We start from the raw sequence: 67,317 nt of genomic DNA, 5'->3' as shown, positions 1-67,317 counted from the left end.
AGGGAGGAGGATGGGCTTGGTGGACAGAGAGGAGCAAGGCACGTTGACGCCTAAATGGGAAGGTGCAGGAGCGCTCCTCTGCCTGTCGCTTCCTCGCCTGGTTCTCCTTCTGGGACAGGTGTTCCAGGTGTGGTCCGACTCCCCACAGTAGGAGCAGAGACCCTGCTGACGGCGGTGTTGACATTCCTCAGGGGGAAGGTGAGTTGTGCCCACCTCCTTGGGCTCAGTCTCGATGGAGGTTCCTGGGAGAGACCCGAACGCCCGGGATGTGCGACGACAGGCACGCAGGAGATTATCCAGGCAGATGGCCATGGAGGTGAGCTGGTCCAGCGTGAGGTCCTCATTGCGACAGGCCAGCTCGATCTGGACATCCACCTGTAGCCCTATTGGGGAAAACCGTCAACGGGGCCTGGTCGTTCCAGCCAGTGGATACAGCCACCGTCTGGATATCCAGAGCGTACTCCAATGCTGTCCTGGACCCCTGACATAGACGGAGGAGACGCTCACCTCCCTGTCGGACCTCTATAGGGCGGTCGAAGACGGCACGGAAGAGTTGGGTGAAGTGCTCATAGGACTGCACTTCTGGTCCGTCCCTCTCCCAAATTAATTGTTTATGATGTTACCATAAATGACCACGAATTGTTTACAAATTGTTTAATTCAGTAATGAATCAAAAAAATTATGCCAAAAATACATTTTTATCGACAGTGAGAAACTTCTAGCCATGGGCTGCTAACAGCTGAGAACTGCTACCTAACTGGCAAGCACAAAAGCAGTCAACAACTTTGAGGGTACAGACCCCCAGAAAGTGTCTGATCGCCCTCTAGTGGTGAACGTAGAAACTGCCTTAAATGCAGTCAAAGAGGAGAATAACTTTCTATCAAGGATTCCTTTTTATTTTTATTATAAAAGCATACCAAGATAAAATAAGTGTGATAGTGTGTAAATGATAACACATTAGTGCAATAAATTAATTAAAATGCAGGAAGTGAATGCTGGAATTAAACAATGAACTATGCAAATGAGTAAAAGCTGTGTACGTTAAGGAACTAGACGCCTGGCTGAAATAGAAGCCTGTATCTGTGCCTGTTGTGTTCAGTGATTTAAGCAAATAAACGCTGTAGCGATTCATTGAAGTTTTACGGTATTTGAATGTCTGTAGAAACAACATTATTCCTTTCAACATGTATCAGTTGATATGCAGTTTGTTTCCTATTCATTTCAAGTAATGAACATGGTTTAGTCAAGTATATTATTTCAAGCCTGCATTCTATTGATGAACCAAAGCAGCACCAATGAGTTAGCCAGCCAACTTTGAAAAACAACCAAAATAAAGACTGATTTTCAGGTACATTAAAAAAGCTAAACATCAATATATGTTTTGGGTTGTTGAGTCAATTAGGCCATGTCCATTTCAAGCTGATCTTTTTTTAATTTTTATAAAAAGTTATTTCTGAATATTTAGGGAAGTTAGTGGCTAACTCATTGATCCTGCTTTGCACTATACCCAATCTGGTAATTTCTCAATAGAAGCTAAGCATTTAGGTGTTTTCATACTGTATTACTACTGATATTCACTCATTCATATGGGCCTTTTTTTATACATTTTTTATTTATACATTTTATATAACCTTTATTTTATCAGGGAGTAATACTGAGACCAACGTATATTTTACAGATGAGCCCTGAATTACAGAAACAACAGAAAATACACACATCAAAATATAAATACAAAATTTAAGCATAAAGAAAAAGATGTTCATAAAAAAACAAGCACATTCATCAGTATTAATGTCCTCAATCAGCTTTTTGAATTTCCCAGAGGAACCAAAACATCAAATGTAAGAACATTTTGAAGACTGTTCCACAAATATGGCTCACGAAAACTAATAGCTGATTTACTTAGCTAACTCAGTAGAGACCAAAGAAATTGACAGATACCTATCCCTGAGACCGGGTGTGGTAAGTCCTATGTCTAAAGTTTAGTAAAGATGTTAGCAGCCTACAGTGGGACTTTTTATAAAAGAACTTTAAAACATAGCAATGTATGTGACATCAAAGAAGGCCAACCAACTGTCTGGTGAGAATGCAGTGATGAGTACAAAAATTCTAGTCCGTAATGTTAAAATGTGCTCTTAACATTCCTATTACATCACAATGACTATGATATATCAGTTTCCACTCCTGTGGAAGGAATGTGATGAGTATCTGCTACTGCAGAGAGGTGGGTTGGGAATGTGAACTTGGCACACACTGCAGTGTTCTTTCTGTCACACCATTTCATGGAAAACAAAAATGTACATCTGCCACCAAATAATGAAAGTGTAACTAAGAAATCTTACCACTAGCATGGTAACCTGACGCAATCAGTGAGCCAGCTAACTTTGATAAAGCACCAGATATAACTATTGATTTTCTGGTTCATTAAGAAATCTAAACTTAGATATGTGTTTAAGGTTGTTGAGTTAATTACACCATGCCCATTTCAAGCTTATCTTTCTAAAACATATATTATTAATAAAAAATATTTAGGCATATTAACCCCTCAGGTCTAAAATCTGTGCGTGTTTTATCCAACTCTGACAGTTGTTGTCAACATGGCAGAATAATTTGTTTATTTATTTGAATATGTCACAATGGGGGATAATCTACGAAGAGTCCATAAAAAACAGACTATACAGTATTATAACAAATTGATCAGGAGACCATTTGTTTTACCCTTGATATGGCTATGGAAGAGTCCAGTAAGATATACAGTCAATAACTATTATTTATTCGTTAGACATACATGTACCTTCATGCATTTCCTGTGATACTGCTGCACAGTTTAAATTCCCTGTCATACTGCTGCACAGTTTACATTTCCTGTCATACTGCTACACAGTTTACATTTCCTGTCATACTGCTACACAGTTTACATTTCCTGTCATACTGCTACACAGTTTACAGGAAAAAGAAACAAAGCACCATTTAATTAAACCCCTACTTGTTTTGTTGTATTTTACCCCCTTTTTTCTCCCAATTTAATTATGATCTTGTATAGTCGCTGCAACTCAGTAGATACCAAACAGGCTTGCCAGTTTAACCCGGAAACCAGCCGCACAAATGTTCAGCTGGCAACTGGGGTCAGCCTACAGGAACCTGGCCCTTCATATGGAGTCGGTAGGGCGCAATGAGCCAAGTAAGGCCCCCCCGGCCAAATCCTCCCCAAACCCGGACGACGAGGGAACAGTTGTGCACAGTCCTATGGCACAACGGCCGGTTGTGGCACAGCCCGGGAATGAACCCGGGGCTGTAGTAACGCCTCTTGTACTGCAGTGCCTTAGACCGCTGCGCCACTCGGGAGGTCCCCCAACTTATTTTCATTTACAGTGAAATGTAACTTAATTTAACAATGACATCGTAATCATCACTGGTATCTAATCTGTCCAGTTCATCCAGTTTACCTTGGAAACTTGGCACAGACTGATGCATAGAGACTAACTACACAGGGGAAAAAAACATCAACCTGAACCTGTTTGAATGTGGGTGGCTCAACTCAAATTTGACTATAAAAAGGACACATCATCCAGGGTCAGCCATTGCATTACAAGAACCAAGACAGGTAATCATTTTGCAACCTACGATTAGAAACCATTTAATGTATACAATACAAAGGTTGTCCTTTCAAATGAACCTGATTTCAGATTAAAGTAATTGATTCTCTGAAGTGTAAATGTGATATAATGTGTTTCTTTTCAGACTCGGCCGTGATTCCCACAAAAATATAGAACCTTCTTCAAACAGACAAAGGTAAGAGTAATGTCTATTTTCCATTGTATATTTTATCTTGGTAGGGAATATCAAATGTACTCATTGAAGTTAGTCAACAACATGCAGAATTATAAGATGATTGATTAACTTTACACTTGAGCGAATTGGCCTATATGGACAGGGCTAAATTTCTAACAGAATCAATGTATTTATTTATTTGAGATGGACAATGCACATCAACAAACTTTTCTGTAAATGTGTCAGATTTTGTCAGCTGGCTAGTTTTCAACTGTAGTCCCTGGGGATGGAGATATATAAATAATATTTAAGAAAGCTTCCTAAACATTTCACATAGCCAGCCAGCCAGCCAGCCAGCCCTCCCCCCACAAAAATACAGTCCTTAGATCATGGGTTCTCAAAGTGGGGTCCGCGGACCCCCAGGAGGTACTGCCGGGGTTCGCGGCCAGATAGCAAGAATATCAAATATTTAAAAACATTTCTCTGCCCCATAACAAAATGTGTAGAATGGCAGGAAATTAGCTTGAAAACTGCAACATTTTCTCTCGAATGGCAAGAGGCAGGCCTTTAAAATGTTCCTTGCCTGGGCCCTAAGACATGGTTCGTCCGGCCATGCTCCGCCAAAGTCATATTAAAACTCCTTGTTAAAAAAGTTAATACAAAAAAAAAAGTTCATGTGAAAAAGAAAAACACAAGAAAACAAAAAACCAAATAGAAAAAACAACAAACAAGCCAAAAAGATAACAAGTAGCTACAACCCTGCTGTAAAGAACATTTTGTTGTCATTCTAATATAAATATATAAGGAATATAGCGTTGCGTCTTGCGCGATAACCTATCGGACCGCTTATCTGTGCTCAGTTGTAGACTCATGTCTAGCTACATTTCTCCAGTCCCATCCCTCAGCAGTTGTTCAAACTGCAGGTTGTCCCTTTAATTGTTAAATTCTTAATATTTTTTTATTTAAACTAGGCAAGTCAGTTAAGAACAAATTCTTATTTATATGATGTATGATAATATATGATGTAACGACAAACAAAACAGCGATTACTGGAAGGAAATGAAAGTGTCACACAATCCTATACAAATCCGTCAAAACAGCAACCATTAGAAAATGTTTAAAGTGTTAAATGAAATTGTGAATTTGATTGAATGTATCCATGTTCCCCTGTTATATCTTAATGTAATAGCAATACAATGTTCAGATTATTATCAATGACTCATCAACAGCTCTAACAAGTTGTCCACCACAGGACATCCTGTATGCATAACCATGGTAACAATTGAAAGGGAACACTGGGGATTATGGGGAAATTATCAGAACAAATGTGAGGACACAACAGATCACCTGAATCCAAACTTTACACTTTTGACTGTGCAGTTCACATTTACTGAACTTTTCATAGCATTTGTTGATAATGAAATCTGGACATACTCTGGATACATTCAGTAACATAAGAATATTGATGCATAATCTGGAGTAGGTGCAACATAAGAACAAAACAATGCGAGGGTTAGAGTGAGAGATAACTGCTGTCTCCAAGGGGCCACTCACCTCTCATAAGTGTGCACAGTCCCCAAGTCATTTCAATAAACTTTTATGACTCATGGAAAGAGCCTTCAATTGTTAGGTTCTCTCCTAGCTGTGCTGTTGAGGAAGTAAAGCAAGCACACTTGTAGTTTTTTGTTTGGAACACAGACATCACACAAGCAACCCAAAAACAGGTCCTTTACAAACCCCAATCTGGGTCAGTTGGGCATTAGTTGAAAGCTTATTTGATGGCCAATATGACTAAAATACGATCTTACGTATTAGGCAAAAAGTATTGTTTTCAATCTAATTTCCTGCAAAACTCTGTAGTGTAACATGACTCATGACATTGTCATGGAAACTCTACACAGGTTCACTCGATGTCAATATTAAAATGAATCATTCTTTATTATCAGCAAGCTGGAGAGGTCACAGTCAAACTTGGATGCATAAAGTACCGGTCTGAAGTGAGCTCTGCCGGGGCAGTCCCGTTAATTCTCTTCTATTCTGCTTACACAGACAAGCTACATAGGCATGGTTCATAGGGTTGGAACATATTCTGGGCGTTCTGCCAAAAGGTCTGAGGTCATAACCGTCTCCCCCTCATATCTCTACCCAGCACCTACATACAGGAAACAATGATTTTATGAGACAATTTAAACAATTCAAGGCTGTCCCTCCAGACTATACATGTTTCCTCCACCACATCTTTTGGCTATTTCATGATAAAAACTTTAGGGACAATAAAGTCTAGACTATTTTCACAAATGTTATTCAGCTAACAAATATGCTAGTATATTGTAGAATAATTTGTGTAATTTCATGAAAAAAAGTGCCTTTTGCGTCCCTTTGACAAAAAATGGTGCCTGTTATATTAAATTAATTGCTCTTTATTATGCACACACATAGGGGGAAAAAATATTATTTTTTTAAGTATAAACACTTGGTAAAATGGCAAAATTCTGCATTTTGACATGTTCCTCTTTCCACTCTCTGTGACTTCTAGGAGGATTTTACTTAACCCCAAGATTTTTTTGTTGCTTTGGCAAAGTTATTTCTGAAGATTAAAATTAATTTCATGTGACTAGCATTTCATTTATGTCTGTCACTCATTTTATTGCCAAACATATGGGGTTAACAAAAATCCAGATTTTTCTTATATTTCTCAGATATAGGAGAGACACATCAGAACAAACTTCCTTTAGATATTTGTTGGGGACTGTTATTCAATGTGTTTGCATGGGCTACAAGCAGTAAGACCCATCAAATAATTTTTTCCTAAATATGTTTTTTTTTAATACTTTAAGGGGTCTTAAAATTCAACATCAAATAGCTAAATGATCCTTGTTATGTCCTTAAAACAATTCCAAAACTGAGCAGAGCGAGCATAACATATCAACCCTGTTACCCATAGATAGCCACGCTAGAAATGTTCCAACAATGTACATTTTTTGGTGAAGCTTCCATTCAATTGCCCCTCCCTGTTGACACAACAAGCTTCCATACCCCGTCACACTGGGATTCATGGCTGGTTTAAGATTAAATCAAAAACCCAGTTAAGGTCAACCCTGTTACATCAACTCTGTTACTTTATTTAGCACAATAGGCACTTACTATAATTATTTATTTATTTAACCCCTTGACATGGGAAAACAATTTATTAAATTGAACATATGCTCTTTATGACAGAATATTACAATTTAGGTGAAATCAAGTTTTTTTTTATACAAAGTTACTTCTCAAAAGGCACTGAATTGCTGGAACAACCCTTATATGAACCATCAAGTATGAATTTAGTTAAAACATTTCTCAGAAAGTGATTAGCTCAATTGATAGCGAGTCACCGATTAGAATACTTTTTATTAAAACTTTGGGAATTATTTTTGAATTAAGGTCAGAACTCAGCTTCTGAATGTCATGGAGACAAACCAAAATATAGATTGTGGTAAGTGCATCAAAGGATTGCCTCTTTAATTTCATGTTAAAATTATATGCATTAAAATCCAATCTTTCTCATTTACAGCTTGTTTCTAGCCTAAAGCATTTCCCACGGGGGACCAGTATGAACATTTATGCAATCACTACTGTAAGTCGCTCTGGAGAAGAGCGTTTGCTAAATGACTAACATGTAAATGTAAAGGCCTCTCAGAGTTATAGATCGCTTTATATAAATGGGTTGATTATTCCACTTCAAAATCTAACAAGCGGTATACATTTCGCCTTTTTCCTTGAACAAGGGGTATGGCATAACCCCTCAATCTTTCAGAACACATTGCATTCTATTGATTTACAGCATTCCTCTCACTCAGACACCAAAATGTGCAAAAGTTACCAAAATGGCTGGAAGAATAGGGGCATCTTCTTGTTGCTGGGGTGCTCCTGCATAAAACTTCTGTCAATTATATCCCATTAACCTCTCTGGGACATGTGGGACGCTTGCCAGTGAAATAGCAGGGCGGCAAATTCAAAACAACAAAAATCTCAGAATTCAAATTTCTCAAACATACAACTATTATATCCCATTTTAAAGATACACTTCTCGTTAATCCAACCACATTGTCCGATTTCAAAAAGGCTTTACAGCGAAAGCATAACATTTGATTATGTTAGGACAGCGCCGAGACAAGAAAAACCACACAGCCATTTTCTAAGCAAGGAGAGGCGTCACAGAAACCAGAAATACAGCTAAAATTAATCACTAACCTTTGACGATCTTCATCAGATGACACTCCCAGGACTCAATGTTACACAATACATGTATGTTTTGTTCGATAAAGTTCATATTTATATCCAAAAACCCCATTTTACATTGGCGCGTGATGTTCAGAAAATGTTTTGCCTCCCAAAACTTCCGGTGAATGAGCACATCAATTTACAAAAATACTCATCATAAACGTTGATAAAATTTACAACAGTTATTGAAAGAATTATAGATACACTTCTCCTTAATGCAACCGCTGTGTCACATTTTCAAAATAGCTTTACGGCGAAAGCACATTGTTCAATATTCTGAGTACAGAGCTCAGTCAAAGCAAGCTATACAGTTACCCGCCAAGTTCTGGAGTCAACAAAACTCAGAAATAGTATTATAAATCTTCACTTACCTTTGCTGATCTTCGTCAGAATGCACTCCCAGGACTCCCACAATAAATGTTTTGTTTTGTTCGATAAACTCCATATTTATGTCCAAATACCTCCGTTTTGTTTGCGCGTTCAGATCACTATTCCAAAGGCATAATGTGCGAGCGCAAAACCCGAGACAAAAAGTCAAAAAGTTCCATTACCGTTCGTAGAAACATGTCAAACGATGTTTTACAATCAATACTTAGGGTCTTTTTATCATAAATCTTCGATAATATTCCAACCGGACAATAGAGTATTCATTACAGAGGAAAAAGGACCGGCGCGCCTGCGTGACAACTCAATGTCCTCAGGCAGTCCACTTGTTGAGTCAGCTCTTATTCTCTCCCCAGTAACAGTAGAAGCATGAAACAAGGTTCTAAAGACTGTTGACATCTAGTGGAAGCGCAAAATAATCCCACAGACACTGTAGTTTGGATAGGCAATCACTTGAAAAACTACAAACCACTTCCGGGTTGGATTTTTTCTCAGGTTTTTGCCTGCCATATGAGTTCTGTTATACTCACAGACATCATTCAAAGTTATAGAAACTTCAGTGTTTTCTATCCAAATCTACTAATAATATGCATATCCTACCTTCTGGGCCCAAGTAGCAGGCAGTTTAATCTGGGCACGTTATTCATCTGAATTTCCGAATACTGCCCCCTCACCAAGAAGTTAATAATTGTAAAGCGGAGACCCAGCCCCTGCCTTCCAATTTAGTGCTTATCAGTAACCAAATCTGCCATTTTGATCTCGTTTGAGTGTAAAGGGTTAATTAGTAGTAGTACTCAATGTGTCAGCAACTGTATCAGTTATACTGTGCAGATGAAGGACAAATGTAATATAAACAGTAGTTCTTTATACTGGTCATGTTTATGTATTTAAATCAATTCAGATAGTACATATCTGTATGTACTATGTTCCTATTCTTTCCTACTATTTGCATTGAAAACTGAAGCCAAGCTAGCTAAGACCATTTTGAATAACTTGAACGAAAGCGCAACAGTTTTAATGAAACACATTTCTAACAAAATCTTAATTTTCATTATCAATGTATATGATGTCAGACATTTCAGCATAGATGAATGCAATATTAAGCAATACTAATGGGCCCTTGAATAGCTGGATAGCGTAATAAAAAAAAATGCAATCCTTCTCTTCTCTACAGGATCTATCCGCATTCACTTTTATTACACCCCCCCCCCCCCCGAATCTACAAACTACACAAAACTGGCATAGAAGAAAAACAGGCATCTACATTTTAAGCTGGGATAAACAAACATCCTCATGGCAACCGATAGAACACCAACTCTGCCTAATGCCTATGGTGGTAAAATTCCATACCAATGTGACTCCCTGTCACTTTTGGATGTCTTGTGTGAGAATGAGTTTGAAGGCGACACAATCAACCAAACAGATGCAGCCAGGGCAGAGGTCAACTTTTACAAGGGAGCGCCACCTCAATGGCTGAACTTCTACCTGGCTGAACAAGAAGCAGCTGTGGGTTCAACCTGCATAAAGAGGGATGGATACAATTACTTAAAAAAGCTGATTCAAAGTAAGCGGAAAAGTCCTCACAGCACTGCCATTGTCAAGCTTTTGCACCAGCCAAGCAGTGGTGGATCCACCCTAGCCATGCAGGTGCTCTGGGACCTGAGGAAAAAGCATAGGTGTGCAGTCTTAAAAGAATCAACGGGGGCAAACAGCACCGATATCGCCGACCAAGTAATAAACCTTTTCAAGGCAGGAGATTCACAAAACACTGTGCTCCTCCTGCTTGAGGATGAGAACATGCCGGATTGCCTGATGAGAGAAATTGCAGAGAGAAAGATTACGTCGAAAGTTCCTGTACTCATCATGTTAAACTGTGTGCGGAAGTCTATTGCTGAACAGGACGATCCAACAATCAGAACTTCAGTGATCCTCAGAAGACAGCTCTCTAAAGAAGAGAAAGACAAATTCAGCAAGAAGCTAGATGAGATCCGTAAGCGCTATGCACACCAGCATACCCAGTTCCATGGTTTCAACATAATGTGTGGAAATTTCAGTGAAACATACATCCAGAAAAGTGTTAAGTCATGTGTAAATAAATATTTGTTGAAGCCCCAAAACCTGCTCCTTCCATTTTTAGCATTGCTAAATTCCTACGTCCCTGGATCCTACCTTCTACAGTCTGAATGTGTGGATTTCCCTGATGCAAGGTCTCAAGACTTTCAGAGTGGAATGCACCCTTTCAATGACCTCATAGTCACGTTCTCCGGACAAGAGGAAGACGATAAACGTGTCCAGATGAAGCATCCAATGATTGCTGATCAGTGTGTTAAGTTACTGGCTAAGTCCCGTGTGACCAGGGGTGGCACAACAAGAAACTTCTTGAAGTACTTTTGTAAGGCAGAGGTGCCGCAACATTTGGTGCCCGTCATCAAAGACATGCTAACTAAGAGGGAAATCACAGAAGCAAAAGGAGTGGACGAACAGCAGAATGCAGAAGAGGAAAGACAGGAACCCTTTTCCAAACTGATTCAAGATATAAAGAAGTATGAAGGATTAGGCATGTGTGAACACATTTTGAAAGAAGCAGTGGATCAGTTCGGGACAAATCCTTTTTTCCCTCAAGCTCTAGCACGCCTCTACTACATTGAAATAGAAGACTACAGAAAAGCTGAGCATTGGGCTTTAAAGGCTAAAGAGAGGGCTCCCAACAATTCCTTCATCGCAGATACTCTTGGGCAAGTTCACAAGGGCAATTTGAGGAAGAAAAAAGATGACAAACAATGTTCACCTGCTTTTGAGATTTTGGAAATAGCAGGAAAGGCTATAATCGCTTTCAAAGAAGAGGAGAATGCTGCAGAAAAAGAAGTGGAACTAGAATCAAAGCGTTTCAATAACAGGGGAAGCTTTGGCTATCTACAAGTGGCTAACTATCTTTTTGAAGCACTCACAAAGTGTGATAATAGGTGGAAAGACATTCTCACAGGGAAAAAGCAAACTCCCTACGTAGTTGATGAGTTTCCCAGAGGACAACTCAATGAGTATTTGCCTCTCATTGCACAACTCAAAGAAGGAGTGAAGAAAAGGTATGAGTTCTTTGAAAAGTACCTGACCTACTCAAAGCCCAAAATAGGAAAACAGGAACCAGGGTACTTCCATGAGGATGTTATCGATTGCTACCAGAAATACACTGGAATGATGCCAACCAGCTTTCCTGGACTGCTCTGCTGTCTTCATCAAAATAAACTTTATCCTGAGCTGCAGTGGATGGAACAGCACTATAGAACAATCAATGGTGAAAAAAGGTCAGATGCCCAAGCTACTCAAAACTACATTCTTGTCAACATCATCCTGAACCAAAAGGGAGTAAGACGTCAAACGGAAACCATCCCTCTACAAAACTTACAAGACATGCTAAAGAAATATGTCAGGAAACAACAGATTGACCAACCCACTGAATTTCATCTCTTGGCTCTGATGTTGTTTTGGCCTGAGGGTGGGGCCACCCATGACTTTCCCTATAAACAAACAGTTGATCTCCTGAGAGGATCCTTTCAGAGGGGCCTCAGTAAGTACTTTCGCTTCAGGTACCTTGTTCCATTGTTCCTACTCGGAAAGGGTCAGGGTTTAAGCAGACTGGTCCACAAATCAAGAGTGGACATTGTGATCAAGAATAACCTTTCCCCAAAGCAGAAGAACATAACACTGGGTCAAATGTGGAGCAGTGGAAAGATATGGGAACTTGAAGCAATTAAGAATTGTCTACTTAGGCTCAGGGGGGAGGTCAAACAGTATGAAGTATTCCTGAACGTTGCAGACAACAGAATCAAGATTTTCCCAGATCAAATGGCCAGCATTCGGAATCCTGGACCAGTTTCTTTCTACCTTGGATTCAACATCGGGGGACCCGTGGCCTTCAACATCAAGTATGAGGCCAAGTGAAACATTAACATCTGAGAAAATCTCAAAGTCAGTCTTCCATGTTAGACATCCAAACAGTAGAGAGTCTAACCCACTGTATACATTTCAGCATCAACAAAATGGTGTAAGGATCTTTCCTTATTATACCTAGTTTACTTATTATACCTGTAACAAGCATGTGGCAGCATTTTTGTATTGTGAGACCAATGAGTCAAGACAAAATAAATAAAGTGACATGTATGGGGAAGTTGTAAACAATGTGTTATTGTAATGTCTATAAAATGTTGACATGAATGTGTTTATACTGTATTATGTGATAACTACAGCACATGTAAAGCACTGCATTGTAAAAAAAGAAAAGGGCCAGTAGGTAGCCTAGCTATCTGGAGGGCTGCGGCGTTCAGATCCTGACTACAATTCCCTACTGTTGGGCCCTTGAGCAAGGCCCTAACCCCACTACATGCTCTCTACGTAGAAACACTGCACTGCAACTGTGTGTGTGTGTATGAGATGTGTGCTATCTGAGGGAGTTGAGTAATCAGAGGACAAATGTTCACTGTAACATGAACAATACAGTTGTATTGGATGTGTAATCAATCACAGCATAGAACCACCCTTTCATTTAATGTGTAAAAGAACAATGTACGGTTTGATATGAAAAGCTGATGTGACACTCATAGTCATGAAGTAAGATGCTAATAATATTACCAATAAAAGTAAAGTACTTCTATTAAATAAACCAGTTGTTTTGCATACTTTTCTCCGATATGATGGCCATGGTCCAACAAAACAACACAAGTCCATATACAGTGCATTGCAAAAGTATTCAGGCCACTTGGATTGTCACATTTTATTGTTAAAATATTATCAAAGTATTTATTATAAAATATTTTACACTGACAGATTGTGTAGATTGTTGACCCCCCCAAAAAAGACTAATGTATTTTAAGTACACTTTGTAACACAATGTGATGAAATCGAAGGGGTCTGAATACTTTTGCAAGGCACTGTATCATGCATGAATCTGTGGGGAAACAAAATAATAGCAAATGATAACAGAATAATTATGACCAAATAAAAGTAAAGACAGTCAGTGTCCAAACATCCTCCTGACAGAACATTTAAATATTACTCCAAGAACTTTCTTCCACCAAAGAGTACACATGAATTTGGCTTCAATCATTTCAACAGAAAACATTGGCATCCGCAGATGGTGTTAGTGTATTTGTCTCAAAAGGAGGCATTTAGTATGTTAGCTAGTAACTACACTACAGTATAGTACCATATGATCTGCCTAGGGCCAGGAGTGCTTCCTGAACATGTGGTTTGACCAGAGGGGTATAATACAAAGTAGGATAAAAGCCAGCTAACTTTGATAAAACCAGAAATAACTATTTTATCATTCATAAAGAAAACTAAACTTAGATATGCATTTTTGGTTGTCGAGTTAAGTAGACCATGCCCATTTCAAGCTTATTTTTGTTATTTCAGAATATTTAGGCAAGTTAGCAGGTTAACTCCTTGAGCCTGCATTGTAGTATAGCCCTCTGGACAACTAGGGCCCAGAATCTTTTCCTGGTCAGGAGAAACTGCCACAGTACTTAGGGGGAATGTAAATGTCATACTCCTCGAGTACGCCGTAACAAAACCCATTGTAGGAGAAGGTCAGAGTGGAGGGACCTCTGGCTTTCTCATCCAATGGATTTTGAGGAGGCACGGAGAGAGAGGACACGAGGAATATGGAATTGAGAATCTCACATGGTGTTCTATAACATGATCAGTGTATGAGTACACCGAGGTGTGTTATCCATCGTAGTAAGGACCATAGTGTTCATAGTTATACATCAGCCATCTTAGGAAGAGGCATGCAAAACACTAGTTTCTAATGTTGTGTTCAAGACAACTGGGAACAAGGTCAAATCATGACGTCAGTGATCTTAAGGTCAGTTCTGGAAAGAGGCCGGGTTCCCGACTTGGAATTCCGAGTTGGATGACAGTTCAAAACAAATTTTCCCTGTCAGAGCTAGTTTTCTCCCCCACAAGTTCCCAGTTGTCTTGAACGCACTGATGTCTGTGATATCCGATCGCCCAATCGGCATATGGCTCAGAGTATGCGACAGCCAGGCAGGAAAGTCCTATTCTAAACAAGCTGGCTCATCATTCACTGTGTCAACAGCATCCACCTCTCTCTCACACACTTCGTTTTCAAAGTCTGTCTGCAAGTGGTTTTCCTGAGTACAATATGAAACATCTAAATGGATCTAAAATGCATTGAAGGATGGATCTACAACGTATTGAAGGATTTTACACATGGTCATAGCTTTAGACATACGTTGAAGTCGGAGGTTTACATACACTTGAGGTTGAGTCATTAAAACTCCTTTTTAAACCACTCCACAAATTTCTTGTTAACAAACTAGTTTTGGCAAGTCGGTTAGGACATCTACTTCGTGCATGACAAGTAATTTTTCCAACAATTGTTTACAAACAGATTATTTCACTGTATCACAATTCCAGTGGGTCAGAAGTGTACATACAACAAGTTGACTGTGCCTTTAAACAGCTTGGAAAATTGCGAAAAATTGTTAGGGCTTTAGAACCTTCTGATAGGCTAATTGACATCATTTGAGTCAAATTGGGGGTGTACCTGTGGATGTATTTCAAGACCTACCTTCAAACTCAGCGCATCTTTGCTTGACATCATGGGAAAATCAAAAGAAATCAGCCAAGACCTCAGGAAAAAACATTGTAGACCTCCACAAGTCTGGTTCATCCTTGGGAGCAATTTCCAAATGCCTGAAGGTACCACGTTCATCTGTACAAACAATAGTACGCAAGTATAAACACCATGGGACCACGCAGCTGTCATACCGCTCAGGAAGGAGATGCGTTTTGTCCAAGAGATGAACGTACTCTGGTGTGAAAAGTGCAAATAAATCCCAGAACAACAGCAAAAGACCTTGTGAAGATGCTGGAGGAAACAGGTGCAAAAGCATCTATATCCACAGTAAAACGAGTCCTATATTGACATAACATGAAAGGAGTTCAGCAAGGAAGAAGTCACTGCTCCAAAACCGCCATGAAAAAAGCCAGACTACGGTTTACACCAACTACACATGGTGACAAAGATACACTTCTTGGAGAAATGTCCTCTGGTCTGATGAAACAAAAATAGAACGGTTTGAACATAAACGACCATTGTTATGTTTGGAGGAAAAAGGGGGGAGCCGAAGAAAACCAATCCAACCGTGAAGCACGGGGGTGACAGCATCATGTTGAGGGGGTGCTTTGCTGCAGCAGGGACTGGTGCACTTCACAAAATAGATGGCATCATGAGGCTGGAAAATTATGTGGATATATTGAAGCAATATCTCAAGACAGTCAGGAAGTTAAGGCTTGGTCGCAAATGGGTCTTCCAAATGGACAGTGACCCCATGCATACTTCCAAAGTTGAGGCAAAATGGCTTAAGGATAACAAAGTCAAGGTATTGGAGTGTCCATCATAACGCCCTGACCTCAATCCTACAGAAAATGTGGGCAGAACTGAAAATGCGTGTGCGAGCAAGGAGTCCTACAAACCTGACTCAGTTACACCAGCTGTCAGGAGGAATGGGCCACAACTCACCCAACTTATTGTGGGAAGCTTGTGGAAGGCTACCCAAAACATTTGACCCAAGTTAAACAATTTAATAAAGGCAATGCTACCAAATACTAATTGAGTGTATGTAAACCTCTGACCCACTGGGAATGTGATGAAAGAAATAAAAGCTGAAAGAAATAATTCTCTACTATTATTCTGACATTTCACATTCTTAAAATAAAAGTGGTGATCCTAACTGACCTAAGACAGGGAATTGTTACTAGGATTAAATCTCAGGAATTGTGAATAACTGATTTTAAAATGTATTTGGTTAAGGTGTAGTAACTTCTGACTTCAACCGTAGTTGTAGATCTCTAGATAACACGTAGGCCGCCTACACTGCACCCCACTCAAGTATTCTATCCAGAATCTTCTACTATTCAGTCTTTCACTGTCTTGGTGTGGTCTTTCACCTCAATGTCTTTATGTCATGTGTCAAGTTCTTCCGCACCCTGTTCCCAGAGGGAGCAACATAAGTCAAAAGTAGTGTACTACTACTACTACAAAAAAAAAAAAGGGAATAGGGTACCATTTCAGACTTGTTCTAACGGTTAAGACGTCGGCCAGGGGGTGTGTTGGCGTGCGGGTGTGCGGTGGCCATGTGTCTCTGTAAATTCTTTAGCACCCTGTATTTCTTCCTACAGAGGGTGCAGCCGAAGGGTTTCTCCCCTGTGTGAAACCTCATGTGGGTCGTCAGTTTCCCCTTGCACTGGAACTGCTTCCCGCAGTCTTCACAGTGGTACGGTTTCTCCCCTGTGTGGGCCCTCTGGTGGTGCTTCAGGTTCTTCCGGAGCGAGAACGCCCGGTGACACTGGGAGCAGCAGTACGGTTTCTCTCCTGTGTGGATTAAACGGCGGTGCCACCTCAGCTTCCGTTTCCGGTAGAAGATCTTGCCGCAGTCCCAGCAGATGCGCAGACGACGGTGGCAGTGTCCCACCAGCCGCATGTCCTCGAGCGTCACTGGAGAGAATGATAAAATAGCATAAAATAGGATTATGAATTCAAGTTAACAGTAATTTTCCCCAAATCCCAGAAAAGTGGAAAACCTGGCAAATTTGGGAAAATGACCAGAATTTTGCACCCCTGGATAAGATAAGACAGGAGAAACTGTCCACTGGAGTAAAACGGGCAGCAGGTAGCCTTATGGTTAGAGCGAAGGGCCAGTAACTGAAGGGTTGCTGGATCGAATCCCCGAGCTAACATGGTAAAAATTTAATTCTGCCCCTGAACAAGGCAGTTAACCCCTCTGTTCCTTGGTAGGTGTCATTGGAAATAAGAATTTGTTCTTAACTGACTTGCCTAGCTAAATAACACAGTTCTAATGTATTCCAAATAAAAACTATACATTGAAGACAACACATACAGTACCTTCAGAAAGTATTTATACCCCCATTTTGTTGTGTTAGTCTTCCATAGATTTTCAAGTAGATTAAATCAAAACTATAACTCAGTCACTCAGGAACATTCACTGTGTTAATGGTAAGCAACTCCATTGAAGATTTGGCCTTGTGTTTAAGGTTATCGTGCTGAAAGATTAATTCATTTCCTAGTGTCTGGTGTAAAGCTAACAACCAGTTTTTCCCTCTAGTCTAACGTCTGTGCTTAGCTCCATTACGTTTAGTTTTTTAATCCTGAAACAAGCCCAAGTACTTAACGATTACAAGCATACCCAAGTTTTACTTTAGTGCCTTGTTGCAAACAGGATGCATCTTTTGGAATATTTGTATTCTGTACAGGCTTCCTTCTTTTCACCCTGTCAAATAGATTAGTATTGTGTAGTAACTACAATGTTGTTGATCCATCCTCAGTTCTCAAATCCAAACTATTAAACTTGGTTTTAAAGTCACCATTGGCGTCATGGTGAAATCGCAGAGCTGTTTCCTCCCTGTCTGGCAAGTGAGTTAAGGACACCTGTATCTTCCTTACTGGGTGTATTGATACACCATCCAAATTGTAATGAATAACTTCATCATGCTCAAAGGGATATTCAATGTCTGCTTTTTTGTTTTACCCATCAACCAATAGGTAGGTGCCCTTCTTTGAAGGCATTGGAAAAACTCCCTGGTCTTTGTGGTGGAATCAGTATTTGAAATGCACTGCATGTGTGGGGTACAGAGATGAGGCAGTCATTCAAAAATCATGTTAAAAACCATTATTGCACAAAGTGTGTCCATACAACTAATGTTAGTTGTTAAGCACATTTTTACCCCTGAATTTATTTAGGCTTGACATACAGTTGAAGTCGGAAGTTTACATAAAGTGGCCAAAAGTTTTGAGAATGAGATAAATATGAATTTTCAAAGTTTGCTGCCTCACTTTGTATGATGGCAAATTGCATATACTCCAGAATGTTATGAAGAGTGATCAGATGAATTGCGAAGTCCCTCTTTGCCATGCAAATGAACTGAATACCAAAAAAAACATTTCCACTGCATTTCAGCCATGCCACAAAAAGACCAGCTGACATGTCAGTGATTCTCTCGTTAACACAGGTGTGAGTGTTGACGAGGACAAGGCTGGAGATCACTCTGTCATGCTGATTGAGTTCGAATAACAGACTGGAAGCTTCAAAAGGAGGGTGGTGCTTGGAATCATTGTTCTTCCTCTGTCAACCATGGTTACCTGCAAGGAAACATGCCGTCATCATTGCTTTGCACAAGAAGGGCTTCACAGGCAAGGATATTGCTGCCAGTAAGATTGTACCTAAATCAACCATTTATCGGATCATCAAGAACTTCAAGGAGAGCGGTTCAATTGTTGTGAAGAATGCTTCAAGAAAGTCCAGCAAGCACCAGGAACGTCTCCTAAAGTTGATTCAGCTGCGGGATCGGGGCACCACCAGTACAGAGCTTGCTCAGGAATGGCAGCAGGCAGGTGTGAGTGCATCTGCACTAGAGGTCGACCGATTAATTGGAATGGCCGATTAATTAGGGCCGATTTCAAGTAAACAATCGGTAATTGGCATTTCTGAACACCGATTTGCCGATTTATAAAAAAGAAAAAAAATATTACACAATTTTTCAAAAAATTTAACACCTTTATTTAACTAGGCAAGTCAGATTAAAAACACTTTATTTTCAATGACGGCCTAGGAACGGGGATTAACTGCCAAAATGTGCTTTTGCCGAAAAGCTATTTTAAAATCTGACATAGCGTTTCCATAAAGGAGTTCTGTATCTATAATTCTTAAAATAATTTATGTATTTTGTGAATGTTTATGCTGAGTAATTTAGTATATTCACCAGAAGTTCAGTGTGTATGCTAGTTCTGAACATCACATGCTAATGTAAAAATCTGGTTTTTGATACATGAACTTGATTGAACAAAACATGCATGTATTGTTATACAATGTCCTAGGAGTGTCATCTGATAAAGATCAAAGGTTAATGCTGCATTTAGCTGTGGTTTGGCTTTTTTGTGACATATGCTTGCTTTGAAAATGGCTGTGTGATTCTTTTTGGCTGGGTACTCTAACATAATCTAATGTTTTGCTTTCGCTGTAAAGCCTTATCTTTCAAATGGTGTAAAATAGTCGTATGTTTGAAAAATTGAAATTATTGCATTTAAGGTTTCTGTATTTCGCGCAATGCGACCCCATTGGCTGTTGGCTAGGGGTTCCGCTAGCGGAACGCCTAGATGTAAGAAGTTAAGTCAATTGGAGGTGTACTTGTGGATGCATTTGAAGGACTACCTTCAAACTCAGTGGCTCTGCTTAACATCATGGGAAAAATCAAAAGAAACCAGCCAAGACCTCAAAAACAATTGTAGACCTTCACAAGTCTGGTTCATCCTTGGGAGCAATTTCCAAATGCCTGAAGGAACCACATTCATCTGTACAAACAATAGTATGCAAATATAAACACCATAGGACCACGCAGCCGTCATACCGCCTCGAGATGAACGTTGTGGTGCAAAAAGTGCAAATCAATCCCAGAACAGCAGCAAAGGACTTTGTGAAGATGCTGGAGGAAACAGGTACAAAAGTATCTATAGCCACAGTAAAACAAGTCCTAGATCGACATAACCTGAAATGCCACTCAGCAAGGAAGAAGCCACTGCTCAAAAACCTCCATAAAAAAGCCAGACTACGGTTAGCAACTACACATGGGGACAAAGATCGTACTTTTGGGAGAAATGTCTGATCTGATGAAATAAAAACAGAACTGTTTGGCCATAATGACCATCATTATGTTTGGAGGAAAAAGGGGGAGGCTTGCAAGCCGAAGAACATCATCCCAACCGTGAAGCACAAGAGTGGCAGTGCTTTGCTGCAGGAGGGACTGGTGCACTTAATAGATGGCATCATGAGGCAGGAAAAATATGTGGATATATCGAAAATCAACATCAAGACGTCAGTCAGGAAGTGAAAGCTTGGTCGCAAATGGGTCTTCCAAATGGACCATGACCCCATGCATACTTCCAAAGTTGTGGCAAAATGGCTTAAGGACAACAAAGTCAAGGTACTGGAGTGACCTTCAAAGCCCTGACCTCACACCTACAGAAAATGTGGGCAGAACTGAAAATGCGTGTGCGAGCAAGGAGTCCTACAAACCTGACTCAGTTACACCAGCTGTCAGGAGGAATGGGCTAAAATTCAACCAACTTATTGTGGGAAGCTTGTGTAAGGCTACCCAAAACGTTTGACCCAAGTTAAACAATTTAAAAGGCAATGCTACCAAATACTAATGTGATGAAAGAAATGAGGTGAAATAAATCTCTCCTATTCTTCTGACATTTCACATTCTTAAAATAGTGGCGATCCTAACTGACCTAAGACAAGGAATTTTTATTTGGATTAAATGTCAGGAATTGTGAAAAACAATTAAATGTATTTGGCTAAGGTGTATGTAAACTTTCAACGTCAACTGTAAAAAGGGCTTAAATACTTGACTCAAGATAATTACCAAATGACAAGCTGAAATCACTTGTAAAAAAAAATAAAAAATAAAAGTCTAATCTCCATTTAAAATTCATGCTGTAACAAAATGTGGAGTAAGTCAATGGGTGTGACTACTTTGATGGAACGGAGTATACAAACCATTAAAAACTGGTCTTTGACAGACTGACCAGGTGAATACTATAATCCGTTATTGATGTAACTTGTTAAATCCACTTCAAGTCAGTGTAGATAAAGGAGAGGAGAGGTTAAATCATTATTTAAGTGTCTAGACATGTATTGTGCATGTGTGTCATTGAGGGTGAATGGGCAAGAGAAGACTTCAGTGCGTTTGAACAGAGTATGGTAGTAGGTGCCAGGTGCACCGGTTTGTCAAGAACTGCAACCCTTTAACACATGTTCTATTGGTTTAATAACATTAAATTGTTCACCAGCTGGAAAATGATTTTATTGAAATGGATACGATTGAAGAGACACACACAACTCTGCAAGGAGCTGTTAACGATGTCATATTCAATGAACTGATGAAAACTAACCAAGCGCTCAAATTCAACCAAGACAAAAAAAACAAGGCCGAGGTCAGTCTACTTCTGAAGAAACCCTGATAAGAGGTCCTGCTCCTCCTCTCCATGACAGACGCAGGTGGGAGGCCGCTTACTTCTGTCCACCCCTGTCTGACCAACACTCTACAACCAGCGCCTCATCCGCTTCCAGTGGCAGTTTTTTAACCAACGAGAGACTGGACCGAAAGAAGCGCTGAGGTGGCCGCGGTCACCCGTACCGACGAGATGCCTTACCCGACGGGGTAAGAAGAAACGACTACCAGAGGCAGAGGGGACCGTTCACACGGTCTCAGAACCCACAGGAGTGAGTGTCTAATTTATCAAGCAAGATATTGAGCCCTACCCATGTCTCCTTGCTTCTAAAAGGAGTCAAGAGTATGTGCAGGTGAGCAACTTACACGTTCAGTAGAAATATCACAATTAGGGGAGCTACATTTATTCTCTTAAATGGATGTTTCCAAAAAAACATTCAACATGTCTACCTTTACATCGAAATCATTGCACTGAGCTAACCCTTTAAGAAAAACTCAGAAGTGACCCCACTTCCCAATTTCAGAACACTATCTACACTGTCCTAGATGGGTATTTAAGTTGTGGTCAAATCACCAAAATAAGAACACAAGCTTTTGGCCATTCAACACCCTAAACTTGCCACTTTCCATACTTTGCCGAAATTACACAAGAATGTTATAAAAAACCCAGGGCGCCCTGTTGTAGCGGGCATTGATGCAGTAACGGCTCCTTTATCAACTTTATTTATTAGACCACTCACAGAACAGCTCCCCTCCTTTGTAAATGACACTAGTATGATCTCTATTAGTGAATCACTTGATCCTCTCCATGATGATACTTTGTTCATTTTTTATGTTGAGTCATTATACACAAATATTCCACGAGGGCAGTATTGAAGCCACGGTACATTTTCTTCTGCAATGTGACCCTAATGAAATACCTTCCAGTGAATACACTAACATTGGCTGAAATTACATTTACATTACATTTAAGTCATTTAGCAGACGCTCTTATCCAGAGCGACTTACAAATTGAAATAGTACTCACACACAATCACTTCATGTTTCTAAAGGATTTCTTTATTCAGAGGAAGGGTACTGCTATGGGACCCCATATGGCTCCTAACTATGCTCATTTGTATGTGGGTTACATGGAGAAACAGTCCATTTTCAATCCCTTCAAAAATGTCAATGTACCGTTTCCAAATAATAATGTTAGAAATTAGAACATTTTTGTTCTATGGAGGGGTGATGCAAAACAGATCCAGGCATTCCATGCTTTTCTTATCTCTTGATCTGAGCACCTGATATTTACTATGCAATCTGACACACGTCAAATCAGTTTCCTTGATCTTCTGATTGTGTGTGATGATAATGTTCCTTCCATACACTGATCTTTACAGGAAACCTACTGATCGTAACAGTTTGTTGAGGGCTGATATTTCTATCGCAATCTGACAGTTCTAAGGCTGAGACGCAAAGACAATTCGAGGGGGTACAAAAACAGTCAGATTAATACTGACATTGAGAAAATTCTAAACAAAGAGACACTCTTTCAAGGACAGTATTGTAAAAATAGGCAGTCTAACTACCCCGCTATTCAAAGTGTGCTCTGAACAAATTAAGGGAATCGTTCAAACATTGGCACATTCTAAGATCCGATGACAGTATCCAAAATGTGTTTTCGGACCCTCCCTCTGTTGTATTTTCACAGGGCAGAAATCTCAGATCAATTGGTAAACTGATTTACCACCCCAAAATATCCCTTCACAACATCTATTTGCACCTCTACCGGATGAAAACTACAAGTGTAATGGCTGCACTCAATGCAATGGCACTTACAAAAGCAGATCCTTCAAACACCCAAACAGGAAAACAGATCCCAATGAAATGTGTTATCACATGCTTTGTACATAATGCTTCTGCAACCGTATCTTACGGCAGAAAAGAGCTTCTGGATATCAGGACAGTGATCACTCACCTCGGATTAGATGAAGTTTTTCTCTACAACAAGCAAGACGCACAGGACATTCTCCAAACACCCGACAGGGCCGACATTCCCGTTATTTGCAAGAGGAAGCGACGCAGGTACAGAGGACAAAGAGCCGGATGCCTCGCCAGGACCCGCAGAAGGCGAGTGGGCTGCCGTTACCGTCAATACTACTAGTCAACATGCAATCATTGGACGAGGTACGATCACAAATATCCTACCAACGGGACATCAAAAACTGTATAAGGAAATAAGCAAACAGGAAACCACTCACCCAGTAGTGGCAGGAGACTAATGCAGGGAAACCTAAATCAGTTCTACCAACATGTTAAACGTGCAACCAGAGGGGAAAAAAAAAAGAATTCTAGATCCCATGTACTCCACACAGAGACGCGTAAAAAAGCTCTATCTCCATTTGGTAAATCTGACCACAACTCTATCCTCCTGATTCCTGCTTACAAGCAAAAATTAAAGCAGGAAGCACCAGTGACTCGGTCTATAACAAAGTGGTCAGATGAAGCGGATGCTAAACTACAGGACTTTTGTTATCACAGACGAACATGTTCCGGGACTATTCAGATGACATTGAGGAGTACACCACATCAGTCACTAGCTTTATCAATAAAAACTAAAAATCCTGCAATGCCCTGTGACGAACAATCAAACAGGCAAAGCGTCAATACAGGGCTAAGATTGAATCATGCTACACTGGCGCCGACGCTCGTCTTATGTGGCAGGGCTTGCAAACTATCACAGACTACAAAAGGGAAGCACAGCCACGAGCTGTCCAGTGACACGAGCCTAACAGACGAGCTAAATCACTTCTATGCTCGCTTTGAGACAAGCAACAGAGGCATGTATGAGAGCATCAGCTGTTCCGGACAACTGTGATCACGCTCTCCGTAGCCGACGTGAGAAAGACCTTTAAACAGGTCAACATACACAAGGGTGCGGGACCAGACGGATTACTAGGACGTGTGCTCCGGGCATGTGCTGACCAACTGGCAGGTATCTTCACTGACATTTTCAACATGTCCCTGATTGGGTCTGTAATACCAACATGTTTCAAGCAGACCACCATAGTCCCTGTGCCCAAGAACACAAAGGCAACCTGCTTAAATGACGACAGACCCGTAGCACTCACATCCGTAGCCATGAACTGCTTTGAAAGGTCGGTAATGGCTCACAATACCATTATCCCAGAAACCCTAGACCCACTCCAATTTGCATACCACCCAAACAGATCCACAGATGCAATCTTTGTTACAATGCCCTTTCCCACCTGGACAAAGGGAACACTTAAGTGAGAATGCTATTCATTGACTACAGCTCAGCATTCAACACCATAGTACCCTCAAAGCTCATCACTAAGCTAAGGATCCTGGGACTAAACACCTCCCTCTGCAACTGGATCCTGGACTTCCTGACGGGCCGCCCCAGGTGGTGAGGGTAGGTAGCAACACATCTGCCATGCTGATCCTCAACACTGGAGCTCCCCAGGGGTGCGTGCTCTGTCCCCTCCTGTACACCCACGACTGCATGGCCAGGCACGACTCCAACACCATCTTTAAGTTCGCAGACGACACAACAGTGGTAGGCCTGATCACCGACAACGACGAGACAGCCTATAGGGAGGTCAGAGACCTGGCCGGGTGGTGCCAGAATAACAACCTATCCTTCAACGTAACCAAGACTAAGGAGATGATTGTGGACTACAGGAAAAGGAGGACCGAGCACGCCCCCATTCTCATCGACGGGGCTGTAGTGGAGCAGGTTGAGAGCTTTAAGTTCCTTGGTGTCCACATCAACAAACTAGAATGGTCCAAACAAGACCGCCGAAGAGGGAACAACAAAGAGTATTCCCCCTCAGGAAACAAAAAAAGATTTGGCATGGGTCCTGAGATCCTCAAAAGGTTCTACAGCTGCAACATCGAGAGCATCCTGACCGGTTGCGTCACTGCCTGGAACGGCAATTGCTCGGCCTCCGACCGCAAGGCACTACAGAGGGTAGAGGTGGCCCGATTATGATTTTTTTTCAACGCCAATACAGATTAAAATCAGTCATTATATATATATATGTATTGATGGCAATTACAACAATACTGAATGAACACTTATTTTAACTTAATATAATACATCAATAAAATGAATTTAGCCTCATAAATAATGAAACATGTTCAATTTGGTTTAAATAATGCAAAAACAAAGTGTTGGAGAAGAAAGTAAAAGTGCAATATGTGCCATGTAAGAAAGCTAACGTTGAAGTTCCTTGCTCAGAACATATGAAAGCTGGTGGTTCCTTTTAACATGAGTCTTCAATATTCCCAGGTAAGAAGTTTTAGGTTGTAGTTATTATAGGAATATTTCTCTATACGATTTGTATTTCATATACCTTTGACTATTGGATGTTCTTATAGGCACTTTAGTATTGCCAGTGTATGAGTATAGCTTCCATCCCTCTCCTCGCTTCTACCTGGGCTCGAACCAGGAACACATCGACAACAGCCACCCTTGAAGCAGCGTTACCCATGCAGAGCAAGGGGAACAACTACTCCAAGTCTCAGAGCGAGTGACGTTTGAAACGCTATTAGCACGTACCCACTGCTAACTAGCTAGCCATTTCACATTGGTTACACCAGCCTAATCTCGGGAGTTGATAGGCTTGAAGTCAAACAGTGCAATGCTTAAAGCATGCTTACGAGCATGCTGGTGCCTACTACCGTTCAGTCAGACTCATCAAATCATACACTTAATTATAACATAATAAACACACAGAAATACGAGCCTTAAGTCATTAAGTACGAAAAAAAGAAAGAAAAAAATGTATGAAATGAAAATTAAATGAAATGTATGCATTCACTACTGTAAGTCGCTCTGGATAAGAGCGTCTGCTAAATGACTAAAATGTAAAAAATTAATATGGTCGAATCCGGAAACTATCATCTCGAAAACAAAACGTTTATTCTTTTAGTGAAATACGGAATCGTTCTGTATTTTATCTAATGGGTGGCATCCCTAAGTCTAAATATTCCTGTTACATTGCACAACCTTCAATGTTATGTCATAATTAAGTAAAATTCTGGCAAATTAGTTCACAACGAGCCAGGCGGCCCAAACTGTTGCATATACCCCGACTCTGCGTGCAATGAACCTGGTTAATATTGCCTACTAATCTGGATTTCTTTTGGCTAAATATGCAGGTATAAAAATATATACTTCTGTGTACTGATTTTAAGAAAGGCATTGATGTTTATGGTTAGGTAAAGTCGTGCAACGATTGTGCTTTTTTCGCAAATGCGCCTTTGTTAAATCACCCCCCGTTTGGCAAAGTTGTCTGTATTTGTTAGGAAGAAATAGTCTTCACAGCTTGCAACGAGTGAGGTGGCCCAAACTGCTGCATATACCCCGACACTAGTTAAAATAAATTCATGTTAGCAGGCAATATTAACTAAATATGCAGGTTTAAAAATATATACTTGTGTATTGACTTTAAGAAAGGCATTGATGTTTAGGTACACGTTGGAGCAACGACAGTCCTTTTTTGTGAATGCGCACCGCATCGATTATATGCAACGCAGGACAGGCTAGATAAACTAGTAATATCATCAACCATGTGTAGTTAACTAGTGATTATGATTGATTGTTTTTTTATAAGATAAGTTTAATGCTAGCTAGCAACTTACCTTGGCTTCTTACGGCATTCCCTTAACAGGCAGGCTCCTCGTGGAGGGCAATGTAAAGCAGATGGTTAGAGCATTGGACTAATTAACCATAAGGTTGCAAGATTGAATCCCCGAGCTGACAAGGTAAAAATCTGTCGTTCTGCCCCTGAACAAGGCAGTTAACCCACCGTTCCTAGGCCGTCATTGAAAATATAAATGTCTTAACTGACTTGCCTAGTTAAATAAAGGTGTAAAAAAATAAGACGAAAAAAAAGAGATTAAAAAAATTAAAATTATAAAAAAAAAAATATATAAAAAAATGTACATTTATAAACATTTTACAAAAATTAATATTAAAAAAAAAACGAATTAAAAAATAAATACTAAAATCGCCCCAAAAATTATGAAATAAATACAATTAAAAACTGCCAAATCAGTGTCCAAAATTACCGATTGTTATAAAATCTTGAAATCGGCCCTAATTAAGCAGCCATTCCGATTAATCGGTCGACCTCTAACAGAGGGTAGTGCGTACGGCCCAGTACATCACTGGGGCTGGGCTGCCTGCCATCCAGGACCTCTACACCAGGCGATGTCAGAAGGCCCTAAAAATTGTCAAAGACCAACCATACTGTTCTCGCTACTACCGCATGGCAAGCGGTACCGGAGTGCCAAGTCTAGGACAAAAAGGCTTCTCAACAGTTTTTACCCCCAAGCCATAAGACTCCTGAACAGGTAATCAAATGGCTACCCGGACTATTTGCATTGTGTGCCCCCAACCCCCCTTTTACTCTGCTGCTACTTTGTTTATCATATATGCATAGTCACTTTAAATATACATTCATGTACATACTACCTCAATTGGCCCGACCAACCAGTGCTCCCACACATTGGCTAACCGGGCTATCTGCATTGTGTCCAACCACCCGCCAATCCCCATTTTACGCTACTGCTACTCTCTGTTCATCATATGCATAGTCACTTTAACCATACCCACATGTACATACTACCTCAATAAGCCTGACTAACCGGTGTCTGTATATAGCCTCGCTACTGTTATTTTCAACTGTCATTTTAATGTTGTCTTATTTCTTTACTTACCCATTGTTCACCAAATACCTTTTTTGCACTATTGGTTAGAGCCTGTAAGTAAGCATTTCACTGTAAGGTCTACACCTGTTGTATTCTGCACACGTGACAAACTTTGATTTGATTATTTTAACTTAGAACTTGTCCTTGTGGTAAATATTTTGGGTAAAACAAAGTGCAATATAAAAGTACGAATCTTAGGTGCAAAAACACCACCTGCCCATTTCTCAGAAGCGAATCATTCGATTTCGTCACCACGTTATATCGGCATTGAACTGGTCACCCTCCCTAGGAGAGGGAGTGACCTCGACAATTTATTGTTAAAACAAGCGGCTGCTTGGATCTTTAATTTAAAGACCCTTGCTCCCTTCAGTATCAACGTAGATTTTGATCTGAAGCCATTCTTGTAATTTTTCTATTCATTGTAAAATGTTTGTAGGCCTATGTAGCCAAATTGTATCTATTATCGTATGCTATGCATTCATGTTTTTGAATGTTCTTATATCTGAGAATTAACCAATGTCAGTCCACCCGGCAATGATTACAGACACCTCGGTGTGTCCTTTGACACTTAATAAACTAGTGACCCACAGTGTTTGTCATGATACCCTGATGAAGACCGCTTGTCTGTTGAAACGTTGGTTATTACATTATTGCATCTGAGCTCCTAGAGTGTGCAGCTCTCTGTTTCCTTTTCAAAAACTGCAAACACAGAAGCGTTGACGCTCAGTTTCCTGTGTGTATCAAGAATGGTCCACCACCCAATGGACATCCAGCCAACCTGACAACTGTGGGAAACAATAGAGTCAACATGGGCCAGCATCCCTGTGGAACGCTTTCGACACCTTGTAGAGTCCATGCCCCAACACATTGAGGCTGTTCTGAGGGCAAAAAGGGGTGCAACTAAATATTAGTATTGTGTTCCTAATGTTTGGTATACTCAGTGTATATTGCACAAATGAGAAGGGAGTGCTCTTCCTCAATTCCTTGCAACCTCACTGCCTTCGAAACTCATTGGAAGAGAAGGTCAGAGGAGAGGAAGCTTGGACTTCCTCCTCCAATAAGGTTGAGGCAGCGAGGAGATCCGATTCAAGGAATTGGAGAGTTACAGCATGGGTGAATACCTGAACAGGTTCTCATCTGCTTCTCCAGCGCATGGGGTAGTAGTGGTGGAGTGGAGGGGGTGAGGGGCGAGTGGTGAGGTGGTATGGAGGTGGTGGGTTGAAGTGCTGTGGAGTCACAGCCTTTTCTGCTTCTGGTCCCTCTCAACACTGGTCCTCCTCGGTCTCGCTGCTCTTCCTTTGCTGCTGGGTTTAGTATAGTGCTTGCTTGTGTGGCCATGTGTACGTTGGGGTTTCCTTGGGTGAGAATGGGCTCCTGTAGCATGCTTAGTTGTGTTGTTGCTGTAATGTCATTGTACCGTTGTGTACTTGGTTGTGCAGTATGCCGGACCAGCTCAATCTCCTCCTTGAGTTCCGGTTGTCCTGAGCTTCCTAGTGGCTCTTCTTTGAGAGCAGCACCAGTGATGTCAAAGTCAGTGAGTGCTTCCGGGTGTCCCACAGGTGTCCTAAGCATGGGTTCTATATCTATAGTTCTAAGGGTGTTGGCTGGCTGTTGTTCCGAATCCACCGGCGTGCTGATGGCGATGGGAACAGGCTCCAGTTTCCCCACTAGCTTTCCCCTTTCTAATTCCACTTCTTTTACTGGGCTGACTGAGATAGGAAGAGGAAATAGAAGCCATTGCAGGGGCACTGGATGTGGGGTCTGGGAAGAACCCACCTGCGTCTCCTGTTCAGTCAGTTTGTCTGTCGGGGAGTTTAACGATACCTTGTCATTTGAACACAGTGACAGGGTGGTGGTGGCGGCACTGTCTTCAGTGTGTATGCAGTGGGGGTCCCAGACCTCTGAGGATGTCGATGGTTCAGACGTCAATTCAGAGACAAGACATTCATATTCTTGACTCTCTGGAACAAACAAAAAAATATACTGTTGGCCTCATAACATTGATCTTTTTCATATCAGTGAGAAACAAACCACTAATATTGCCCTCCAAATGCACTTGATACAGGAGCCTATACAGTGCATTCAGAAAGTATTCAGACCGCTTGACTTTTTCCACATTTTGTTACGTTACAGCCTTATTTCAAGATGAATTACACACAGACACACCACACACACACCCGAGGTCGACCGATTAATCGGAATGGCCGATTAATTAGGGCCGATGTCAAGTTTTCATAACAATCGGTATATTTGGCCACCGATTTGCTGATTTTTATTTTTTATTTTTTAAACTATTATTTAACTAGGCAAGTCAGTTAAAGAACACATTCTTATTTTCAATGACGGGCTAGGAACGGTGGGTTAACTGCCTTGTTCAGGGGCAGAACGACAGATTTTTACCTTGTCAGCTTGGGGCTGCAACGCTCTAACCACCTGCTTTACGTTGCCAAGGTAAGTTGCTAGCTAGCATTAAACTTATCTTACAAAAAAAAAAAACAATCAATCATAATCACTAACTAACTACACATGGTTGATGATATTACTAGTTTATCTAGCCTGTCCTGCTTTGCATATAATCGATGTGGTGCGCATTCGCAAAAAAGGACTGTCTTTGCTCCGACGTGTACCTAACCATAAACATCAATGTTTTTCTTAAAATCAATACACAAGTATATATTTTTAAACCTGCATATTTGGTTACTATTGCCTGCTAACATTAATTTATTTTAACTAGGGAAAATGTGTCACTTCTCTTGCAAAACAGAGTCAGGGTATATGCAGCAGTTTGGGCCGCCTGGCTCGTTGCGAACTGTGAAGACTATTTCTTCCTAACAAAGACAGCAGACTTCGCCAAACGGGGATGATTTAACAAAAGCGCATTTGCGAGAAAAAAAAACAAGCGTTGAGCGACTGTACCTAACCATAAACATCAATGCCTTTCTTAAAATCAATACACAGAAGTATATATTTTTAAACCTGCATATTTTGCTAAAAGGACTCCAGGTTAGCAGACAATATTAACCAGGTGAAATTGTGTCAGTTCTCTTGCGTTCGTTGCACGCAGAATCAGGGTATACAGAACCTGGCTCGTTGCGAACTAATTTGCCAGAATTTTACGTAACTATGAAATAACATTGTAGGTTGTGCGATGTAACAGGAATATTTAGACTTATGGATGCCACCCGTTAGATAAAATACGGAACGGTTCCGTATGTCACTGAAAGAATAATGTTTGAGATGATAATTTCCGGATTTGACCATATTAATGACCTAAGATTTATTATATTATAGTTAAGTCTATGATTTGATAGAGCAGTCTGACTGAGCGGTGGTAGGCAGCAGCAGGCTCGTAATAGTCAAAGGTATATGGTTTAGAGAGAAATAGTCGACGCGTCATAATTCCTGTAATAACTTGCGGCTGAACTTGAAAGGGGTTCCTTCATTATTTTACCGTTCATGTCTTCCATAGAGAACGTCTTGATCTACTTCAAATAAGGTCTGTGTTTTGTGCTTAAACCGCCTCGGCGTTTTGATACCCGTGTAAATCTCACTAGGTAACGTTTGTCAACATATTTTCATAAATCCACTCTACAAAAAAAAATCTTTGCTTATATTGATCAGAGTTATATCCTATGGATATCTACACAGTTATACAATTGGCAAGGTGGTGTAAGCCTAAACCAAACACAGACCTTATTTTAAGTTAATCTAAAAATATCCTATGGAATAAATGAAGGAACCGCTTTTCAGATTTTGCTAGGTGTCATGGGAATTATGACTCGCACTTTTGTAGTCAATTCTTACCATGCCCATTAAAATAGGATTTCCTGCATATAGAAATTACAGTTTGTTTTCAGCATTCATCACAGGTAACTTAAACTCTATTTTTATTATTCAAACAGTTGAGAGTATTTGTCTCCTAAGCAGACTCTTCAGTATCGTTGTCACTTCAGAGATGCGTGTGTGTGTGTGTGATATATATATAAAAATAAACCATAATAATCGGCCGAATAATCGGCATCGGTTTTTTTGGGCCGCCAATAATCGGTATTGAAAAATCATAAAAATCGGTCGACCTCTAATACATACATATATATATATTTAAAAAAAAACACATTTACATAAGTATGACGCTACAAGCTTGGCACACCTGTATTTAGCGAGTTTCTCCCATTCTTCTCTGCAGATCCTCTCAAGCTCTGTCAGGTTGGACAGGGTGCGTTGCAGTACAGCTATTTTCAGGTCTCTCCAGACATGTTCAATTGGGTTTAACCTGTTGGGGCTAGGGGGCAGTATTTTCACGGCTGGATAAAAAAAACGTACCCGATTTAATCTGGTTACTAATCCTACCCAGTAACTACAATATGCATATACGTATTATATATGGATAGAAAACACCCTAAAGTTTCTAAAACTGTTTGAATGGTGTCTGAGTATAACAGAACTCATTTGGCAGGCAAAACCCTGAGACATTTTCTGACAGGAAGTGGATACCTGATGTGTTGAATTACCTTTAAGCCTATGCCATTGAAACACACAGGGGTTGATTAATGTTTTGGCACTTCCTATTGCTTCCACTAGATGTCACCAGCCTTTACAAAGTGTTTTGAGTCTTTTACTGTGAGATCTGACCGAACAAGAGCCTTGGAACGGTGATGGCCGATTAGACTCTGGCGCGCGAGTTCATGTTGGGTACCCTCGTTCCAATACGTTATAAAAGAGAATGCATTCGTCCACCTTGAATATTATTCATGTTCTGGTTAAAAAAGGCACTAATGATTTATGCTATACAACGTTTGACATGTTTGAACGAACGTAAATATATTTTTTCCCCTCGTTCATGACGAGAAGTCCGGCTGGCTTAGATCATGTGCTAACAACACGGAGCTTTTTGGACATAAATGATGAGCTTTTTTGAGCAAAACTACATTCGTTATGGACCTGGGATTCCTGGAAGTGACATCTGATGAAGAGAATCAAAGGTAATGGATTATTTACATAGTATTTTCGATTTTAGATCTCCCCAACATGGCCGTTTGTCTGTATAGCAAAGCGTATTTTTCTGGGCGCAGTGCTCAGATTATTGCAAAGTGTGATTTCCCAGTAAGGTTATTTTTAAATCTGGCAAGTTGATTGTGTTCAAGAGATGTAAATCTATAATTCTTTAAATGACAATATAATATTTTACCAATGTTTTCTAATTTTAATTATTTAATTTGTGGTGCTGACTTGACTGCCGGTTATTGAAGGGAAACGATTTCCTGAACATCAACGCCATAGTAAACCGCTGTTTTTGGATATAAATATGAACTTGATAGAACTAAAAATGCATGTATTGTCTAACATAAAGTCCTAGGAGTGTCATCTGATGGAGATTGTCAAAGGTTAGTGCATCATTTTAGCTGGTTTTAGTGACGCCCGTCTTTGAATTGACAAAACATTACACAGCTATTGTCAATGTACTCTCCTAACATAATCTAACTTTATGCTTTCGCCGTAAAACCTTTTTGAAATCGGACAACGTGGTTAGATTAAGGAGATGTTTATCTTTCAAAGGGTGTAAGATAGTTGTATATTTGAAAAATTTGAATTTTGACATTTATTTGGTTTCAAATTTGCCGCTCTTGAAATGCACCTGCTGTTGATAGGGTGCACCACGGGTGGCACGCTAGCGTCCCACATAGCCCCAAGAAGTTAACCCCTGTGCGGCCTCGGGACGGACATCCAGCGAAAAATCCTATCACTATTAGCATAACAAAATGTAATAATTTTTTTTCTCACATTTTTTTCTCCAAATTATATCGTTTTATAGATATACCTCTCCTGAATCGAACCACGTTGTCCGATTTCAAAAAGGCTTTACAGCAAAAGCAAAACATTAGATTATGTTAGAGGAGTATATCGTAAAAGTAGCCACATAGCCATTTTCCGACCAACCACATGCATCACAAATAACCAAAAAAACAGCTAAATGCAGCACTAACCTTTGACAACTTCATCAGATGACACACCTAGGACATCATGTTACACAATACATGCATTCTTTTGTTCGATAAAGTTCATATTTATATATAAAAACAGCATTTTACATCGGTGCGTAACGTTGACTAACTATTTTCCCTCAAATGCATCTGATGAAACAGTGCTACAATTTACTATTCGAAAACATTTTTAAAATGTAATATTGTCATTCTAAGATTTATAGATGAATATCTCTTGAAAGCACCTGTAATGCCAGATTTAAAAATAACTTTACTGGGTAATCACACTTTGCGATAAAAGGGGATGCGATACTCAGAACAATAGGCTAGCAATAGGCTAGCCAGCTTGGAACAATCGCATATCAAATCTAGTCTTGTACACTGTTGTCAATAATCCCTTACCTTTGATTATCTTCATCCTTAGGCACTTCCAGGAATCCCAGGTCCAAAAATGTATTTTCGTTCGAAAAAGTTCATCCTTTATGTTCCATTAGCTTGTTGTTGTTAGCGCGTTCTGAAGGCTGCACCAAAAGTTCCGACGTGCGCGGGGCTACTCTTTCAACAAAATGCATTTTTTTCTTATTTAGGTTCGTTCAAACATGTCAAACGTTGTATAACATAAAATCTTTAGGGCCTTTTTCAACTAGAGCTCCAATAAGATTCGAGGGGGACGATTGCATTGTGTTTCAAAACGTTTCGAAAGGGGAGGGTAACCAGGGGCGCCGGCGTCATAATGGTGATGGCCCTCTCCGTGTGACCACGTTCCACAGCGTGTCATTCTGTCAGTTTTCACAGTAGGAGACTCAAATCACTTTGTAAAGACTGGGGACATCTAGTGGAAGCAATAGGAAGTGCTCCATGAACCATAGCTCACGGTGTGATTAATAGGCAACGTGATGAAGTTGAGTTCGCAATTCAGAATTCCACTTCCTGTTTCGATCTGTCTCGGGGTTTTGACTGCCATATGAGTTCTGTTATACTCAGACACCATTCAAACAGTTTTAGAAACTTTAGGGTGTTTTCTATCCACAAGTATTAATTATATGCATATCCTAGCTTCTGAGTTTGAGTAGTAGGCCGTTTAAAATGGGCACACATTTTTTTCAAAATGCGCTGTGGCGCCCCCTATCCTAGGCGACCGTCAAGAGGTTAAGTCCGGGCTCTGGCTGTGCCACTCAAGGATATTCAGAGACATGTCTCGAAGCCACTGCTGCTTTGTCTTGGCTGTGTGCTTAGGGTCATTGTCCTGTTGGAAGTTGAACCTTTTCCCCAGTCTGAGGTCCTGAGCACTCTGGAGTAGGTTCATCAAGGATCTCTGTACTTTGCTCCGTTCATCTTTCCCTTGATCCTGGCTGGTTTCCCAGTCTCTGCCAAAAAAAATAAAAATAAAAGGCATGATGCTGCCACCACCGAAGCTTCACCGTAGGGATGGTGCAAGGGATCCTCCAGACGTAACGCTTGGCATTCAGGCAAAATAATTCAATCTTGGCTTCATCAGACCAGAGAATCTTGTTTCTCATGGTCTGACAGTCCTTTAGATGCCTTTTGGCAAACTCCAAGCAGGCTGTCATTTGCCTTTTACTGAGGAATGGCTTCAGTCTGGCCACTACCATAAAGGACTGATTGGTGAAGTGGTGCAGAGGTTGTTGTCCTTCTGGAAGATTCTCCCATCTCCACAGAGGAACTCTGGAGCTCTGTCAGAGTGACCATCAGGTTCTTGGTCACCTTCCTGACCAAGGCCCTTTCCCCCCCGATTGGCCAGCTCTAGGAAGTGTCTTGGTGGTTCCAAACTTCTTCCATTTAAAAATGGTGGAGGACACTGTTCTTGGGAACCTTTAATGCTGTTTTGGCACCCTTCCCCAGATCTGTGCCTCGACACAATCCTGTCTCGGAGCTCTACGGACAATTCCTTCGACCTCATGGCTTGGTTTTTGCTCTGAAATGCAATGTCAACTGTGGGACCTTATATAGACAGGTGTGTGCCTTTCCAAATCATGTCCAGTCAATTGAATTTACCACAGGTGAACTCCGATCGAGTTGTAGAAACAGCTCAAGGATGATCAATGGAAACAGGATGCACCGGAGCGCAATTTAAAGTCTCATAGTAAAGGATCAGAATACTTAGGTAAATAAGGTTTTTCATTTATGAGAAAGTGGAAAAATATTAATTGAATACATTTTAGAATAAGGCTGTAACGTAACAAAATGTGGAAAAAGTCAAGGGGTCTGAATTCTTTCCGAATGCACTGTAGATGATTGTTTCACCCTGACTGCACTACGAATGTCCCAATGACGAACATGCATAAAGATGGAAGCATTCAGATATGTCGTCATCGTTTTAGCACTATCCATTGAGTTGGTAAACTACGGTGCGTGACATGGTTCAATAAATATCTGCATAATCTACCTTTGCGGCAATTAGAAGAAAACAGTCCGAGATAGAATTGGGATCATGTATACGGTGCTAATGAACATACAAATAAATTATAAGGAGTGTAATGTACACTACGGCAAACTTAGCCAAACGAGTCATTTGTGGTAAGTGCATGAGGGCCATCTTTATGTACCTCTACTACTGGGACAATAAAGGCAATGACTTAAATTCTCCTTCCATCCACTACTCCACATTTCAAATCAAACGCATTTTATAAAGCCCTTTTTACATCAGCAGTTGTCACAAGTGCTTTACGGTTACCCAGCCTAAATCCCCAAAGAGCAACCAATCCACTTGTCTGGTCCACTTACTTTGCATGCTGTTCCCAATACTGTCACCCTCCTCGAAGACACCAACCTTCATCACCTTCCAGTCCATGTCCAATCTCTACAGGCATAACAATGGATGTACTGTTTACTTACATTAGCATTTAGATACTGCTACAGAAGGAAACAAAACTGACACTGAACATTACAGGGGCCATTAAGTCATCAAATGGTCAACTAAAAGGGCGGTTGTGTTACCCACACACACACACACACACACACACACACACACACACACACACACACACACACACACACACACACACACACACACACACACACACACACACACCCGAGCATTCTAACCACAGAACTAGAATGAGCAGAACGGGCTTCCCCATTCATGTAAATGATGCGGTTCCGTTTTATTCATGCCATCTTTTATTTTAACCATCTCACCTCATATTTAAGATTAACGTGCATGTCTTCACCATCATCACGCCTTGGCATAGCAACAGAGCCACTGGGGGCCTCACCACCATCATGTTGAGTTGCTAGGGTCAACACAACAGGAGATGAAACACAAACACAGAACAAAAAAAATGACAAATAAAATAAACATACTTTTCCGTTAAGGAAATGTCGGGAATACTAAGGAGGCAACAAATTAGTCTACATACTGGAATACCAAGGGAACAGAAGTTGGAACTAGCTAGAGATGTAACACCTGTTGTAGCTGCAGGGCCAGTCCTTGTCGTTCTGCTGCCCTAGCTGAGACCCCCAAAAAATGCTAAACTAACATAGTCCCAGTAAGCAAAATTACATTGAAAAGACACTTAAAACACATATTCCCCAGACATTGACGTTAGGTTAAATTTGGGGTCTGAGTGGTGAAAATACACATTTTCCAGGATGTTGCAATCAGGCTCATTTTTGGTTCTTAATGAAAGTTGAAAATACTGAATGTATAGATGACGTGTGGGCCAAATCAAGGCAGGTCCACACAGGATACAATCTTAATAAAACAGTCATCTATGATTGGTTCAGATTTGGTCTGGACCTGCCCAAAAATTAAGGCCAGTCCGGACTACACCATAAAAAAAGTACAAAAGTGCTTACCGAGGTGCCAACAGTGTTACTTGAAATAGCATTTTATGAACACCCATCTATGCGTTAAGCCCAGTGTTGCCAAGTCCTCAGTAAGTAGCTATTGGCTGTCCTAAAAGGTCACTAAATGACTGCATCACCTAATTTGCATAATTGGCCATGTGAATGTAATTGTAATGGACACTGTAGGCGAGAGAGTAAAAAAAATACCCTAAACATGTTTAGAACTACAAATGAAATTTCTTCTGTCGATTGTTTTTTTTTATGTCACAATTCCAACCCTCCTTTATCCGGGCTGACCCAAAAGAGACACTCTGGCAGAGTTACTTCGTTAAAAAAAATCTTACATTTGGTTTTGTTTTTAACCTTATGATCCACTTAGGAGCCTACAACAAGTCACAGTAACACATGAGCATTTTTAACAGTTTTGTATACAATCTAAATGGACCAAAAAGAGAAAATAGAAGAAAAAAAACGGTCAATGGCAATGTGAGAAAATTATGGTAACTAGTCTGGCCCTAATTCGGTTAATAGTTTTATGTAAGCCAGAGCGGGATCAACCAGCCGCGGCTTCCCGCATGCGCGATTCATTTGCAGTCTGGACGCGGAGGGGTGAACATCTCCTGCTCTGACTGCAGCGCGAGGACTGGGCCGCCTGTGTGCTTTGGGACGGGGGTGGGACTCACGGCAGGACCCGCTGTTCGTTGAGAAGAGTAAGAACGTCAGAGTCTCAAAGTCTCCAATAACACCAGAAAAAGTCGCTAGATTTGTCGCTAGTTGCTTTTTTGAAAATGTGTCGCTAAGTTGGTAACTTAAGCCTACCGTTTGTAAACACACAACAGACGTCTGGTCTGTAACACATGCAGCCTTATTCTACAGCCCATTCATACAACTAACGCTGAGACTTCCTGACAATGTTACATTAGGCCTACTTTAAAATAACTTATGATAAAGTTACTCACCACGTGGTGTCATTTCAGCGGTTTCCCGTGTGTATGTGCATATTGCCATCTCCAATGCATTCTTCAGTCTGCATGCCTGCACGGCCTCTATGGCGTGGTCTCCGGCGCAAAGAGCAACGGGTAATACTGTATTCCGGATAGTAGCGTTACCCGAAGTGCCTTGGAAAATATGTGTTATCTCCGATACGGCGACATTTAACAGAATATCCAAAACATTCTTAACCTGTGTTTTAAAAATGTTCACGAAGTCTTCGCGTTCCTCCATAACTGACCAGCTAGTGAAGTTTGGATTACAATTGGGAAGAAATTCTGCGCGCGCATTTCATTGACGTCATCCTATCAGCATTCCCCAGGTGTCACGAGGTTACCGATTGAGCCCACCTGCCGGTCCCCGGCAAGAATGGTCAAACAACAATTGTTAAGTGCCTGAATCGTGTTTGCCTGAGATTTCGCTGACCAGGAACCAGAGAGGCCACATAAGAAGTTGTAAAATACGGTGTCTTCTGAGATCTAGGTAAGCGACCAATGTTTGTAAATACGTTACGGTTAGTTATCAACTGTAGCTAGTTAGCTCCACAAGGTGCGCTCGGGCTGCTATTATGACACTGACTTGGATAGAAGGGATCCAGCTTTTGTCAGGTTAACGTCAGACTTTTCATAGCAGGTTAGAATAATTTACGCAGCAGGTTAGTGTAATTATGTTAAGGTTAGGAAAAGGGTTGGTGTTAGCTAAAATGCAAAACATTTTAACTTTTGAATTCAATTTGACAAAAGATGGATCCCGTCTAGCCATGACCTTATCCCACCTTCTAAACTAGGGCAGCTAGTTAATTAATTCGATTCTCAGCTCTCTAAACTGGAACATGCCATGTAGGTCAGCGTAATCTATTTAAAATATAAATACGTTTCAATTCAACTACGGTTATTTAGAAGCATTACACTTGCATACAAGACATAACCTAAACCCACGGCTATATTTGCAGTGTTTTGAAAGATATGTATGTATGTATGTGTGGTATTATGGTGATTTACAGTGGTGTAAAAATACTTAATTTTTTGGGGTATCTGTACTTTATTTATATTTTTGACCACTTTTACTTCACTACATTCCTAAAGAAAATGCTCCATACATTTTCCCTGACACCCAAAAGTACTCATTACATTTGAATGCTTAGCAGGACCGGAAAATTGTCTAATTCACACTTATCAAGAGAACATCACTGGTGATCCCTACTGCCTCTGATCTGGCGAACACACTAAACACATGCTTCATTTTGTAAATCATGTCTGAGTGGCTGAGGTGCCCCTGGCTATCTATACATGTTTGCTTAATATAAGGAATTTGAAATGATTTATACTTTTACCTTTGATACTTAAGTATGTTTTAGCAATTACATTTAATTTTGATACTTAAGCATATTTAAAACCTAATACTTTTAGACTTTTACTCAAGTAGTATTTTACTGGTTGACTTTCACTTTTACTTGAGTCATTTTCTAATAAGGTATCTTTACCTTTACTCAAGTATGACAATTTGGTACTTTTTCCACCACTGATGATTTATGAGGCTACCATTGTAATTTAAATTAGCTTACTAGAAGACATGCAACTATGGCCACACATTACCTTTTTAACTTTAGGTTTAGGTCAGCAAGTTCAGAGCTGGTCCAACATCAACATTGTTGATAGGGAAGTGAAAAGTTTGAATCTAGTTTTGTTTTAAACTGGTTACTTCTTAGATGATCACCTTATTATTTAGGCTTTTAGGTTTGTCATTGTTTTACTACTCTGCATATCACAAGAAGGAAGAGGGGCAATATAATGCCTATTTTACATTTTGATATATGTTTGTTGCAAATTCTTGGTCTATGAGTCAAGATAGTGTAGACATTTTTATTATTTAATTATTCATATTATTATGATAATATACACTGAGTGTACAAAACATTAACACCTTCCTAATACTGCTATGCACCCCCCTCATTTTGTAGTCAGAACAGCCTCAATCTTTTATCTTGCCCCTTCACCCTCTGAATGGCACACGTACACAATCCATGTCTCAACTGTCTCAAGGCCTCCCCTTCATCTACTGTACACTGGTTTGAAGTGGATTTAACAAGTGGCATCAATAAGGGATCATAGCTTTCAGCTGGATTCACCTGGTCATTGTCATGGAAAGAGCAGGTGTTCCTAATGTTTTGTATGCTCAGTGTATAATACTTTTAGATCTTTCAACATCTAATCTCAAATGTTTTGTGTGTCTACTACTCTACAGCTACTGCGACCAAACCACACATACCTTGGAATTTCCCTCCCACATCATCAGCTCTCCCCTTCCCATCATCAGCTCTCCCCTTCCCCCCTCCCATCATGGCTACCTCTATGGACCAGTCCACTCTTCTAGAAGACGAGCTCACCTGTCCCGTGTGCTTGGACCTGTTCCGGGACCCCCACCTGCTGCCCTGCGGCCACAACTTCTGCCTGCTGTGCATCCGCCGGCTCAAACGCCAAGCAGAGCGAGGCCGCTTCCGTTGCCCCGAGTGCCGAGAGAGCCACCGCTGCTCCGCGGCCTCCCAGAAGAACTTTAAGCTCGCCAACATCGCAGATGACTTCCGCTGCAGGGGACGGGTATGTGCTCTCTGGGGGCTGTATTCATGAAGTGTCTCAGTGGAGGAGTACTGATTTAGGATAAGTTTAGCCTTTTACATGGACAGGAGGGCCCTGATCCTAGATCAGCACTCCTACTCTGAGATGCTTGAAACACATGGCCCCTGGTCACATTAGCTGTGGAGCGGTAGCTAAAAGCACCAAAGAAAAGTTTCTATGAATTTTAAGGCCTATCACTCTGATGACCTTAGTTTAAGGAGTATTCATCTCTACAATAGCCTGCTCTAGTGATTCATAGCCTATAGGCCCCACCCAACAAACACGCTACCTCTCTTCCTCTTCCTTTCTCTATGATGTCCAGGCAGTAGCATCAAGACAACAACAACCAGACGGCAGCCCGACAACGGCCAAGACCCCCGTGTCCGTGCCGTGTGACTACTGCTCTCCAGGGGACACTAGCGAGGCGGGAAAAGGGGAACCTGGGGCTGGAGTGGTGGTAGAGGTAGCGGTCAAGACGTGTCTGAAATGCGAGGTGTCCATGTGTCAGGTAAAGATCTGGGAGGCCCACACATGGAATAGTGCTATTCCCAAGAGCTTTTTTTTTGAATCCATAATTCCAAATGCACCCATGGTAAAGCATTGTGGAGCAGAAATATTCTAATATTCTTATTCTGTTGTCTAAGCAGTCTTTTTATTTTTATTTTTTATTTTTTTGCACAGCACCAGTATTCTCAACACATTGAAGTGTTGCATGTGCATAACACTGTCTTTTTTTAATATATTTTTTTAAAGCTTTGTTTTTATTTTACATTTTCAATCAGCAGGTAAGTCAAGACAAACATTAACTGTTTCTTCATTTTTGTCCATTTCAGGAGCACATGAAGCCCCACCTGGAGCTGCCTGCGTTTAGGGAGCACCCGCTGACTGAACCCCTGGGGGACCTGAGGAAGAGGAAGTGTCCCCAACACGATGAGATGTACCGCTATTACTGCATGGACGACCGGGTGTGTGTCTGCAACGCCTGTACCATCGAGGGGGGCCACGCCGGACACACCATCAAGACCCTGAAGAACACTATGAAGGATCTGAAGGTAACGGCTCTAAAGTTATAAAACCTATAAAACAGTGGCTAATAGGTTAATCACTGTGTGTTTAAGTCACGGGCACAACTTTCACTGGGGACAGTGTGTTTATCTGACTGGATACCCCCACTTCTAAAACCAATATTGCACCCCTGGTTTAGGTTACATATCGTTATGGAAGAGTGGTAGAGTTAAGAGGTCTCTGTTTGTTGGTCTACTGGTCAGGAGGGGGATGTACAGGACTAAATGAAGCACTATAAAAATGAAAGACCCTCACTTAGAACACACTCGCACACAAGTAGTATGTACTCCCTATCACTTTCGATCAAACAAAAGGTACACACACACAGAACACACCTCTATACTCTAGACTAGGCCTCCACAGAATGGCAATTGATGAGTCTAGAACACAGGGGAATGTCATTGTCACTGCTGTTGTCTGACATGGTTGAGCAAATGAGAGACAATGAGTGAGTCCAAAATGTCACCCTATAGCCTAAATAGTGGGAAGAGAGATCCCATAGGGCTCTGGTCAAAAGTAATGCACTATAATGGGAATAGGGTGCCATTCGGGACTGAGACAAAACATGATGTGATCTCATTGTTTGAATGAATTGATCAAGCTGCTTCCTGAAGTGACTTGTCTGAACCAATGTGAAAAAGGGAGACATTTCCAGTTGAGTTCACCATTTACCCTCACTATAGTCTTGTTGTCATAGTGAATGACTCCCCTCCCTCAAACCCACTCTCTCCCTCTGTTTCTCTCTCTCCCAAACTCCCACTCTCCCTCTGTTCTCAGGGCTCTCTGGAGAACCAGCTACAGAAGGTGGACAGGAAGCTGAACAAAGCAGAGAAAAATCTCCAGGAGCAGAAGGAACAAGAACGGCTGAACAAGGTGATATTGCTGATTTAGGATGAGGGCAGCCGGTGATTGTCACGCAAATAACTGCCGGTCTCACGGTAATTGACCGTTAATTAATATAAACACATTTCCCATCTGCTGGCTTCCACACATAGCCTATAAGCCAATGATGCAGAACTTTGGATATCTACATAAAAATTTAATATAGCCTACACCATCACAATAAATCCATTATTTATTTTAGTCTAAAGAAAAATGATATGAAGAAAATGAAGTCTATTTCAGAAGAACAGAACAGAAGAGCATAATCTGAGTTGTCTTTATGTTAGGCTGTGATATGGCTGTGGGCTACACTAGTTCATTTAGCAGACAAGATTTGTTTAGAATTCCGTGGCATTATTTTATAGTGAAAAATACAGTTGAACATGGCTGAATAAAATAGGAGTGCGCACATGGGGCTTTTCTGTGTTGAGCGGTTAACCTGTTATGGATAGGGGGCAGTATTTTCACAGCCGGATAAAAAACGTACCCGATTTAATATGATTATTACTCCTGCCCAGAAACTAGAATATGCATATAATTATTAGCTTTGGATAGAAAACACTCCAAAGTTTCTAAAACTGTTTGAATGGTGTCTGTGAGTATAACAGAACACATATGGCAGGCAAAAACCTGAGAAGATTTCATGCAGGAAGTGGCCTGTCTGACAAGGTGTCGTTCTTCTTGCCTCTGTTTATTGAAGACTGAGGATCTCTGCTATAACGTGACACTTCCTACGGCTCCCATAGGCTCTCAGAAGGCGGCAAAAAGCTGAATCGTGGCTTTGCAGGCTCTGGTTGAAACAAAGTAGCGCGTTTGGGTAGTGGCTGGTTACAGTACTGTGAGACTCAGGCGCGTGCCCGCGTCGAAAGAATGATTTGTTTTCTTTCCTCTGTTTACCTAAACGCAGATTCCCGGTCGGAATATTATTGCTTTTTTACGAGAAAAATGGCATAAAAATTGATTTTAAACAGCGGTTGACATGCTTCGAAGTACGGTAATGGAATATTTAGAAATCTTTTGTCACGAATTGCGCCATGTTCGTGACCCTTATTTACACTTCGGATAGTGTCTAGAACGCACAAACAAAACGCCGCTGTTGGAACATAACTATGGATTATTTTGGACCAAACCAACATTTGTTATTGAAGTAGCAGTCCTGGGAGTGCATTCTGACGAAGACAACAAAGGTAATCAAACTTTTGTAATAGTAAATCGGAGTTTGGTCAGGGCTAAACTTGGTCGGTGTCTAAATGGCTAGCCGTGATGGCTGGGCTATCTACTGAGAATATTGCAAAATGTGCTTTCACCGAAAAGCTATTTTAAAATCGGACATATCGAGTGCATAGAGGAGTTCTGTATCTATAATTCTTAAAATAATTGTTATGTTTTTTGTGAACGTTTATCGTGAGTAATTTAGTAAATTCACCGGATGTTTGCGGGGGGTATGCTAGTTCTGAACGTCACATGCTAATGTAAAAAAGCTGCTTTTTGATATAAATATGAACTTGATTGAACAAAACATGCATGTATTGTATAACATAATGTCCTAGGGTTGTCATCTGATGAAGATAATCAAAGGTTAGTGCTGCATTTAGCTGTGGTTTTGTTTTTTGTGACATTATATGCTAGCTTGAAAAATGGGTGTCTGATTATTTCTGGCTGGGTACTCTGCTGACATAATGTAATGTTTTGCTTTCGCTGTAAAGCCTTTTTGAAATCGGACAGTGTGGTTAGATTAACGAGAGTCTTGTCTTTAAAATGCTGTAAAATAGTCATATGTTTGAAAAATGGAAGTTTTCGGATTTTAGAGGAGTTTGTATTTCGCGCCACGCCCATCATTGGATATTGGAGCAGGTGTTCCGCTAGCGGAACGTCTAGATGTAAGAGGTTAACAAAGAAACCGTTCCTCCTATATGCTTCATTTAGAGTTATTTATGCAACTTTAGTTGTTCTACAAACGTTGGGCTATATGTTTTGATTTTTAATACATTCTAAGTCGCATCAAAGGCATGACCTCTGCTTTGTTTATTGCTCAGGCTGTACACACTTAATCAGTCTCTCATTCACAATTTATCAAGCACTTGATAATGCCACCATTTCCCGGCCGCATCCTCTTTGTGTGGCCGTAATGCCCCCTAAAAAAATCCATGCCTTTTTTGGCCGTTGTGCCCTTGTGCTGAATATAATAATTATAATTCCCTTCTCCCGGCTTCATGCTCCAAAGCACCTCACTCACATGGCTCTCTCAGATTGCTCAATTCTTATTAGCCAATGCCCGTCACGTGATCGGGTCTTTCTCACAGGCTAGGTGCATATTGAAGACATTAGAATAACTGTCCACATTTACTTTTTGGCAGACTATTCTTGATTTAATCTTGTCTTTACATATACTAAATCATATAAGTGTGAAATTAGTTTTGATTTAGAATGGACCATTATCATGCACCCGTCTCGAAACATGGGCAGCGGGAAAAAAATACATGTCAACTATGCTCTTAAATAGCGAATGGAGGACGCTTTTCACGTGGTTCATTTTCATGCCAGCCAGGTAAGCTATACTCCTGTTGTAAATATAAGCAATGTGCTTAATATTAGGAAAGTTGAGAAATAAATATAGTATGCCTAGCCTATAGAAAGCTGATGGGATCCTGCTATTTTTAATAGAGGTCATCACTCTGTTCTCACGCAATTGCATAGCCTATAGAAATGTTGCGCAACATGAGCTCAGTGTGTTTGATTAGATTTTCGATTACATTTGCATTGATGTCAGAGTGATTAGAGGGACAGTAGAGTGCTGAGTATCAGGCAGTTGGCAAGTTTGGTAGGCTACTAGTGAACATCAGCAACAACAGAGTTTGGAGAAGCCTAATTACAGTGACTAAACTGTCACATGGAATTTGACTGCCATCATGACTTGTGACCACCCGTGTGGCGGTAATATGCTCACCGTAACAGCCCTATCTAGGATCAGTTTTGCATTTAAGATTGTAATGAACATGATTATGGACAGGTGTTCGCACCTGATCCTTGATCAGCACTCCTTTCCATAATGTAAGATGACATGTATTTGTATTGTTTACAGAGCTGTATATTTATTTACATTTGTTGTATTGAAAAATATATATATATATTTAATCTACACTGCTCAAAAAAATAAAGGGAACACTAAAATAACACATCCTAGATCTGAATGAATGAAATATTCTTATTAAATACTTTTTTCTTTACATAGTTGAATGTGCTGACAACAAAATCACACAAAAATAATCAATGGAAATCCAATTTATCAACCCATGGAGGTCTGGATTTGGAGTCACACTCAAAATTAAAGTGGAAAACCACACTACAGGCTGATCCAACTTTGATGTAATGTCCTTAAAACAAGTCAAAATGAGGCTCAGTAGTGTGTGTGGCCTCCACGTGCCTGTATGACCTCCCTACAACGCCTGGGCATGCTCCTGATGAGGTGGCGGATGGTCTCCTGAGGGATCTCCTCCCAGACCTGGACTAAAGCATCCGCCAACTCCTGGACAGTCTGTGGTGCAACGTGGCGTTGGTGGATGGAGCGAGACATGATGTCCCAGATGTGCTCAATTGGATTCAGGTTTGGGGAACGGGCGGGCCAGTCCATAGCATCAATGCCTTCCTCTTGCAGGAACTGCTGACACACTCCAGCCACATGAGGTCTAGCATTGTCTTGCATTAGGAGGAACCCAGGGCCAACCGCACCAGCATATGGTCTCACAAGGGGTCTGAGGATCTCATCTCGGTAACTAATGGCAGTCAGGCTACCTCTGGCAAGCACATGGAGGGCTGTGCGGCCCCCCAAAGAAATGCCACCCCACACCATGACAGACCCACCGCCAAACCGGTCATGCTGGAGGATGTTGCAGGCAGCAGAACGTTCTCCACGGCGTCTCCAGACTGTCACGTCTGTCACATGTGCTCAGTGTGAACCTGCTTTCATCTGTGAAGAGCACAGGGCACCAGTGGCGAATTTGCCAATCTAGGTGTTCTCTGGCAAATGCCAAACGTCCTGCACGGTGTTGGGCTGTAAGCACAACCCCCACCTGTGGACGTTGGGCCCTCATACCACCCTCATGGAGTCTGTTTCTGACCGTTTGAGCAGACACATGCACATTTGTGGCCTGCTGGAGGTCATTTTGCAGGGCTCTGGCAGTGCTCCTCCTGCTCCTCCTTGCACAAAGGCGGAGGTAGCGGTCCTGCTGCTGGGTTGTTGCCCTCCTACGGCCTCCTCCACGTCTCCTGATGTACTGGCCTGTCTCCTGGTAGCGCCTCCATGCTCTGGACACTACGCTGACAGACACAGCAAACCTTCTTGCCACAGCTCACATTGATGTGCCATCCTGGATGAGCTGCACTACCTGCGCCACTTGTGTGGGTTGTAGACTCCGTCTCATGCTACCACGAGAGTGAAAGCACCGCCAGCATTCAAAAGTGACCAAAATATCAGCCAGGAAGCATAGGAACTGAGAAGTGGTCTGTGTTTACCACCTGCAGAACCACTCCTTTATTGGGGGTGTCTTGCTAATTGCCTATAATTTCCACCTGTTGTCTATTCCATTTGTACAACAGCATGTGAAATGTATTGTCAATCAGTGTTTCTTCCTAAGTGGACAGTTTGATTTCACAGAAGTGTGATTGACTTGGAGTTACATTGTGTTGTTTAAGTGTTCCCTTTTTTTTTGAGCAGTATATTTTCATGTCTGAAGATGAGGAAACTTTTGATCACTGATTAGTTAGATTTTGGTTAAACACACACCTACCTCTCAACCCTCTCCCTCTCTCTGTGCAGAGGTTCCTGGAGGACTCAGACCAGCGGGTCACAGCCTTGGGGGAGGTGTTACAGGTCCACCTGGAGGGCTTCCTCACCTCCCTCAGGGACTGTTCCTGCTCCCACGGGGTTGAGTGTGGCCCCAGCATCCAGCGGAACATAGCCAAGGCGGTCCAGGACCAGTCCCGTCTGCAGGATGTCCACAGTGGCATCCAGACCCTCGCCCAGGAGAACGACCCCTTCCGCTTCCTGGAGGTCAGTGCGCGGATAAATTGATATACATGGACAAATGGATGTGCCTTTAACATTCTTTTTAAAACCGTCCTGTTCCTAAGTAGCTTTATTGTTTTATTTTCATGAACTAAATGTTTGTTTTTTTTAAAATCGGGATTGGAAAAGATGCAGACAATTACATTGATGGAAGCCACAATCCCCCCCCCCCCCAATTTTTTTTTATTTTTATAAAATGAATGATGTTATTCTTTGCTTCTCTGATTTGCTGTTTAGGCGTACAAGTCATCAAGCAAAAAGTAAGTGGGTTGTGTGTGTGTCTCCAACTGTCTATGGGCGTTGCGCCATTTGCTGTGTGTGTGTGTGTGTGTGTGTGTGTGTGTGTGTGTGTGTGTGTGTGTGTGTGTGTGTGTGTGTGTGTGTGTGTGTGTGTGTGTGTGTGTGTGTGTGTGTGTGTGTGTGTGTGTGTGTGTGTGTGTGTGTGTGTGTGTGTGTGTGTGTGAGAGAGCTATGTCTATGGGTGACATTTAATTTGTAATGCGTGCGTGTGTCTTTCTCTCTCCACCTGTCTATGGGTGATGTGCCATTGCTAATGCGAGTGCGTTTGTGTGTTTGTCCCAGTTTCTGCAGGCAGTTGAAGAAGCCCCTGTTCCACCCAGAATGTGCTTGCGTTGACTCAGACGGCCTGGCCGAGTCCATGGAGGCTAAACAGGAAGACTTCCTCACTGAAGTACACTCTCACGTCTCTCACCTCATCAACGAGCTCTGTAAGTAACAGACTGCTGTGTGTGAGAAAGGGTAGAGGGAACTACGGTGTGTTAAATAATTTGAATACATTTTCAATTTGTGGGCACAAGCACACAGAAATTATAATCTATCATGTTCACATATGTATGTACAGTTGAAGTCGGAAGTTTACATACACTTAGGTTGGAGTCATTAAAACGAGTTTTTCAACCACTCCACAAATTTCTTGTTAACAAACTATAGTTTTGGCAAGTCGGTTAGGACATCTACTTTTGTGCATTACACAAATAATTTTTACAACAATTGTTTACAAACAGATTATTTCACTTATAATTCACTGTATCACAATTCCAGTAGATCAGAAGTTTACATACACTAAGTTGACTGTGCCTTTAAACAGCTTGGAAAATTCCATAAAATGATGTCATGGCTTTAGAAGCTTCTGATAGGCTAATAGACATCATTTTAGTCAATTGGAGGTGTTCCTGTGGATGCATTTCAAGGGCCTACCTTCAAACTCAGTGCCTCTTTGCATGACACCATGGGAAAATGAAAAGAAATCAGCCAAGACCCCAGAAAAAAAATAGTTGACGTCCACAAGTCTGGTTCATTCTTGGGAGCAATTTCCAAACGCCTGAAGGTACCACGTCCATTTGTACAAACAATAGTACGCTAGTATAAACACCATGGGACCACGCAGCCGTCATACTGCTCAGGAAGGAGACGCGTTCTGTCTCCTAGAGATGAACGTACTTTGGTGCGAAAAGTGCAAATCAATCCCAGAACAACAGCAAAGGACTTTGTGAAGATGCTGGAGGAAACGGGTACAACGTATCTATATCCACGGTAAAACGAATCCTATATCGACATAACATGAAAAGCCGCTCAGCAGGGAAGAAGGCACTGCTCCAAAACAGCCATAAAGACCGACTACGATTTGCAACTGCACATGGGGACAAAGATTGTACTTTTTGGAGAAATATCCTCTGGTCTGATGAAACATAATGACCATCATTATTTTTGGAGGAAAAAGGGGGAGGCTTGCAAGCTGAAGAACACCATCCCAATCGTGAAGCACGGGGGTGGCAGCATCATGTTGTGGGGGTGCTTTGCTGCAGGAGGGACTGGTGCACTTCACAAAATAGATGACATCATGAGGAAGGAAAATTATGTGGATATATTGAAGCAACATCAAAACATCAGTCAGGAAGTTAAAGCTTGGTCGCAAATGGGTCTTCCAAATGGACAATGACCCGAAGCATACTTCCAAAGTTGTGGCAAAATGGCTTAAGGACAACAAAGTATTGGAGTGGCCATCACAAAGCCATGACCTCAATCCTATAGAAAATTTGTGGGCAGAACTGAATGTGTGTGTGAGGAAGGAGGCCTACAAACCTGACTCAGTTACACCAGCTCTGTCAGGAGGAATGGGCCAAAATTCACCCAACTTATTGTGGGAAGCTTGTGGAAGGCTACAAGAAACGTTTGACGCAAGTTAAACATTTGAAAGGCAATGCTACCAAATACTAATTGAGTGTATGTAAACTTCTGACCCACTGGGAATGTGATGAAAGAAATAAAAGCTGAAATCACTCTACTATTATTCTGACATTTTACATTCTTAAAGTGGTGATCCTAACTGACCTAAGACAGGGGATTTTTACTTGGATTAAATGTCAGGAATTGTGAAAAAACTGAGTTTAAATGTATTTGGCTAAGGTATATGTAAACTTCCGACTTCAATTGTATTTTTGGTTGGGTTTTACAAAAGCCCTTTGGGTTTCCAGGTTCACATCTACATTTATTTTTACCTTGTTTTTTTCTATCTGAACTGTTTGTCTTTTAGTTGTCTTTTTTTGTGTGTTCGACAAATAAACCAACCTAAAGAATGTGGTGTCAAGTGCAAACACTTTTCTCCTCAGACTTCATTGCATGCATGATAGAACAGCAGAATATGTACTGCAACATGTCTTCAACAATGCTGTCGGACGCTCCTCTCCTCCGTTTCATCAACAAAACCAATAACAAAAGGCGCTGAGGCGAACAGTGGCACAGTTTCACCAAATGTGGATTCTACCTTTAACAGTTTTGTCTTCTACCAGGTCCCGTAGTACGGGAAGAGGAGGACAGCGGAGGAGAGGAGGAGGAGGACGAAGATGATGATGACAGCAGTGATGGAGATGAGCAAGAAGAAGCTGAGGAGGAGATGAGGAGTGAGGAAGAGGAGGCTGTACACGACCAAAGTGAGTCAGCAGACGAACTTTACAGTCCTGAAGGTCAGGAAGACGAGGAAGAAGAAGAAGAGGAAGAAGAGGAGATTCATTCAGACTGATGAAATGACATCCATTTAAGTCTGATTTTCAGTCAAAAAGTCATGCATTGATGTCAGTGGGAGAATGTGTGGAAAGGCTACTTTGGATTTTTCCATAAATTACCAAAAGAACCATTTTGGGAAACCTTTTAAATATTATACATCAATGTTTAGAAGATATGTTTGTGTGCATCCCAAATGGCACCCTATTTCTTACTACTTTCGACCAGGGCACTATATAGGCAATAGGGTGTCATTTGGAACGTAGACACTTTTTTTTATTTTTTTTTTTTATTTATTTTTTTTAGTTCAAGATTATACTGTAATAACTAAACACTTGAAACTGGGCTTGTCATTCTAACCTCATACGGTTTTGTTTTTGACTAAAGCGCTTTTGATGTGCCCAACCTCTCTTTTGCAGACCTGGGTTCAAATAGTATTTGATTTTAATTTTTAATTTTTTTTCAAATACTTTTCTGCATTTGCTTTGTAATGTAATCTAATATAGTTTTTCGATCTATTATATTGCTTCCATTAAGCCTGGCAAGCTTGATCAAGCACTGCTAGAAGTATTTGTAATAATTTCACCTAGTATTTGAACCCAGGTTCGGGCTGTATTATACATCCAGGGAAAGCCACATCTTAAGTATTTTTTTTGATTCTCAGGAAGATGTATTATAAGGTATTTATTATTTGATGGCACTTTGATAAATAATTATACATAATATAAATAATTAAAAGGTATTGCACTGACCACTTGCAGAAATCAATATCTTCATAAACTACAATGGGCTACCTGACTAATTATACACCATTAGTGCATTTAGTTAGCATGGTCCCAGATCTGTTTGTGCTGTCTTGCCAGCTCCAATATGAATGACCATCAGAGTTGGCAAGACAGCAGAAATAGATCTGGGACCAGGCTAGCATTTAGGTGTTCATGTGTAACCAGACAAATGTGAGTGCATGTCCTGACTGAATTCTGATTGATGTGAATTTTATACCAATGAAAGTTGGATGATAGAAGACTTGTGGATGAGTGTGAAGCGTGGGTGTGTTTTTCAAAAGCTCTTTGAAAGTTATGTAAAAGTTGGTGAGCTATATGTTTATCAGTCTATCGTTTAATAATTAATTGTTCATACGGTATTATGTTTCATCAGTTGCACACCTGGGTTGTATTCATTAGGCACCAAATGTGGGGAAAAAACAGACTGAAACAGGGAGAGATCTACCAGAACTGGTCCAATAAGTAGCCCTTGTTCTCCTTTTCCGTTTGGAAACGGTGTGCACTAATGAACACAACCCATGTCTCATAGTTCTGAGAAATATTTGAAAGCCTACTTCTAGTGCTTGTAGCAATAGATAACTTGTTACTTTAGACATGTTTTGTACCGTTATCAATTTATACAGTTCTGCAAAGAACATAGTGATAAATTGCTTTTTTGTCCTGCAAGGGATTTAAAAAAATTTGATCTGAAAAAGCTATAATATTTTGGGGGGATTTTCATACTGGTGATTTTGAATGTGGTAAAATTGTCATTCTATCCAGCCAATAAACTCAGCATGAATGTTATAATAGCACATTGCATTCATATGTATAACATTTCATTGGCTTCTTTCAGACCCCCACATTCTTTTACATTATACTGTCAAATTGCATTTGGATTAATTATTTTCTTCCTTTCACTTTTATGAATTCTTGAAACTATAATTCCAAGTAATGTCTAATATGTCAGCCTGGCCTCAAAGATGTAACAGTCAATGCAAATCTGTGACACAAATATAGTTAAATAAAGGTTAAATTAAAAAATAATACCCATTAAACCTAGTTGTTAAACAGGGAAACAGTTTTTCCACCATTCTTTTTTCCCATAAGGGATTTTAGAAACACAATAAGGGCTGTATTTCATGTAGTCTTACCTTGGTGTAACGTTTTGATAGCAATGTAAATCTTTCGCAGACAAGATGAATTTTATCAATATATTCGGCTCTATTCACTCAGATTCCAAAATGCTAATTCACAGAGTAGACATGTAAAACAAATCCCTGCAAGCTCCTGCACATCGTCTATAGCTGACACCTTTGCTAACAGGTATTATGTAAATGTAAAACTTGTACAAGACAGTTCACAGAATTGTCCATTTAAATAAATGTAGCCAAACTATCCATTACTGCATTTAACTAACATTAGATAGAATCTCTGGATTACCTTTCTTTTGCCTTGATTCTGCAGTCTCGTCCAGATCATCATGGCATTTGTAGTTCTTTATGATAGCCACATTAGCAGCTAATTAGCATTTCATTTTTGGGGGGGTGAATACAGAAAATAAACATCACCTTGTCCTAGAGAGATTTACATGGTTATCAAAACATCACACCAGGCTAAGCCTACATGAAACACAGCCCTTATTTAAGTGTTTCTGAAATCCCCTATGGGAAAAATGAATGGTGGAAATACGATTGGAACCATCTCCCTGTTTGACCGCTGGTTATTATGACTCATACTGTGGTAGTCTATTTGTATGATATGTTTGGTATGGTTACATAAGACAGAAGGTTACTTAATAAAACATCTTAAGGATCTGACCCTTTTTTTCAATTTGCTGAATTCGACCATTAAGCCAAAAACAAAAGGAGGGAGGTTGGCCTGGGAGTATGGGTGGTTGTATAACGTGAATGTTCGAATCACATCACAGACAATTTTAGCAACATTGCAACTACTTAGCATGTTAGCTAACCCTTCCCCTAACCCTAACTCCTAAATGTAACCCTAAACTTAACCCAGCTAACGCTAGCCACAAAGATAACATTAGCCACAACAAAGTGCAATTAGGAACATATCATACTTATTGTACACTGAACAAAAATATAAACACATGTAAAGAGTTGGTCCCATGCTTCTTGAGCTGAAATAAAAGATCCCAGAAAGGTTCCATACAGCTTATTTTTCTAGAATTGTGTGCACATATTTGTTTACATCCCTATTAGTGAGCATTTCTCCTTTGCCAAGATAATCCATCCACCTGACAGGTGTGGCATATCAAGAATCTGATTAAACAGGATGATCATTACACAGGTGCACCTTGTGCTGGGGACAATAAAAGGCCATACTAAAATGTGCAAGTTGAGGGAGCATGCAAATGGCATGCTGACAGCAGGAATGTCCACAAGAGCTGTTGCCAGAAAATTGTATTTCATTTCTCTACCATAAGCTGCCTCCAATGTCATTTTAGAGAATTTGGCAGTACGTCCAACCAGCCTCACAACTGCAGACCATGTGTATGGCATCGTGAGTGTGAGCGGTTTGCTGATGTCAACATTGTGAACAGAGTTCCCAATGGTGGGGGTGGGGTTATGGTATGGGCAGGCATAAGCTATAGACAATGATCACAATTTAATTTTGTCGATGGCAATTTGAATGCAGAGATACCGTGATGAGATCCTGAGGCCCATTGTCGTACCATTCATCCGTCGCTATCACCTCATGTTTTAGCATGATAATGCACAACCCCATGTCGCAAGGATCTGTACACAATTCCTGGAAGCTGAAAATGTCCCAGTTCTTCCATGGCCTGCATACTCACCAGACATGTCACCCATTGAGCATGTTAGGGATGATCTGGATCGACGTGTACGACAGTGTGTTCTAGTTCCCGCCAATATCCAGAAACATTGCACAGCCATTGAAGAGGAGTGGGACAACATTCCACAGGCCACAATCAACAGCCTGATCAACGTTAAGTGAAGGAGATATGTCATGCTGCATGAGGAAAATGGTGGTCACACCAGATACTGACTGGTTTTCTGATCCATGCCGCTACTTTTACGGTATCTGTGATGAACAGATGCATATCTCTACTCCCAGTCATATGAAATCCATAGATTAGGGCCCAATGAATTGATTTCCTTATATGAACTGTAACTCAGTAAACCTTAGAAATTGTTGCATGTTGTGTTTATATTTTTGTTCAGTATAATTTGTAACATATCACATGAAATGGATGATGGACATCCACAAATTATTACATGCCATATGAAACGTATGAAAATGCATAGCCATTTCAAGACAACTCTGATAGGCCTATAAAGTATTTTTCTCAAAGTTGCCCGGATGTCACATGTCCTACTTATATCAGTACACTCATAACAACTTAAGCATTAAGAAACTTCTATTCGATCCAATAAACCTCATGTAGCAAATAAGCCATGCATTTTTTTTTTGTTAACAAAATTCGGCACTCATTGACCTCCATACAAAACTCCTTGCTTGTTGGGCGCAACAACAAAACAAGTTACCTGCTGGAGGGAGACAGATTTTTTGCCGAGTTGAGCCTCTCTTCCTCTCTGTCTGCATCTCTGAACACCCGTGTATAAACGGAAGACGGATGTCCACACCATTGCAAATGATAGTTCTTCAGTATTTAAAAAACATTTCCAACACTGCCAGCCTCGATAGTCACCAAGCCTCAGTGTGAAAGAGCAACATATCATGATCTGATGATCCCATATATCCACTGGAAACGTAAAAAATAAATAAACAGCCGTCTGTCCTGAGATAACTGGCGCGGAAACTGAGGGCACGGAATAGGCTAGTTGATACAATGTTGCACGTTTTCTAGAGACAGTTTCTGGCCGGACACAATTGATGACTTGATAAAATGTTGCACTTCACTAACAATAGCTCAAGTCAAGACAGATAGAAAAGAGAGGAAGAAAGGCGGAGTAGATAGATTGTGATTGAAAAAACAGGAATTGTCATCAGGATACATTTTACTGTTTTTATTTGTCCGCTTTAGGCCTATGTATTTTACTTAGTTGACGATGGAAGTTATAGGCCTACTGCTGCATTGGCCTATACTAGGCTATGTCTGAGTTCGATGCGCTCATTTCTTTAGCCGCCAATGGACCCCAGTGTATCAATGTGTCCATATGGCATAGAATGGTCCTGTTAGGGTTGAACTGGCTATTTGTATGCATAACCTTTATAATATACTGGGGAAGCTATGCTAAGTACATAAACTACGAGTAAATCATCTGTTGAAGACAAGAACTACAACCGGCAACAGGAAGTGCGTCACGACGCTGGGATCAGCCTACACGCCGACGACAGGAGGAGCAAGTTTAAATCACGCTCCTCCTCCCTCGGAAAGGTCGGCATTGAATAGAATTGAATAGAATGTGACGCTCTCTTCTTCTGTTTTGCCCTGCGAGGTGTCACAGAGAGACCGTATACGAACGACACATTTACCATACACGTGTTTGCATTAATTAAAGTACAGCTAAATCAGAAGTTACTATGTGCTGACTATTTTGTTCTGTTACCAGAAACGAACTGTCGCAACATTAACAGTCCTCTCACCTTAACTGAATTTTAACTTTTCGATTTTTATAATTTTACTTCAGATTTGTATGATTAGCGACGTGAATGTTCATGTCGATAGACGTAGTATAAACCCACCTTTAGTCTTAATCTTTGGTTGTTTAGTACATTTTCTCAAAAGTGGAGTTACAATTTATCAACTTTCAAAGCAGAATTATTTTCCATTGTTCCTCAACTGTAGTGTATGACATATCCTTTTCTAGCTCGGAGTCTCTACTTAAAAAAATAAAAATGTTGCTACATAAGAACGAATCAGTAAGACAGATGGGCGCTGTTTCGCTCACTCGAATGCCTTCTCCGGTGAGAGAGTTTCAGCAGAGAGGAAGAGGCGAAGCGAGAGGGCTCACTCTCGTCAAAATATGTCCAGAATAAACCCAATCCGTTTCTATGGACATAATATGCAGACCTAAGCTTGTCGGCTGCCTTCCCGCCTTTGGGACAACAACTCCTATTGTCAGGGCGGATACATGAGCATCTCGTCATTATATACGGATCTCTGATTTCAGCCTCTTGTTAACTGGAAAGGAAAGTTAGCGGGTGCACAGTGCACTGTTAGGGTGTTGGCTTCATTACAGTCTTTTACAATCGCTAACATCCTTTTGTCCAATCTGTAGTCACATTTTCAAAACTCTAAACACAATTAGCACAACATCCGTTTGTTGTGCACCATACCATTAACACAATTCATATTGTTTTCACAGAATATGCAGTCAATTAACGTTTCTAAAATGCTTAAAATGTATTTACATACAAGCTTACCCAATACCAAAATTATGGATCTTTCTTGTCTTATTTACAAATGCTTGCACACAGCATGCCAGAAATGAAGACCTAACGTTATGAAAAAGTATAAACACAAAAACAACAGGCTGCATGATATCAGCATCCTGGTGGTCCAAAATAGCTTAACTGGTGTATTTGAACACCAATAAATCCATCCATTTAAAAAGGAATTTATTATTTGTCAATCTAGAAAATCAGACAACTAAAATAAAAACTTTCTAAACAATGTTTTTGTTTGTTTCTAGCTTGTTAGCTAGCTAGCTACTTTCGCAGTGGAGTCTTTTGTTCATACATGTGGCTAGCTAGCTAAACAATGAACCATAATCCCAACTAATAATGAATCTGCAGGTAGCTAAAGCTAACTAACTAGGTTAAATGTTAGCTAGCTAACATCAAGCTTTAACTAGCAATGCAAATAGCTCTGAGATACAGATAATATTACAGTACTACACAGATCATACACGTAACGTTAGCAAGCGAGCCAGCCAGCTAAAGTTAGCTAGCTAGTTAACAATACACTTTAACTTACAATGAAAACGACTTTCTGACAAAATTAGAAACTTATAATATCTGAAAATGTAGCTAGCTAGACTCTCTAATCCGTTTACATGGATGAACGTTTCTCCCTCTGTCACGGATGCCATGGTTGCCGTTAGTTTGAAGATGTAATCTGGAAACAGGTGTTTTATACAATAGCCTTCTGTGTGTTCTCTTCGACTCCCCCCGCAGAATCTCCTTAGCTATCTTACTCTGCTTCTACCGGGCATTCCACTGATTTCAAAACTCGGTCCTCCAGAAAGTGGAGAGCATTAGCAACACTTTTGCAGTTCTTCGTGATATCTTAAAAAAAAGCTGTTTTGGAAAGGATTATGTACACATACTGAGCATGTTATAAGACCGAATTTTGCCTCATGGCAGACCAATCTGAACTCGTCTCTCGGCATGTCCAGCCCATCCATTGTCTCAGCCAATCATGGCTAGCAGGAAGGTTCCTCTTTTTTTCCGTGGCTAAACCAACTAGGCTCGTAATTTAACAATTATATTCGTATTTAAAGATGTGTATTGTAAGATCTCTTTTAAAAATGTCCACAGTTTTATCCCCCCTCAGGTTCTCTGGCAATACTATTCCAGAGGCTGGCAGCATAGTAACTAAAGGCTGCCTCTTGGTCATATGCTTTGGGATAGTTAAGAGGCCAGTAACAGAGGACTTGAGGGACCTACTGGGTACATAACTTAAAAGCATGTTGGACATCCCTTACAAAAAATTATTGCAGTTTTGAAACTGCAGTAAAAGTGCAGTAGCTGCAGTCGACTGTGGTATTTTGGACGCAGTGATGGCAGAATAACTGCAGTGTACTGCAGTTGAACTGCATTTATACTGCACTCTAACTGCAGTATTATTTTGGATGCAGTATTTGCAGCATACTGTAGTCATGCTGCACTCCATCTGCAGTTACTCTGACTGCAATCTTTTTTTGTAAGGGATGTATTGGGGTGCACAATTGTGGATTGATTTAAGAACCAATAGAAGAATCTTAAAACGTATTCTAAAACTCACAGGCAGCCAGTGCAGAGACCTTAAAATGTGTGCTCCTGTGTGCTCTCGGGCCATCGTAAAATAACTCCCTCACTATTTATTTTAATTTTATTTTTTATTTCACCTTTATTTAACCAGGTAGGCCAGTTGAGAACAAGTTCCCATTTACAACTGCGACCTGGCCAAGATAAAGCAAAGCAGTGCGACAAAAAGACAACAACACAGAGTTACACATGGGATAAACAAACGTACAGTCAGTAACACAATGACTAAAGCTTAAAGGTAAAATATTTTGTGTTATGCAGACACTTGAATTTATCTTTATTGTTGAGTTTCCCCCATCGTGTCAGTATACAGTAACTTTAAAGAGCAACTGCCCCTAAAAACTAACTTCTCATTTAAACAAGACACACACAGCAACAGACAAGACACACAGCAACAGACAAGAAACACAGCAACAGACAAAGCACACAGCAACAAACAAAACACACAGCAACAGACAAAACACAGCAACAGACAAAACACAGCAACAGACAAAACACAAAGCAACAGACAAAACACAAAGCAACAGACAAGACACACACAGCAACACTTTTTACAACCAGGACAAGATGAGAGAGGAGGGTAAACAAGAGACAGCAACATAGAATACTAAGAGACATCAACAGAAGGGGGCAGGCAGGAGAGATGGCAACAGATGACAATGAGAAAGTGATGGAGAAAGGAAGAGGAGAGGTGAGAACACAGTAGACTATTACTTAAAGCTGCTCTATGGATTCTAATTACTGCACTGTGTGTGTGTGAGTGAGAGAGAGAGAGAGGGTGTTTGAGTACTGTGGGATTCTTTACAGTTTTTTTACAATCGCTAGGACCCATTTCTCAATACTTAGGTAACTTTTTCAAAACGCTTCACACAGTGAACACAACAGCAGTCTATGTGGGCTAAACTGTGGATCATTTTTCATTGCTTTGGCACAAAATACATTCAATGACTACATCTTTCAAATTTCCTGAATTATTTTCTCACTCAGACACAACCACCACCAAAACTCTATGTACCTACAGGCCAATTGGCACGTGTTTACATACTCTTTTCAAAACGGTTAAACTTAAGTTCAAAACCTAACATAACACAAAATTGAATAAGACAGCAATTTGCTACATTTCTACAGTAATACCATATTGAAATATATTCCAAATCTAAAAATGAAATACTATCAAAACAATTAGACCAACCACAGCTGATTCCCATTGTAGCTGAACACCTACCCAGGTGTTAGTCTTTCAATTCCATTACAATCTATACAAAAGGGGACATCTTAGGAATAATGCTGTACTGTAATGTAAACATGGACCCAGCCAGAAATAGAGAAGTGGCTGACAGAGGAAGAAGAGTGTCTGGGAAAGGGAGAGGGAGAGGAGTACGTATGCATGGTGGAAGAAGACTGAGAGGAAGATCAAGAGCTGTATTCTCAGATGAGATTATGGCTACTATAATTGATCATGTAATAAATCATGGTCTATCAATGAGAGAGGCTGGTCTGAGAGTGCAGCCCAATCAGCAACGCTCAACAGCGGCATCTATTGTGAGACATTTCTGGCAAAACAACAGTGTTACGTGAATTAAGTTATCAATGTTCTTAAACCGAACTTCAATTTAAACTACTCAGCTTGTATACCAGAAGGTGTAAGGTTCCGGTTGGAATAAACAGACTGAGGCCCAGCTAACAATGGTCAGAACGTTTATTCATGAGAGCTCTGAAATCCTTACAATGTACAAAGCCTTTTATATTAACACACACACACACACACACACACACACAAACTTACATCAGTAGAGAACTCCACCCCGCTTTAGGTGGCTGTATTTTTCCACAGTACACATACATTCCTTATTAACCTTGCCACCTGTCTTCTGATCTCCTGCCAAATAGCGGTTCCCAGGCATTTGTTTCTCTCCCTAACTTAGGGAGGCATCTTCTCCTGTTCCTTTCCCAAGGTCGTCTTATCAACTCTGCCCTGCTCATTTTGAAGTGGTAACAGTGTCTTACTCACACACAGTATTGGAATATAGTTTTTAACCCATTATTATAGCCTTATTTCGAATACATTTCAACAGGTTATAGGGTTTCTGAGTGAAATAATTTAGTCAAACCTTTAATCATATAATTTCCATTACAAACAGGTAAGATGTGCATTCTGCAATGGCATCTGACTGAACTGCACATTACAGAAGTAAATTGAGCAAAGCCTCCAAACCCACTTGTGTGTAATTGCGTTTGTATTTCTGCTTAGGACCAAACGGTTACCTCCCACAGGCGTGAGGTATGATTTTCACTGCTGTGCAGCAAACTGCAATCGTTGATATGGTCATCAGAAACAATGGCATAAAACTCAGAGGTTCAGGACAGAGTGTTGGCAGACAACATTACGTTTGGAAATATTCACAATGTAAACATAACAACTATTTCTAGAGTCCGGAAACAACATCGAGTCAGGATGAAGCAGTTGTACACTGTCCCCTTTGAGAGGAACTCTGAACGAGTCAAGCAACTCAGGAACCAATAAGTCCAGGTAAGATGACTATAAAATACAGAACTGGTTTTGAACAAAACCAAACAGGGCAGAGGCACACAATGGCATGTTTTAAGGTATAATGTAAACTACCGTAATAGCCTAACTCTAATGTTGCCTTGTGGATTTATTTTAGAGAAGCAAGGCAAACACCCCACATATTCATCTTTGTGGATGAGGCTGGTTTCAACTTGGCCAAAACATGGCGGCAAGGAAGGAATGTGATTGGAAAAAGAGCCACAGTGGATGTCCCGGGCCAGAGGGGTGCCAACATCACAATGTGTGCAGCAATATCCTCTGATGGATTGCTGTTACACAAACTGCTAATTGGGCCATAGAACATCGAGCGTCTCATTTCATTCCTGGATGACCTCTATGGAAGGGTTGTGCCAGGTGAGGAAAGGGTTGCAGTGAGGCAAAATCGGTCAACGTTTGTAATTGTAAGGGACAATGTGGCATTTCACCACTCCCGTGCATTCACAGAGTGGTTTGCAGCCCATCCCAGGATGGTGTCACTTTTCCTGTCACCTTACTCTCCATTCCTTAACCCCATAGAGGAAATTTTTTCCTCATGGAGGTGAAAGGTTTATGACCACCATCCACATGATCAAATGTCCCTCCTAGATGTAATGAATGCTGGATGCCTGGACATATCTGCAGAAGATTGCCAGGGATGGACCATGCATGACAAAAGTTTATTTCCTACAGTTTAAGTGGGAAGTTTACATACACCTTATCCAAATACATTTAAACTCAGTTTTTCACAATTCCTGACATTTAATCCTAGTAAAAATACCCTGTCTTAGGTAAGTTAGGATCACCACTTTATTTTAAGAATGTGAAATGTCAGAATAATAGTAGCGAGAATAATTTATTTCAGGTTTTATTTCTTTCATCACATTCCCAGTGGGTCAGAAGTTTACATACACTCAATTAGTATTTGGTAGCATTGCCTTTAAATTGTTTAACTTGGGTCAAACGTGTCGGGTAGCCTTCCACAAGCTTCCCACAATAAGTTGGGTGAATTTTGGCCCATTCCTCCTGACAGAGCTGGTGTAACTGAAGCAGGTTTGTAGGCCTCCTTGCTCGCACACACTTTTTCAGTTCTGCCCAGAAATTGTCTATAGGCTTGAGGTCAGGGCTTTGTGATGGTCACTCCAATTCCTTGACTTTGGTGTCCTTAAGCCATTTTGCCACAACTTTGGAAGTATGCTTGGGGTCATTGTCCATTTGGAAGACCCATTTGCGACCAAGCTTTAACTTCCTGACTGATGTCTTGTGATGTTGATTCAATATATCCAGATAATTTTCCTCCCTCATGATGCCATCTATTTTGTGAAGTGAACCAGTCCCTCCTGCGGCAAAGCACCCCCACAACATGATGCTGCCACCCCCGTGCTTCGCGGTTGGGATGGTGTTCTTCGGCTTGCAAGACTCCCCCTTTTTCTTCCAAACATAACAATGGTCATAATGGCCAAATAGTTCCATTTTTGTTTCATCAGACCAGAGGACATTTCTCCAAAAATTACAATCTTTGTCCCCATGTGCAGTTGCAAACCGTAGTCTGGCTTTTTTATGGCGGTTTTGGAGCAGTGGCTTCTTCCTTGCTGAGCGGCCTTTCAGGTTATGTCGATATAGGACTTGTTTTACTGTGGATATAAATACTTTTGTACCTGTTTCCTCCAGCATCTTCACAAGGTCCTTTGCTGTTGTTCTAGGATTGATTTGCATTTTTCGCACCGAAGTACGTTCATCTCTAGGAGACAGAACGCGTCTCCTTCCTGAGCGGTATAATGGATGCGTGGTCCCATGGTGTTTATACTTGCTTATTATTGTTTGTACAGATGAACGTGGTACCTGCAGGCGTTTGGAAATTGCTCCCAAGGATGAACCAGACTTGTGGAGGTCTACAAGTTGTGGAGGTCTTGGCTGATTTCTTTAGATTTTCCCATGATGTCAAGCAAAGAGGCACCGAGTTTGAAGGTAGGCGTTGAAATACATCCACAGGTACACCTCCAATTGACTCAAATGATGTAAATTAGCCTATCAGAAGCTTCTAAAGCCATGACATCATTTTCTGGAATTTTCCAAGCTGTTTAAAGGCACAGTCAACTTAGTGTATGTATACTTCTGACCCACTGGAATTGTGATACAGTGAATTATAAGTGAAATAATCTGCTGTGGGTATTATTCATTAGGCACCAAATGTGGGGAAAAAACAGACTGAAACAGGGAGAGATCTACCAGAACTGGCCCTTGTTCTCCTTTTCCGTTTGGAAACGGTGTGCACTAATGAACACAACCCATGTCTCATAGTTCTGAGAAATATTTGAAAGCCTACTTCTAGTGGTTGTAGCAATAGATAACTTGTTACTTTAGACATGTTTTGTACCGTTATCAATTTATACAGTTCTGCAAAGAACATTGTGATAAATTGCTTTTTTGTCCTGCAAGGGATTTTAAAAAATGTGATCTGAAAAATCTATAATATTTTGGGGGGATTTTCATACTGGTGATTTTGAATGTGGTAAAATTGTCATTCTATCCAGCCAATAAACTCAGCATGAATGTTATAATAGCACATTGCATTCATATTTATAACATTTCATTGTCTTCTTTCAGACCCCCACATTCTTTTACATTATACTGTCAAATTGCATTTGGATTAATTATTTTCTTCCTTTCACTTTTATGAATTCTTGAAACTATAATTCCAAGTAATGTCTAATATGTCAGCCAGGCCTCAAAGATGTAACATAGTCAATGCAAATCTGTGACACAAATATAGTTAAATAAATGTTAAATTAAAAAATAATACCCATTAAACCTAGCGGTTAAACAGGGAAACAGTTTTTCCACCATTCTTTTTTCCCATAAGGGATTTTAGAAACACAATAAGGGCTGAATTTCATGTAGTCTTACCTTGGTGTAACGTTTTGATAGCAATGTAAATCTTTCGCGGACAAGATGAATTTTATCAATATATTCGGCTCTATTCACTCTCAGATTCGAAAAAATGCTAATTCACATCAGAGTAGACATGTAAAACAAATCCCTGCAAGCTCCTGCACATCGTCTCTAGCTGACACCTTTGCTAACAGGTATTATGTAAATTTAAAACTTGTACAAGACAGTTCACAGAATTGTCCATTTAAATAAATGTAGCCAAACTATCCATTACTGCATTTAACAAACATTAGATAGTTAATCCAGAGATTCTTTCTTTTGCCTTGATTCGGCAGTCTCGTCCAGATCATCATGGCATTTGTAGTTCTTTATGATAGCCACATTAGCAGCTAATTAGCATTTCATTTTTGGGGGGGTGAATACAGAAAATAAACATCACCTTGTCCTAGAGAGATTTACATGGTTATCAAAACATCACACCAGGCTAAGCCTACATGAAACACAGCCCTTATTTAAGTGTTTCTAAAATCCCCTATGGGAAAAATGAATGGTGGAAATACGATTGGAACCATCTCCCTGTAAACAATTGTTGGAAAAATGACTTGTGTCATGCACAAAGTAGATGTCCTAACCAACTTGCCAAAACTATATTTTGTTAACAAGAAATTTGTGGAGGGGTTGAAGAATGAGTTTTAATGACTCCAACATAAGTGTATGTAAACGTCCAACTTCAACTGTAGGTGTATTACCCAAGACGACATAAGATGCGATGTGGATGAGTACCTGTGGCCAAATGCAGAAGACAGGGTTGACCAGCATTGCTACTGTATCTGTATCGGTAGATGGTGTATATACAAATTCTTGTATTTTGGAATCACTCAATGCCAAAAAATTGCATAAAACATATTGAAGCATATTGCATAATTTCTGATTCATTCCTGTAACATATACTGCAGGGAATTCTAAACAGTAGAGAGGTGTCATTCTTGTTTTGTAAAGAAATTTTACAAAATAAAACATTGTTTAATGTTACCTGTTGTTAGTGTTTTATAGGTCATTGTTTTTTGAGTGACAAAGTGTGCTTGTTGGGTGACAACCTTTGCTAGTGTAATGGAAGAATGAGTTGATTTGAGACACTAAGTGTTTTGGTAGTTTTAGTGCGTTTTGGATGTGAAATTAACTGCTGTGCCAAGCTGAAAGTTGGTTAGGAGAACTGTGTGAAGATTTTTGAAAAAGTGACTAAAGTATTGAGAAATGGGTCCTAGCAATTGTAAAAAAAACTGTAATAAGTTTGGCTCATTGGACAGGTCAGACCCTGTAGCTGTGTTTGAATACCCATACTAACATACTGTATACTACATACTTAATGACTATATACTATATGACTATTAGTTAATTCTAGTATACTGTAAACAAACTGTACTAACTGTACTAGCGCTTTGCCTGTCTACCGGAAGTTGATGCTGTTGTTATGCAACTTCTGTCACGTCCTGACCAGTATTTAGGTATTATTTGTATTATATTTGGTCAGGATGTGGCAGAGTTATGTTTGTTTTGTATGGGGGTGTGTTATTTTTGTGTTCCTGGGTTTTGGGTGTATGTTTCTGAATTAGTATGTTCTAGGTTAGTTTTTCTATGATTAGGTTTGGGTGCTGGACTCTCAATTGGAGGCAGGTGTTTTTAGTTGCCTCTGATTGGGAGTCCTATAAGTAGGTGTGTGTTTGGTTTGTCATTTGTGAGTAGTTGCATTTCGCACTGCTGTTGTAAGTATAGCCTGTGAAACTGTCGGTCTGTCGTTCTTTGTTTTCTTGTTTTTCTCGTGTTCACATTTATTTAATAAATATAGATGTTGAACATGCAACCCGCTGCGCCTTGGTCCTCTCTACATAACGACAGCCGTTACAACTTCTTACTAGCTTGTTAGCTAGACATCTTACGACTTCATTAACAATGTCCATTGAGAAAGCACAATGACTATACCACTTAGCAAAGCTAAGAATGATGTGAATAATCAAGTCAATAAATGTTGGGTTGCTAGTTAGATAGCATATAGTTAAAATACTGTCAAGTTCGATGTATTATAAGCTACGGGAACTTTGGCATAAAGTAGAGAGTGTTCCAGAGTAGAGAGTGTTCCAGAGTCGAGAGTGTTCCAGAGTAGACAGTAGCTAGTGTTCCAGAGAAGAGAGTGTTCCATAGTATAACGACCCAGAGTAGCAACTGTAATTGAATACTGGCAGTGTCTGCTGTGGCTGGTGGGACGGTGCAAGTTACCTGAAAAATATCTAAACTCTCTATGTTCTAATCTCTCAATGTTCATCTCAAAGTACACCAAATTCATGCATTTAGCTGTTGAAATGACAGCTTTTTTTTGCTGGGGGATTTGGAATGCCCCTGGACCCCTTACTGCCTTTGGGCTAAGCACCCAATTCAAATCCTAGAAACACCCCTGATCTTTGGGGAACCTGTCCATAAAACGCTTCTTGGTGAGAGTATGCGCATAGAATTACATAAAACT

At 40.5% G+C, this 67,317-nt stretch overlaps 3 protein-coding genes across 3 annotated transcripts; 2 read left to right on the top strand and 1 right to left on the bottom strand.

Moving 5' to 3' along the window:
- The first annotated feature begins 6,576 nt into the window (after positions 1–6,576).
- On the top strand, positions 6,577–12,761 carry LOC106577947 (sterile alpha motif domain-containing protein 9). Its single transcript, XM_082965252.1, has one exon. It carries the CDS (start codon positions 9,712–9,714, stop codon positions 12,355–12,357), a length of 2,646 nt encoding a protein of 881 aa, XP_082821378.1. The 5' UTR covers positions 6,577–9,711; the 3' UTR covers positions 12,358–12,761.
- A 182-nt stretch (positions 12,762–12,943) lies between these two features.
- LOC106577948 (uncharacterized) lies at positions 12,944–39,219 on the bottom strand. The gene is made up of 5 exons (XM_014156427.3): positions 38,942–39,219; positions 37,332–37,426; positions 36,918–36,993; positions 29,313–30,152; positions 12,944–16,936 (listed from the first exon to the last, which is right to left on the bottom strand). The coding sequence occupies exons 1-5, from the start codon at positions 39,204–39,206 to the stop codon at positions 16,521–16,523; spliced, it is 1,692 nt and encodes a 563-aa protein (XP_014011902.3). The 5' UTR covers positions 39,207–39,219; the 3' UTR covers positions 12,944–16,520.
- A 79-nt stretch (positions 39,220–39,298) lies between these two features.
- LOC106577949 (uncharacterized) lies at positions 39,299–54,204 on the top strand. The gene is made up of 9 exons (XM_014156428.3): positions 39,299–39,455; positions 41,217–41,569; positions 41,910–42,095; positions 42,421–42,639; positions 43,430–43,525; positions 48,351–48,584; positions 48,837–48,859; positions 49,182–49,327; positions 51,410–54,204. Exons 2-9 carry the CDS (start codon positions 41,312–41,314, stop codon positions 51,637–51,639), a joined length of 1,392 nt encoding a protein of 463 aa, XP_014011903.1. The 5' UTR covers positions 39,299–39,455; positions 41,217–41,311; the 3' UTR covers positions 51,640–54,204.
- Positions 54,205–67,317: the final 13,113 nt, after the last annotated feature.

The sequence above is a fragment of the Salmo salar genome, chromosome 18 (assembly GCF_965601325.2).
Source record: "Salmo salar chromosome 18, fSalSal1, whole genome shotgun sequence".
Lineage (NCBI taxonomy): Eukaryota > Metazoa > Chordata > Actinopteri > Salmoniformes > Salmonidae > Salmo > Salmo salar.
Note: the sequence above shows the minus strand (reverse complement) of the source record. Positions and strands in the feature narration are given on the sequence as shown.

Coding starts and splice junctions, on each gene's coding strand:
- LOC106577947 (XM_082965252.1), top strand. CDS start 9,712: ATGGCAACCGATAGAACACCAACTCTGCCTAATGCCTATGGTGGTAAA.
- LOC106577948 (XM_014156427.3), bottom strand. CDS start 39,206: ATGGAGGAACGCGAAGACTTCGTGAACATTTTTAAAACACAGGTTAAG. Junction 37,427..38,941: donor CGCTGAAATGACACCACGTG/GTGAGTAACTTT, acceptor TGTTGACCCTAG/CAACTCAACATGATGGTGGT. Junction 36,994..37,331: donor ACGTTAATCTTAAATATGAG/GTGAGATGGTTA, acceptor TTATGCCTGTAG/AGATTGGACATGGACTGGAA.
- LOC106577949 (XM_014156428.3), top strand. CDS start 41,312: ATGGCTACCTCTATGGACCAGTCCACTCTTCTAGAAGACGAGCTCACC. Junction 41,570..41,909: donor ACTTCCGCTGCAGGGGACGG/GTATGTGCTCTC, acceptor TATGATGTCCAG/GCAGTAGCATCAAGACAACA. Junction 42,096..42,420: donor GCGAGGTGTCCATGTGTCAG/GTAAAGATCTGG, acceptor TGTCCATTTCAG/GAGCACATGAAGCCCCACCT.